The sequence below is a fragment of the Oncorhynchus nerka genome, linkage group LG20 (genome assembly GCF_034236695.1).
Source record: "Oncorhynchus nerka isolate Pitt River linkage group LG20, Oner_Uvic_2.0, whole genome shotgun sequence".
Lineage (NCBI taxonomy): Eukaryota > Metazoa > Chordata > Actinopteri > Salmoniformes > Salmonidae > Oncorhynchus > Oncorhynchus nerka.
This window is the reverse complement of record NC_088415.1, coordinates 40,318,570-40,390,658: the sequence shown is the minus strand read 5'-3', so window position 1 is coordinate 40,390,658 and position 72,089 is coordinate 40,318,570. Positions and strand designations below refer to the sequence as shown.

Here is a 72,089-nt window from a genome sequence, read left to right as displayed (position 1 = left end):
GTGCCCCTAACAAAGACAACTTCCCACAAATAATAAAGGGAAAAAGGCTGATTCCCAATCAGAGACAACGATAGACAGCTGGTTCTGATTGAGAACCATACCCGGCCAAAACATAGATCTAAAGAACATAGAATACAGAACATAGAATGCCCACCCAAATCACACATTGACCAAACCAAAAAAGAGACATAAAAAGCTCTCTAAGGTCAGGGTGTGACAGTACCCCCCCCAAAGGTGCGGCTCCGGCCGCAAAACCTGAACCTATAGGGGAGGGTCTGGGTGGGCATCTATCCGCGGTGCGGGACGTAGACCCCGCTCCACCTCTGGCTCACTCCACTTTGGTAGCACCTCTGGTGTGGGGACCCTCGTCGCTGAACCCGGACTGGGGACCCTCGTCACCGAACCCGGACTGGGCACCCTCGCTGCGGGCCCCGGACTGGGCACCCTCGCTGCGGGCCCCGGACTGGGCACCCTCGCTGCGGGCCCCGGACTGGGCACCCTCGCTGCGGGCCCCGGACTGGGCACCTCGCTGCGGGCCCCGGACTGGGCACCTCGCTGCGGGCCCCGGACTGGGCACCCTCGCTGCGGGCCCCGGACTGGGCACCCTCGTTGTGGGCCCCGGGCTAGCCCGTGGAGCAGGCACCGGACTCACCAGGCTGTGTAGACCTACTGGAGGCCTGGTCCGTGGAGGAGGCATGGGATGAACCAGGCTGGGGAGACCTACTGGAGGCCTGGTCCATGGAGAAGGCACGGGATGAACCAGGCTGGGGAGACCTACTGGAGGCCTGGTCCTTGGAGAAGGCACAGGATGGGCCAGGCTGGGGAGACCTACTGGAGGCCTGGTCCTTGGAGGAGGCACAGGATAGACCAGGCTGTGGGGGAGCACTGGAGATCTGGTGCGTAGCCTTTGCACCACTCTTCCTGGCTGAATGCCCACTCTAGCCCGGCACCTCCAGAGCGCAGGCACAGGTCGAACCAGGCTGTGGGGAGCACTGGAGTGGAGTTCTGGTGCTTAGCACTTGCACTGCTCCTCTTGGCTGCATGCCCACTTTAGCCTGCCACGTGCGGGGAGCTGGAACAGGCCGGACATGGTTTCTCCTGGCAAACTGGGGAAACCGTGCGTAGAGCCGGCGCAGGACTCACTGGGCTGTGGAGGCGCACTGGAGGTCTGGAGCGCCGAGCTGGCACAAGACGTGCAGGGCTGGGGAGGCGCACAGGAGGCATGGTGCGTGGGGCTGGCACAGTCTTCACCAGACGGCTAGCACGCACCTCAGGACGAGTATGAAGAGCTGACTCAGGTGACATCAAACTGAGGACACGCTCCGTAGGGCGAATGTCGTGCCTCATGCACCAACACAGCAGCTCTCTCATAGCTCTCACCTTCAATCTCCCCATCAACTCCGTCACTGTCTCTGCTTCGCTCCCTTTGCTCCCCTCAAAGTTCACCCCGACTGGCTCTGGTTCCATCCTCGGCTCCGCCGACCTTCCCGTGTGCCTCCTCCCATTTTTTGGGGGGGGGGGGGGGGGGGGGGCTGCCTCTCCTGGCCACGCTGCTTGGTCGTTTGGTGGTAGGTAGTTCTGTCACGGCCGTCTTCCTGGAAGGAATAAGTGGACCAAAGCGCAGCGTGGTGAGCATACATTTCTGTTTATTTAGGTAAATGTCGCCAACAAAACAAAGAAACGACCGTGAAGCTTAACAAAGGCGCGGGGACTGCCCCTAACAAAAACAACTTCCCACAAATAACAAAGGGACAAAAGCTGCCTAAGTATGATTCCCAATCAGAGACAACGATAGACAGCTGTCCCTGATTGAGAACCATACCCGGCCAAAACATAGAACTAAAGAACATAGAATACAGAACATAGAATGCCCACCCAAATCACACCCTGACCAAACCAAAATAGAGACATAAAAAGCTCTTTAAGGTCAGGGTGTGACAGAGGCCTCAATTATTTTTTAAATGAACTGGATTTTTATATATACCACTTGGGTCCTGTTTCAGTAATAATTATATCAGACCATCTTGTTGCGTGTCCGATAATCTACCATTTATATAGGAGTGGTTAAAACATGCTAATAACGGTCCTCTGAGTATATAAAAAAAGTTTGGTATACTTCCACTGGTATGCTATCCAGCCCTGGAGTATCCCAGCCTTAAAGGCTTTAATTGCATAAAGACATTCCTCTGTAATTTGGCCTTCACACAAATCTTTCTGTACAGATGTTCATTTTACATTATTATTAGGGGAAAAAATCCATACAATTAGCTTTGGTTAGAGGAGACTGAAATGAAAACATATTCTTAAAGTCTTAAACTTCCTCTTTCAAAGTATCATTCGGTGAATCATGCGTGACTCCATCATTTGTAACAAGTTTCAATACATTTTTTCTGGTAGCATTTCTATATTGAAGATTGAAAATGTATTTGGTGCAGTTTTCCCCATATTCCATCCAGTTCACTTTATTTTTTATAATATATTACACTGGATCTTTCTTGAATAAGTTCCTCTATTTCTTTTTGTTTTTCCTCTAACTTATTCTGTGCCTCGATGATACAGTTGAGAGTGTTAAATTAACACTGAAAGTGTTGCCCAGTATAGACACTGGAACAGTGTTAAATTCGAATAATTGCTTGTTTCAATATCAATGTTTTTGAATTGGCATTGGTTGATTAATTAATCTTATGCTTCTGAAATATAAATTACATACATTTTCTAAACTTATTTCACCCGTTACTGAAATGGTTGTTCCAGTTTAGATGATTTAGGTAGTCTCATATTCAGTCTTCCTAACCCTGGCAGTCATTCTGAATGCAGGCTGCGGGTGTTAAAAACATTCAGAAGGTTAGATATCCACATTCTGTCTGGATTTCAATAGGAATTACACATCATTTTACAAGTCAGAATAATGTGACAGGTTATGTGAAAAACCCCAAATGTTGGGTTACCCCATATTTTATTCACTTAAATGCTGGGTCTTTTTTATGTAATCCATAGGTTATTTTCAATAGGCATGGCTCATTAGGGGCTTGGCTTTTAAACAGTTATTTTTGGACACCCGTGAGAGTAAATGTCAATCCTGTTAACCATGTTAAGTTTGTACACGGCAATGTTACATTTTCCTTGAATATTTTTGCACAGTACATATTGTAACACAAAAATATTAATATAATTATTTACATATTGCAACAAAGTGGTTACTATCCCATTGGGGTTATCACTTTAGCATTTGCATAAGCTTTTAAGGAACTCACACATTTCTGTAAGATTAATTAAAGCTACAAAAGAGTCCGTGTTCAACTGTAACATGTGATGACAATTAGAACAGAATAGATTAACCAGAATGACATTTACTCTCACGGGTGGCCAAAAATAACATTACTGAAAGCCACAACCCTACTAAACCAAGCCTCCAGTCTTCTAATCTGACTTGCTGTGTCATATCTCAATAACCCAGCATCATCAAACCTTGCCCTAAAAATACCCCGGAAGGCCTAGATTCATTCAGATCAAGTGTTTAACCAGCAAGAGCAGACACCTGCATCGTGGAGCAGAACTGCGCTGGAGCCGTCAAATCGGTGAGCAGCTGCTCTTGTAATCATTGTCACAAAGCCACACCCGCCACACTCGAGATAGAAGTTCAGAACGAGAACGTGTAGACTATAAAGAAATAATTACGTTCAAATGGAAAAAATCATTACACTAAATAATAATTCAACTAATCAAGATGTAGATTACATCTCACATTCCAGTATTCAAACTTGTAAACAAAGCTGCATGGGATTTCTGTTTTTGCAACTCGGTACAGCCAATGGCAATGTCCACTTTAGGTACAGTATAATGCCAGGAGCCGCATGTGGATTTGATATCTCTAATGCAGTTCCACCTCTGACACCGCCAAAACATCTGATTGAATAGAGCCCTATGTGACACAGCAGTTGGGTCATCCAAACAACCCAGTATGTTTTAGTGTATGCCCTCAAAATAAGGCCTTATGAAATACATAATGTATTAAAATAATAAATAATTATGTTTTAATGATAAGATATTCACTTAGGATCTCACACGGTGAAGTCCATGGGGTTGAAAATTGATGAATGCAACAAGGATGTCACTGTCATTAACAAATTCAGTCATGGGTAGTAACCAAAGATTAGGGATATACTGACAAGGTACAGATCTCTTCGCCTTAACAATGGGAAAGAAAGAGGGAGACAGAATTTCTGCCAAGTTGAGCACCCTCTTCCTCTCTGGTGGTAATTCTAGAATTCATTTGAAAGGCAAGGCACTCTGGGAAATATGCAAAAAAGCATTACATTAATTCAACACTGTGCAGTGTCTATACAGGTCCACATTTTCAGTGTTAATTTAACACTGAGGAATTTGCTGTGTATTTTCACATTACATCTTTTATATTTTGACCGTATGTCATGGTCTAGACACTTCCAACTCAACTCTGGACCTCAAAGCCAGTTCCACTGCTTTTTTCATTGTTCCCCTCTAATCACTGACTGAATTAGACCTGAGACACCAGGTGGGTGCAATTAAGTGTCAGGTAGAACAGAAAACTTGCAGGCCTTGGACCTTCGAAGGATAAGAGTTGAATACCACTGCTCTAGCCTATTTTGGGTTATTGCGAACCTCCTTTCAAATAAAACATTTCTTCCTCTTCACCCTAGCGCGAGTGCATCTCTATCCACGTGGGTCAGGCTGGTGTCCAGATTGGCAATGCGTGCTGGGAGCTCTACTGTCTGGAGCATGGGATCCAGCCGGATGGACAGATGCCATCTGACAAAGCCATCGGAGGAGGCGACGACTCCTTCAACACCTTCTTCAGTGAGACTGGGGCTGGAAAGCATGTCCCCAGAGCTGTGTTTGTGGACCTGGAACCCACAGTCATAGGTAAGCTTTCCCTCTTAAGAAAAAAAGGTTATACTTAGAACCATAAAGGGTTCTTTGGCTTGTCTCTGTAGAACAGGGGTATTGAAATCTTATACGAGGTCCAGAGTACTGCTGGTTTTCTGTAACCTGATAATTAATTGCACCCATTTGGTGTCCCAAGTCTACATCTACGTTTTTCATAAGCTGCTGATTTTTTTCTCCTCAGATGAGGTGCGCAGTGGGACCTACCGGCAGTTATTCCATCCTGAACAGCTCATCACTGGCAAAGAGGATGCTGCCAACAACTACGCCCGTGGACACTACACTATTGGCAAAGAGATCATCGACCTGGTGCTGGACAGGGTCCGCAAACTGGTGGGTACCACAGAATTAATAAAATATTTTATCAACTATCTGATCCGAATGTGGACTCCTTTTATTGACATGTTCCTCTTTCTCCTCAGTCTGACCAGTGCACAGGCCTTCAGGGCTTCCTGGTTTTCCACAGCTTTGGAGGAGGCACCGGCTCTGGTTTCACCTCTCTGCTGATGGAGCGTCTGTCTGTTGACTACGGCAAGAAGTCCAAGCTGGAGTTCTCCATCTATCCAGCTCCCCAGGTGTCCACAGCTGTGGTGGAACCTTACAACTCCATCCTGACCACCCACACCACCCTAGAGCACTCTGACTGTGCTTTCATGGTGGATAATGAGGCTATATATGACATCTGTCGTAGGAACCTCGACATTGATCGTCCCACCTACACCAACCTCAACAGGCTCATTAGCCAGATTGTTTCCTCCATTACTGCTTCCCTTCGATTCGATGGTGCCCTCAATGTTGATCTGACAGAGTTCCAGACCAACTTGGTGCCCTATCCCCGAATTCATTTTCCTCTGGCCACCTATGCCCCAGTTATCTCGGCAGAGAAGGCTTACCATGAGCAGCTCTCTGTGGCTGAAATCACCAATGCCTGCTTTGAGCCGGCCAATCAGATGGTGAAATGTGACCCTCGCCACGGCAAGTACATGGCATGTTGTCTTCTTTACCGTGGTGATGTGGTGCCCAAAGATGTCAATGCTGCTATTGCCACCATTAAGACCAAACGTTCTATTCAGTTTGTTGACTGGTGCCCAACTGGTTTCAAGGTTGGCATCAACTATCAGCCTCCCACTGTAGTCCCTGGTGGAGACCTGGCCAAAGTCCAGAGGGCTGTGTGCATGCTGAGCAACACCACTGCTATTGCAGAGGCCTGGGCTCGTCTTGACCACAAGTTTGACCTGATGTACGCTAAACGTGCCTTTGTGCACTGGTATGTGGGTGAGGGCATGGAGGAAGGAGAGTTCTCTGAAGCCAGAGAGGACATGGCAGCCCTGGAGAAGGATTACGAAGAGGTGGGGGTTGACACCGTCGAGGGTGACGGACAGGAGGAGGGAGAGGAGTACTGAGTGTTCATGCAAGGACGCCCTTGGCTCCCGTATCTTATAGTAGCACATTTTCAAAACCAATGCATTTCTTCTTACAGTTTGATATTTTCTTGCTTCTTGTTTAGGTTTAAGCACAACTGGTTTGTTGTAGTGACAATCACAGATTTGTTTGTTTCATTAAAGATTCACCAATAAAAGTGTGTGTTTAAATTGATTCCAGTATTTTTTGTATACTTTTCATCAATTACTTATCAATGTTTTTAAAACTCCAACATATTCATCAGAAGTAGAGGAATTTGTATCTGGTAGACCTAGATTAATTATAAAATAAATACTGCAGTTACAATGTAGTGACATTTTTAGAATTTGGAAACGAACTAACTGTAATTTTAGTACTGCAGTTTTGGAAATATAACTGCAGTTATACAGTGTTACTTCAACTTCCAAAAGTAGGTTCTGAAGATGCTTACTTAAACCACACGCATATGGGAGAGATACTTTGACCTATTCTTCTCTGATAAGCAATTGGGAAAAGGCATATAAGATCTTCCAATCAGTTTCGACAAAATCTGTGTGGTGGAAATGTAATATTCATTACATACTATACTGTTTAATTAGTCCTACTATGCTGTTTTTACTTTGAGAATTTTCCATTGTTAAATGTTAGTATTTTTGCTGGTACAGGCTTGTCTTATGTGACTTAGTCATATGTCTGGGTGTACAGATAAGTGCCGTTTGCGTGCGACCGCAGTATGTGACATCCTATTTTCACAATCTACAGGGATTAGCTGTGTGGAAACATGCAGGAAGGAACAGACAATGGTGGCAGCGTCAGCAATCTTAATCTGAACAGACAAGCTAAATTAGCTTTTACACACCATGTTCCGTCCCTGTTTCCACCCATCTGCTAAACTGTCACATAGACAAAATAGGTTGTACTTTTTCTAGAAGAGGAGAGAGACAACTCTGTTCGTTGGGCTTTCCTAACGATGCCCTGATCGAGTGGTTGTTATTGATTGCTTCGTTTTTTCAAATCTTATAAAATTGTTGTCTGAAAGAATCTGCAGTCTTTCTTCCTATATAATTTCTGTGACATCTGTCCACTGTATCGTAGAAGTATAAATTGCTCCACCTTTCACATTTTCTATCAGACTTCTTACTACAGTCTCCCAAAGATAAGCATGTGAGAGTTAAACTAAAAGAAAATTGAATTTCTCCAGAACTACATCTTGAAATTTCTCAACTTAAACATGGTGAGTACACACAAATCATATTATTGTTAGTTTCAATAACTTCATATCTTTTTACAATAGTTAAATCAAAGCTGTTTCTTTTAAATTTTTTCAACACAATTTGTCAATTTGACTAAAACAAATGTTTTAGTCATAATTTTACACATATGTCGTTTTGTAACCCAAACCAAATCGCAAATCAATCTCAATCATTTTCTTAACTTCAGCCAACTACTCTAACAAAACTTGACTTTGAACTGATGTCTCTTCTTAATGACATCTCTCTCCTGCTTTGATGTCTGCATTAGAAGCGACCCAGGGATAATGACTCATTGTAGAGGAAAATGTAAACTCAGTCATTGGCACTCATAATATATTCAAATAAATTGCCTCGTTTTGAAGTGGGCTGAAAGTAATGAGTAAACTGTAAAGTTTTTACTAATTTCGAACTTAAATATTTCATGAGATATTTCAGAATGTCTGACAATAACAAAGTTCAAACTGCTTTGCTGATATGCTATTAAATGTTTAAAAAAATTGAGTGCCATATTTTCTTTTTTTTTTCTTATTTCACCTTTATTTAACCAGGTAGGCTAGTTGAGAACAAGTTCTCATTTGCAACTGCGACCTGGCCAAGATAAAGCATAGCAGTGTGAACAGACAACACAGAGTTACACTTGGAGTAAACAATTAACAAGTCAATAACACAGTAGAAAAAAAAGGGGAGTCTATATACAATGTGTGCAAAAGGCATGAGGAGGTAGGCGAATAATTAAAATTTTGCAGATTAACACTGGAGTGATAAATGATCAGATGGTCATGTACAGGTAGAGATATTGGTGTGCAAAAGAGCAGAAAAGTAAATAAATAAAAACAGTATGGGGATGAGGTAGGTGAAAATGGGTGGGCTATTTACCAATAGACTATGTACAGCTGCAGCAATCGGTTAGCTGATCAGATAGCTGATGTTTGAAGTTGGTGAGGGAGATAAAAGTCTCCAACTTCAGCGATTTTTGCAATTCGTTCCAGTCACAGGCAGCAGAGTACTGGAACGAAAGGCGGCCAAATGAGGTGTTGGCTTTAGGGATGATCAGTGAGATACACCTGCTGGAGCGCGTGCTACGGATGGGTGTTGCCATCGTGACCAGTGAACTGAGATAAGGCGGAGCTTTACCTAGCATGGACTTGTAGATGACCTGGAGCCAGTGGGTCTGGCGACGAATATGTAGCGACTAGAGCATACAAGTCGCAGTGGTGGGTGGTATAAGGTGCTTTAGTGACAAAACGGATGGCACTGTGATAAACTGCATCCAGTTTGCTGAGTAGAGTGTTGGAAGCCATTTTGTAGATGACATCGCCGAAGTCGAGGATCGGTAGGATAGTCAGTTTTACTAGGGTAAGCTTGGCGGCGTGAGTGAAGGAGGCTTTGTTGCGGAATAGAAAGCCAACTCTTGATTTGATTTTCGATTGGAGATGTTTGATATGAGTCTGGAAGGAGAGTATGCAGTCTAGCCAGACACCTAGGTACTTATAGATGTCCACATATTTAAGGTCGGAACCATCCAGGGTGGTGATGCTAGTCGGGCATGTGGGTGCAGGCAGCGATCGGTTGAAAAGCATGCATTTGGTTTTACTAGCGTTTAAGAGCAGTTGGAGGCCACGGAAGGAGTGTTGTATGGCATTGAAGCTCGTTTGGAGGTTAGATAGCACAGTGTCCAATGACGGGCCGAAAGTATATAGAATGGTGTCGTCTGCGTAGAGGTGGATCAGGGAATCGCCCGCAGCAAGAGCAACATCATTGATATATACAGAGAAAAGAGTCGGCCCGAGAATTGAACCCTGTGGCACCCCCATGGAGACTGCCAGAGGACCGGACAGCATGCCCTCCGATTTGACACACTGAACTCTGTCTGCAAAGTAATTGGTGAACCAGGCAAGGCAGTCATCCGAAAAACCGAGGCTACTGAGTCTGCCGATAAGAATATGGTGATTGACAGAGTCGAAAGCCTTGGCAAGGTCGATGAAGATGGCTGCACAGTACTGTCTTTTATCGATGGCGGTTATGATATCGTTTAGTACCTTGAGTGTGGCTGAGGTGCACCCGTGACCGGCTCGGAAACCAGATTGCACAGCGGAGAAGGTACGGTGGGATTCGAGATGGTCAGTGACCTGTTTGTTGACTTGGCTTTCGAAGACCTTAGATAGGCAGGGCAGGATGGATATAGGTCTGTAACAGTTTGGGTCCAGGGTGTCTCCCCCTTTGAAGAGGGGGATGACTGCGGCAGCTTTCCAATCCTTGGGGATCTCAGACGATATGAAAGAGAGGTTGAACAGGCTGGTAATAGGGGTTGCGACAATGGCGGCGGATAGTTTCAGAAATAGAGGGTCCAGATTGTCAAGCCCAGCTGATTTGTACGGGTCCAGGTTTTGCAGCTCTTTCAGAGCATCTGCTATCTGGATTTGGGTAAAGGAGAACCTGGAGAGGCTTGGGCGAGGAGCTGCGGGGGGGGCGGAGCTGTTGGCCGAGGTTGGAGTAGGAAGGCATGGCCAGCCGTTGAGAAATGCTTATTGAAGTTTTCGATAATCATGGATTTATCGGTGGTGACCGTGTTACCTAGCCTCAGTAAAAATACCTTGATTTAACATTTCATATCAAAATAGATGTAGTTAGCAGGTCTACTAAATTAGTTTGAAGTCAAATGCATTCATTATTTGGAATGTGTTGATCAGATTGTAGTTGATTTGTCAAATTAGTCCCCCATGGTAGGCTATGTGTGACATTTGGTTTAAAAAACATTGCCTGTTTGTCTGTTCAACAGCCGATCACTTGTTTCTTCAGTCAGGTGATGTGTCCCCATGTGTACCGGTACCCTATCTTCTACAATGAAAGCATTTTCTGTCATGCCCCAAGCACCCTCCTCTCCTCACCTACAGAGTTGCTAAGAATTAAACAAAACAAACTCTATGCCATTTCCGTTTTGAAACAAATGAAATATTGTTGTTACAATTCCAGTTTTAGATGAATGTTTTGGTCCAATAGTCTATTATGCCAAAAGATATTCTAAGAACTTGTTTCTTTCAGAAGATTGTAAAGTAGAATTTGAAGGTGATAATTTCCTCTGGATTATGATTTGTCCTATGTGTATTTACAGTTAATACTTGATCGATTTTCAAATTAAAACTATTAAATTAGCTGAGAAAGTTGTAAACAACTATCTTTCCCGAAGTCTGAGTGCATCTCCATCCACATGGGTCAGGCTGGAGTCCAGATTGGCAATGCCTGCTGGGAGCTCTACTGCCTGGAACATGGGATCCAGCCTGACGGACAGATGCCCAGTGACAAGACCATCGGAGGAGGAGACGACTCCTTCAACACCTTCTTTAGTGAGACTGGGGCTGGAAAGCATGTCCCCAGGTCTGTGTTTTCTGGACCTTGAGCCTAGTCATAGGTAAGTTTTCTGTTTACTCCATTGGTGTTGAGCTCCTCCATGAGCTACTGATTTCTCTCCTCAGATGAGGTGCGCACTGGGACTTACCGCCAGTTATCCATGCTGAACAACTCATCACTGGCAAAGAGGATGCTACCAACAACTACGCCCGTGGACACAACACTATTAGCAAAGAGATCATTGACCTGGTGCTGGACAGGATCCACAAACTGGTGGCTATCTCAGAATGAATGAATGAATAAAATATTTGATCAACTATCTGATTAGAAAGTGGTCATCTGTTATTCTCCTTTTATTGACGTGTTTCTCTTTCTCTGACCAGTGTACAGGCCTTCAGGGTTTCCTGGTTTTCCACAGCTTTGGAGGTGGCACCGGCTCTGGTTTCACCTCTCTGATGATGGAGCGCCTGTCTGTTGACTACGGCAAGAAGTCGAAGCTGGAGTTCTCCATCGATCCAGCTCCCCAGGTGTCCACAGCTGTGGTGGAACCTTACAACTCCATCCTGACCACCCACACCACCCTAGAGCACTCTGACTGTGCTTTCATGGTGGATAATGAGGCTATATATGACATCTGTCGTAGGAACCCCGACATTGATCGTCCCACCTACTTCAACCTCAACTGGCCAAAGTAAACAGATTATTTCCTCCATTACTGCTTCCCTTCGATTCGATGGTGCCCTCAATGTTGATCTGACAGAGTTCCAGACCAACTTGGTGCCCTATCCCCGAATTCATTTTCTTCTGGCTACCTATGCCCCAGTCATCTCTGCAGAGAAGGCTTACCATGAGCAGTTATCTATCTCTGAAATCACCAATGCCTGCTTTGAGCCAGCCAACCAGATGGTGAAATGAGATCCTCGCCACGGCAAGTACATTTCATGCTGCCTTCTGTACCGTGGTGATGTGATGCCCAAAGATGTCAAGACCAAACATTATATTCAGTTTGTTGACTAGTGTCCAACTGGTTTCAAGGTTGGCATCAACTATCAGCCTCCCACTGTAGTCCCTGGTGGAGACCTGGCCAAAGTCCAGAGGGCTGTGTGCATGCTGACATGGCAGCCCTGGAGAAGGATTATGAAGAGGTGGGACATGACAGAAGTGAAGTAGATGAGGACAGAGAACAGGATTAGAAATGGCTGTCTTTCTTTGTCTGTCTTTCAAATTATTTACCATAGATCCACCCCTTTCTTTTCACTCCCCCTTTCCATAGATCCACCCTTTTCTTTTCACTCCCCCTTTCCATAGATCCACCCCTTTCTTTTTACTCTCCCTTTCCATAGATCCACCCCTTTCTTTTCACTCCCCCTTTCCATAGATCCACCCTTTTCTATTCTTTTCAGCCAGTATGCCCTTTCAAAACTCCTAATCTCAAACAAAAAGCACTTTCATGTTGACAATAAATTGTATGGAAAACAAAACGTGTACTTGTCGTAATTTTCAGTTTCCCATTTAGAGGTCTTTGTACCTTTAGTTGCATAGACCTGTACATGAAGTCACACTGGTGGATTAGACAAATTCACTGGGTTCTAGGAACACTGAAGTTCCTAGAATCACACAATTTCAATGTATGTGTTATTACGCTTATTACATATTTATACTAACCTGTAAACAAATAATTACGTTTTAAAACGACTTACTTAAACTACTCGAAGTTTAAATAATTGAAATATATGAGAGCTTTTCTTTGAAAGTGCAGCTATGGTGCTCGTGTGTGTTGGTTTTCAAGACTGTAAGTAGGATGAACCTCTGCTCTGATACCTAAAAAAATGATTGTCTAGAGGGCAGTGTTGTGCAATAAATACTTGTCCTTGTCCTGCCGTGAACATGAACATGCAGAAACTACCAATAGACGCTTACTGTAGTTGGCCGGTCAGGTTCAATACTGAACACTACACTACAGCTCAAAGTTAATATTAAATCAACACACTTAGAAAAGTCCCTTCAAAAATTTATCTGAAAAAAAATCACAGCCATAAGTGCATACAGGGTAGAGCTAGACCAAATACACTTCATTTGTTCACCCTCAGAATGCAAACAAATAATACATGCTACAATACTACATTCATTGTGAATTGGAAAAGTGAAATGTACTCCAATTTACAAATGTGAAAGTCAACTAGGCCTAAGAAGAACCCAGTCCTAGTTCACAGCCCTGATCTAAAATAGGTCCTGGAATTCATATCCTGCCCAGTCAGGATAGGGGGGAGGGGGGTCTGTCAAGCTGGCAGAGAGGACAGCTGGGGTTTAAAAATACTGTCTTTGTTCCCACTGCGTTTAGACTCAAAACATGATATAGGCTCATTTACAATTATCCAGCTCATTTAAATGTATGGATTAGACATGGTTGCAATGGTATGACAAAAATATAAGCAACCATGTGCTGTATCTATGGAAAATTGATATACGAGCAAGGGGTTTGACGTTGGTATGATGCCATGAGATCAGAAAGAATGCAAAAACAACAGTATATAGAATATTATGAGTCAATGTGCATGGGTCAGGTATTTACATGTGCCCAAAAAGCCTGGTCTACTCATTTACAAGGCCTTTGTACTCCTTGCAGCCTGGTTTGCATGTGTTTATTGTGCAAGTATCTTCCCCGTGAAGAAAATGACATACACCACAACATTGGAAGATATCTTTTATTTTCATTTCACAATTTTAGAAGAGGACAAGCAATATTTATGAATACAATGGGATCCATCCAGGATTATGTCTTAAATAATCAGCTCCTGGATTAGCCCAGTCACTTCTGATTGAGGGTCTCGTGAGTGTTCTATTGCAATGAAAGTATGTTACAGAAAGTGTCGATGTTTTATGAAACAATGTCGAGAGTAAGGAGACTGTTGAAGAGTCTCATGTCGCTATGAGCATGAGGGAAACAATACAAGTGCATTGTCCATAGGGAGTAGCAAGGAAGTAGATCTGAGGCCTCTTTTACATAATGTACAAGAGTACCTTATCTTGAATATCTTTTCCCACTTACTTATCAATCGTCTTTGAGGGGAAGACAACTGTTCGGGGACATAGGGGAAATAAAGTTATAAATAAGGATTTATACAGTGCAGAATCTCATACTGTAGTGCTCTCCAGTAAAGTAAGACCTGGAGTGTTTCTTTTAAATACACCACATTGGAGATGTGTACTTCAAAAAGGTACAAAAACACACCCACAACAGTGCCCACGTGCATACAAACGTTGGGAGAAAAATCATCTTGATTGATTATGAAGCGCAAACGGTTTGTTCTGAGTGCAATGCATCTTAAATGGTGTGACCTATTCTGAAGCAGACAGACCAACTGAATTCCCAAACAACTGCTCACAATTACGTCCTAACAATGCAAGCCCATTTGTTCAAATAAATACCCTCTCGAAATCTACACTTAATGTTCCCTAATGGTTTTTGACAAAATTGACTCCCCACCGCCCACCCAAATGTATCATTATTTTCATGTCATGTTTTTAATAAAATCAAACCATTCAATAGGCTGCTTTACGTTTCTTTTGATCAGACAACCAGAAAACAACATAGATACACATTACTCCAGAAATCCAATACCACATACACTGGTTAAAGACCTAGAATTCCTCCTCGATTCTGTGTCATTTGAAAGCCTCTTACTAAATAATACAGATATTGTTTTATAAGTACCATTCCAGTGTGACTCACTCAAAATTGCCTTGGAGAAAGAATATGTTATGTGCAAAATCAACTGTCCATTACATTGCATTGCTGTGGTGGGTTGCATTGCCAAGAACATCACGGATTCTCAGGCGTTGCCGAATAAAGAACCAGCATTTCATGTCTTAGAGCCCTGTGACGTCAAAGAGACTGTAACATGTCTTTATTGATGACTACTGAAGAAAGTTGAGAATAGGGAAAAAAAAGGAAGAAGGCAGATAAACTAATAGGAGCATAATATAGATTTCTGTCAATAAATAGGAACACTGATATTAGCCCCAAACCACTAATTATAATTGGCAAAAATAGGCAGAAATGAGAGAATATTCAGTTCATTTGAGATTTTCCCATAGATTACATTCCTATAGACAAGATATCAGCTAAATAAATATCTAATTACAAAGCTAACTAATCCTTTCCTGACACTCTAACCTGTCCACACCACAACCACTCTAATCTGCCGGTGATCTGAGGAGACAGTGTTTTCCAATATGAAGGGTTTAGCCCTTTGTGAAAACATAACACACAGTGCTTTAGTTGACTCAGTTACAGTGAAATATCATTTACCAAAGACTTCACCAGTGAATAACATTCAACAACATCTCCAGGGTAGACACCGAAACTCACCGAAACTCACTCAACAACTCTTCTTTACAAACACAGTGTCCATTCAGACCCTCTTCTCTTCCAGACCCTCTTCCTGATGTCCTTCAATCCTGAGCCGTATGGATTCATATGCATTGATGTCCTTCAATCCGGATTCATATGGTGTTCTTTAATCCGGCTCCAGACGGTCCAAGCAGAGGAGGCTGGCGGGGGGAGTTATAGGAGGATAGGCTCATTGTAATGGCTTGAATCGAATAAATGGAACAGAATCAAACATGTGGTTTCCATATGGTTGATGTGTTTGACACCGTTCCATTAACTCCATTACAGACACGAATGAGCCCGTCCTCCTATAGCTCCCCCCACCAGCCTCCTCTGATTCCAAGCCTCTGGAAAGCAGATTAGCCTTAAAGAACCTCAACGCAGTCACATCAACAAGAGGCTGTGTGTGGAGGAGCTGTCATATGCTTCTTTCATATAAGGCTTGTGCTTCTTGGCAGTTTTCTTGTTCTGTATGGTCCTTGCTTAAAAATGACCTCAACACCACTGCAAGGTGGTGACCTGTGGGGAAAAAGGTCAAGCACACAAAACAAATATGAAGACAAGTTAATGTCTCATCATCATCATCATAATCGTCACCACCTGGAAGTACCTCCGAGTCAATACATGCAAACGGTAATTGTTGTTGTAATCAAGCAAAACTTAGTCACGTGACCAGATCAAACAGACATTTCCTTACAGGTTGCAAGGGTCAGAAGTTCAGTGCCATTGTGTTTTGACTGCTTGAAACAAAAGAAACAGGTACCTTTCAGTGTATATCTGTAACTGGCAGGACAGTCAGAGAGCTGTGTTAGTTACCTGGGTCGACAGTGTTTCATGACAAGATGTGTACGAAGAGAATGGCCAGGCCAATGTTGAGAAGAATCACCATGGTTATCATGATGGTGTTCGGACTCTGGAAGAGAGAGGTACAGTAGATCCATTTCATGTTTTATTGAACCTTTACACAGGTTTGTCATATTGAGATAAAAATGTCTTCCTCAAGACAGACCTGTTTAAGATCTATGAAACAACAGCAATATAAATGGGATGAATGAAAAATGAAATCGCTATTATCCTTTTTACATTTAAGTTGCATCCATTCCTGTGTAGCAATGCTGTAATGACTCTAGTAACAACACTTGTGAAATATGGTGACTGGGAGAGAAGCTGCTGCTGCATGGTAGGCGGTCTGGTAGGCGGTCTGGTAGGTTCCCATATGCTGTATGCTCCTTTCAACACAGGGGGCCTGGGCCATGGAAAAACCTCCCTAGAGTACATGCCATATAGGGCAGAGCGCCGAGGTCTCACGTCCCAGACGAACCACTAGTCTGCACGCCATCTACAGTTTCCATAATCATTCAGAACAAACAACTGTTGCCTCGATAAACACTTATGTAACAGACACCTGAAATGCAACGTTCATTTACATACTTTTATAGATCGGAATGGGTCGTCTGGATTACAAAATTGGACATGTGTAGCTAACGATGGTAGCTGTTGGTAAGCTCCCAACAAGAAATGTGAAAATTGCCTTGATTGTGGTTGTCAGAAAGGAAATGTAGTTTGAGAATCGGTACAAACATAACTAGAGGGATAATTATTATTACATCAGAGGAAAAGCGGAGGGGAGGTTAATCAGAAAGGGGGTCTGATTAGTGTGGTTTAAAGGACCAGCATCAACTGTAGATAACAGTCTCCAGAGTAACATCAGGTTACATATTTGCACTTGAGTCTGCTTTTCGAACCCAGGTCATGGGAGAGTGTACTACATAACATGTAAGGACAGTCTTCATTTGACTGAATGTGTTCTCAAAACGTTTCAATACATGAGATATTGAGTGTTTGAATTGCCTTACCTGCTCAAATTCTACTACTTCTGTAACTTCACTTGGGCTCTTCACCATGTTCTTCATCAGCTTGGCCTCTGCTTTGGGTTCAACCTTCGGGGCTGGCTTGGCAGCTTTAGGCACTGGTGTAGGTGCAGGTGTGGCAGGTTTTGAAGCTGGACTGGCCTCCTGTTTCGTCAATTGCCTGAGTGATGGCGAAGGCTTGGGTGACACTTTATTGACAGACTGGGCACTGGACTCTGGTTCGCTCTCAGATATGGTGGACACGGGTCGTTCATTGACCGACTCTGTTCTTTGTTTGGGCTCTAACGATTTAGGCTCGGGGGTGACGGCAGCTTTGGAAGACACTTTGGAGGCGGGAGGAAGGGGTGGGGCTTCTTTTTCTTCTTCTGAGTAGGCGACACTGGTACTTATCGAGGGAGCAGCTTCGGACACTTTAGCCTCAGATGCCGTCTTCTCCAGGGGTTTGATCTCCAGGTCCGAGCCCTGCTCTACCTTGTTGCTCAAGCGACTGGAGGCGCGGCTGCTAGGGATGGGGGCAGTAGCGAGGCGCTCTTCAGGGGGAGCAGCGGCGGGAGTGGTGGGCCGGCTGTTGGTTCTGCTATTGGGACGGCTGCTCCCCCGACTTCCATTGCCTTTGTCCCCGTTCCAGCCAGCGGGGCCGAGGAGATGGGGGTCCTCTTTGCTGACGTTGCCCTGCTTGGAGTGCCTGGATGCTGGAGGGGTCACAGCAGGGCTGGGGGAGGGCGTGCGGGCTGGAGAGGAGTCAGGCCTGTCGTGCAGCATTGGGCTTTCAGCGGGTGTCGGTGGCTGCCCTGCTAACAGTGGTTCATGCATTATAGGGCCTGTGTTCTCATTGCCATCTGAGATCTCCTGTAGCGCTCTCTTCTTCATGTACTCTGGGCCTGTGGAACAACATGGAGAAATATATGTTTGATGAGATTCCAATAACAACAAGATTAAGATCAGACTAATTTATTTATTGATGTTTTATAGTCACGTACACCGGTTAGGTGCAGTGAAATGTGTTGTTTTACATGGTAGCTAATAAAAAATGGTTAGTGCAGGATATTTTGGAGGTTATTAGCTAGGAAGTGCAGACAGTCGTGGATGGATTTGAGGAGTATCACCACGGTCTAGATTTGTATTTGGAGCCACTCTGCCTTCTTGTAACACAGTCCTGTGACAGTCACAATGGGGTGACTACAGTTGGCCTGAGAAAACGCAGCAACTGCGTTTCCCTTATAAGATCACATAGGGTTGATATTTCATAGGTCTAAAAACATGCTACTTTAGGCTGTAAATATCACAGAGTGGGCCTTTAAACTAACAGCTGAATTGCAATATGCCAAACCAAACAAGTTGAGTCTGTAATATAGGCCTAAAGAAATAAGAACTGCTAGCTGGTTTTTGATGTACAACCTATAAGATCATTTTGCAGGGTAGGATTTGAAATACTGTCCATGTCCGAATACCCATACTAGCGTACTAAATACTATGCAAAAAAAGTTTTAGAGTATTTGTAATTGTGAAAATAGTACTCCAAACGCTTCATCTAATGTGTGATTGCGTTGACTCCAGCCATTCGTTCGTTTTGGTACAGCGCGTCAATTTATCTGATTATCAGCTGTTGTCAAACACTTGAGTCGGAAAAAAGAGTGACTTCTACAACTAGTTTAAGCTTCGAAATGAGTATGCGGTTTAAGTATGTAGTACGCTAGTATGTTTATTCGGACATGACCACTGACTTGACTCAGAGCCTTCTATTAACAGGCTCTGACGTAACCACTTACTTATCTGACATAGAGTACAAGCAAGCACAAACAAAGACAAAAAAGACTAGTAGAGGGAGTGAGACAATCTACTATCAATCACATACTGGTGTTTAGCATTAGCCCTCAATTTTAGCCCCAATTTTTCAATCAAGAAGATCAAGGAAAATTCTTAAATGAAGAATTCGGGAAATACTATAGTCTATTAGCTGTCACGCCTGCTCCCACTTCCCCTCTCTGGCACATCATTATGCACACCTGTCACCATTGTTACGCGCATCAGTGCTTCATGGGACTGACCTGGACTACATTTACATTTACATTTAAGTCATTTAGCAGACGCTCTTATCCAGAGCGACTTACAAATTGGTGCATTCACCTTATGACATCCAGTGGAACAGTAGTGCATCTAAATCTTTTAAGGGGGGGGGGGGATTACTTTATCCTATCCTAGGTATTCCTTAAAGAGGTGGGGTTTCAGGTGTCTCCGGAAGGTGGTGATTGACTCCGCTGTCCTGGCGTCGTGAGGGAGTTTGTTCCACCATTGGGGGGCCAGAGCAGCGAACAGTTTTGACTGGGCTGAGCGGGAACTGTACTTCCTCAGTGGTAGGGAGGCGAGCAGGCCAGAGGTGGATGAACGCAGTGCCCTTGTTTGGGTGTAGGGCCTGATCAGAGCCTGGAGGTACTGAGGTGCCGTTCCCCTCACAGCTCCGTAGGCAAGCACCATGGTCTTGTAGCGGATGCGAGCTTCAACTGGAAGCCAGTGGAGAGAGCGGAGGAGCGGGGTGACGTGAGAGAACTTGGGAAGGTTGAACACCAGACGGGCAGCGGCGTTCTGGATGAGTTGTAGGGGTTTAATGGCACAGGCAGGGAGCCCAGCCAACAGCGAGTTGCAGTAATCCAGACGGGAGATGACAAGTGCCTGGATTAGGACCTGCGCCGCTTCCTGTGTGAGGCAGGGTCGTACTCTGCGGATGTTGTAGAGCATGAACCTACAGGAACGGGCCACCGCCTTGATGTTAGTTGAGAACGACAGGGTGTTGTCCAGGATCACGCCAAGGTTCTTAGCGCTCTGGGAGGAGGACACAATGGAGTTGTCAACCGTGATGGCGAGATCATGGAACGGGCAGTCCTTCCCGGGAGGAAGAGCAGCTCCGTCTTGCCGAGGTTCAGCTTGAGGTGGTGATCCGTCATCCACACTGATATGTCTGCCAGACATGCAGAGATGCGATTCGCCACCTGGTCATCAGAAGGGAGAAAGGAGAAGATTAATTGTGTGTCGTCTGCATAGCAATGATAGGAGAGACCATGTGAGGTTATGACAGAGCCAAGTGACTTGGTGTATAGCGAGAATAGGAGAGGGCCTAGAACAGAGCCCTGGGGGACACCAGTGGTGAGAGCACGTGGTGTGGAGACGGATTCTCGCCACGCCACCTGGTAGGAGCGACCTGTCAGGTAGGACGCAATCCAAGCGTGGGCCGCGCCGGAGATGCCCAACTCGGAGAGGGTGGAGAGGAGGATCTGATGGTTCACAGTATCGAAGGCAGCCGATAGGTCTAGAAGGATGAGAGCAGAGGAGAGAGAGTTAGCTTTAGCAGTGCGGAGCGCTCCGTGATACAGAGAAGAGCAGTCTCAGTTGAATGACTAGTCTTGAAACCTGACTGATATGGATCAAGAAGGTAATTCTGAGAGAGATAGCGGGAGAGCTGGCCAAGGACGGCACGTTGAAGAGTTTTGGAGAGAAAAGAAAGAAGGGATACTGGTCTGTAGTTGTTGACATCGGAGGGATCGAGTGTAGGTTTTTTCAGAAGGGGTGCAACTCTCGCTCTCTTGAAGACGGAAGGGACGTAGCCAGCGGTCAGGGATGAGTTGATGAGCGAGGTGAGGTAAGGGAGAAGGTCTCCGGAAATGGTCTGGAGAAGAGAGGAGGGATAGGGTCAAGCGGGCAGGTTGTTGGGCGGCCGGTCGTCACAAGACGCGAGATTTCATCTGAGAGAGAGGGGAGAAAGAGGTCAGAGCACAGGGTAGGGCAGTGTGAGCAGAACCAGCGGTGTCGTTTGACTTAGCAAACGAGGATCGGATGTCGTCGACCTTCTTTTCAAAATGGTTGACGAAGTCATCTGCAGAGAGGGAGGGGGAGGGGGAGGAGGATTCAGGAGGGAGGAGAAGGTGGCAAAGAGCTTCCTAGGGTTAGAGGCAGATGCTTGGAATTTAGAGTGGTAGAAAGTGGCTTTAGCAGCAGAGAGAGAAGAGGAAAATGTAGAGAGGAGGGAGTGAAAGGATGCCAGGTCCGCAGGGAGGCGAGTTTTCCTCCATTTCCGCTCGGCTGCCCGGAGCCCTGTTCTGTGAGCTCGCAATGAGTCGTCGAGCCACGGAGCGGGAGGGGAGGACCGAGCCGGCCTGGAGGATAGGGGACATAGAGAGTCAAAGGATGCAGAAAGGGAGGAGAGGAGGGTTGAGGAGGCAGAATCAGGAGATAGGTTGGAGAAGGTTTGAGCAGAGGGAAGAGATGATAGGATGGAAGAGGAGAGAGTAGCGGGGGAGAGAGAGCGAAGGTTGGGACGGCGCGATACCATCCGAGTAGGGGCAGTGTGGGAAGTGTTGGATGAGAGCGAGAGGGAAAAGGATACAAGGTAGTGGTCGGAGACTTGGAGGGGAGTTGCAATGAGGTTAGTGGAAGAACAGCATCTAGTAAAGATGAGGTCGAGCGTATTTCCTGCCTTGTGAGTAGGGGGAAGGTGAGAGGGTGAGGTCAAAAGAGGAGAGGAGTGGAAAGAAGGAGGCAGAGAGGAATGAGTCAAAGGTAGACGTGGGGAGGTTAAAGTCGCCCAGAACTGTGAGAGGTGAGCCGTCCTCAGGAAAGGAGCTTATCAAGGCATCAAGCTCATTGATGAACTCTCCGAGGGAACCTGGAGGGCGATAAATGATAAGGATGTTAAGCTTGAAAGGGCTGGTAACTGTGACAGCATGGAATTCAAAGGAGGCGATAGACAGATGGGTAAGGGGAGAAAGAGAGAATGACCACTTGGGAGAGATGAGGATCCCGGTGCCAACACCCCGCTGACCAGAAGCTCTCGGGGTGTGCGAGAACACGTGGGCAGACGAAGAGAGAGCAGTAGGAGTAGCAGTGTTGTCTGTGGTGATCCATGTTTCCGTCAGTGCCAAGAAGTCGAGGGACTGGAGGGGGGCATAGGCTGAGATGAACTCTGCCTTGTTGGCCGCAGATCGGCAGTTCCAGAGGCTACCGGAGACGCTAGCTACCGGAGACGCTGGGACCACCAGATTAGGGTGGCCGCGGCCACGCGGTGTGGAGCGTTTGTATGGTCTGTGCAGAGAGGAGAGAACAGGGATAGACAGACACATAGTTGACAGGCTACACAAGAGGCTACGCTAATGCAAAGGAGATTGGAATGACAAGTGGACTACACGTCTCGAGTGTTCAGAAAGTTAAGCTTACGTAGCAAGAATCTTATTGACTAAAATGATTAAAATGATACAGTACTGCTGAAGTAGGCTAGCTGGCAGAGGCTGCGTTGTTGACTATGTAGGCTAGCTGGCAGTGGCTGCGTTGTTGACACTACACTAATCAAGTCGTTCCGTTGAGTGTAATAGTTTCTACTGTGCTGCTATTCGGGGCTAGCTGGCTAGCTAGCAGTGTTGATTACGTTACGTTGCGTTAAAAGAACGACAATAGCTGGCTAGCTAACCTAGGAAATCGCTCTAGACTACACAATTATCTTTGATACAAAGACGGCTATGTAGCTAGCTATGTAGCTAGCTACGATCAAACAAATCAAGCCGTTGTACTGTAATGAAATGAAATGAAAAATGTGATACTACCTGTGGAGCGGCGAAATGCGACCGGATTGTTGAGTGCGGAAGTTCTGTTCGGTAGACGTTGGCTAGCTGTTGGCTAGCTAGCAGTGTCTCCTACGTTAAGGACGACAAATAGCTGGCTAGCTAACCTCGGTAAATTAAGATAATCACTCTAAAACTACACACTCTAAACTACACAATTATCTTGGATACGAAGACAGCAAAGACAACTATGTAGCTAGCTAACACTACACTAATCAAGTTGTTCAGTTGAGTGTAATAGTTGTGCTGCTAATCGGTAGACGGTGGACGTTAGCTAGCTGGCTAGCTGCAGGGCAGATAGCAGTGTAGACTGCGTTAGGACGACGAAATACGATAATTACGCAATTATCTATGATACAAAGACGGCTATGTAGCTAGCTAAGAAGAAATTGCTAAGATTAGACAAATCAAACCGTTGTACTATAATGAAATGTAATGAAATGTAATACTACCTGCGGACTGAGTGCGGATGCGACCGCACCAATGTCGGAGGAAACACCGTCCAACTGATGACCGAGGTCAGCCTGCAGGAGCCCGTCCCGCCTCAAGGATTCGCTATATTACTTTATTGCCTCCCCTGTATCTGTCACTTCCTCATTTTCTTCCCCGTGTCTGCATTAAGGTCGTTTTGTGCCCACTGTCCAAATGCTGTCTGCGTTTTGTTTCATGTCCGTTATTCATTAAATGTTCACTCCCTGTACTTGCTTCCCGTCTCCCAGCGTCTGTCTTCAGAATAGCACTGTTTCTCCCTGTCAGCTTCAGTGTGGTTGAGTGACACTGTGACCTTGCCCCATTTGTACCATTAGACACAGATATTTCATGCAGGCACTTGACAGTCAGTGGCAACTTTTTATCCGTGTCTATTTCTTATGAATTTATTTTTGGTATTTTAAGTTCTCCCCAATTTCAATCTTGTCTCATCGCTGCAACTCCCCAACGGGCTCGGGAGGCGAAGGTTGAGTTATGCGTCCTCCAAAACATGACCCGCCTAACCGCGCTTCTTAACACCCACCTGCTTAACCCGGAAGCCAGCCGCACCAATGTCGGAGGAAACACCGTCCAACTGATGACCGAGGTCAGCCTGCAGGAGCCCGTCCCGCCTCAAGGATTCGCTAGCCAAGTAAAGCCCCCCCCCGGCCAAACCCTCCCCTAACCCGGACGACGCTGGTCCAATTGGGTGCCGCCCTATGGGACTCCCGATCACGACCGGATCGAACCTGGGTCTGTAGTGACGCCTCTAGCACTGTGATGCAGTGCCTTACACCGCTGCGGGAGGTCCTATCAGTATCTATTTGGATCTGCTAAGCACTCAGTTGGTCCTGGGTGGGTAGTGAGTGACTGAAGGGAGAAAGAAATGCACACTCGACAAGGCTTTGGGGCCTGACTGTTTGGGCCCTGACAGACCTGTAAGGAAACTGATATGATTGCTCTACCCAAGTAAGATGGTCCTTTTTTTAGATAGTCAAAGGTGACTACCCTTGTGGAGTGCCTGCCCAAGCCAAGCAAAGACTAGCTGCAACAGTAGCAAGACAGATCTATCTATCATTTTAAGCAACAACATGCTAGATGCTTTGAACAGAACAGCTTTAAAATCTTGTCATTCCGTTAAATTCACTTTGTAACATTTGCTTTTCAATACTGTTCTTGAAAGTCAATTATTACTATATTTCCAAGTCTCATACAGCACTTGGAACGAATGTAAGAAAGCTTGGAAATCAAGGCTCTTGTATATGTTTTTCTCTTGTCAATATCAATCCCGCAGCTGAGAAGTCCAGTCCACATACCTGGCTGATAGAAGGAAGGGGACAGTTCCCTGGCCACCAACCTGGCGAGGCTGGACTCTTGGTTGGAAGCCTGAGAGGCCTGATCGGCAGAATCTGACTTGGCCTTAGCATGGGTCGTCCTGCAGGGAAACAAACAAAGCTTCTTTACTCAACATCAACTCACCCAACCTTACAGTTACTTACTGGATTGACTTATTTTAGTTCATAGTGGAGCAAAGGGCCTCAACTGTTCAACTTTACAAAAGCATGCTAAATCTGTAGCTACTTCTGATGTCATCGTGATCAAATATTCAAATGTACAGATCTAAGGCGAAGAGTTGAAACATCGTTAATCCGATTCTGATCTTTGATCATGACAACATTTGCCTGTGAAAATGATTGGGAAATCCTGCTGTACTTTCGCTAGGGTTTAGGGGACTGCGGTTGCCATTGCAAGCCCGATCCATTCCCTTCCTCTTTATTTTCTTTTTTTATTTATTTTGCCTGCTCGCCTCCCTACCACTGAGGAAGTACAGTTCCCGCGCAGCCCAGTCAAAACTGTTCGCTGCTCTGGCCCCCCAATGGTGGAACAAACTCCCTCACGACGCCAGGACAGCGGAGTCAATCACCACCTTCCGGAGACACCTGAAACCCCACCTCTTTCAGGAATACCTAGGATAGGATAAAGTAATCCTTCTCACCCCCCTTAAAAGATTTAGATGCACTATTGTAAAGTGGCTGTTCCACTGGATGTCTTAAGGTGAACGCACCAATTTGTAAGTCGCTCTGGATAAGAGCGTCTGCTAAATGACTTAAATGTAAAATGTAAATGTAATTTTGGAAAGATACTTTGGCACTCTGTCTGGACTATAAAAAGCAATGAGAACATCGCCAACACTTAAGATTCCCATATCACGATATATACCCAGTTAGCCCTATAGTCCAAGAGATGAATACTGGTACGAACCAAAAGCACAAACCAACTAAGGGGTTGTGCTGTAAAAACCAACGCTAACTGTACTAATCCAAAACCAGACTGAAATGGACAGAAATACTACAAAATGCTACTTGTTTACAATATTCATTCATTTAAAAAGCTATAGGGCTGATGTGTGGAGTTGAGTTGGTCATGTGGTTCACTATTATTATTAGCTGGAGAGGGTGTCCTACTCTCTCGTTGGGCTGGAACAGAAATAAATGACTCTTTAAACACCTCGACCCGGACAATGAGTTAGTGCCAGGGTGTTTGCAGGGTGTTCCCCTGTACTGTGTATGTTATATTCACAGATTCATTCAGGATTAGTCTGTGTATTTATACATACTGTAGAGAAGGCAAATGTAATACATGCAGATTTAGTATACAGTTACTTTTGATTAAAAAAATATACAAAAATTGACCTATTTACTGCGTACTACTTTAATCATCCTTGATAAAATACGTACAGAAGTTTGTGAAACTTTTAGAACATACAGTATATTGTGTCTGCACAATGTGTCTGTTTGACATTAAGGCTAAATAATATTGCATTAAATCATAAGTTGGAGTTTGACAGCACTTAAAGATGTATACTGTGCCTAAACATACTCTACAGACGCCTCCTCTTGCCCAACATTTTCTCTTCTATTTTTCTCTGATTTACCTCCCAGGGTTTATTATAAAACCAAGTACAAAGTGATGGCATTCAGGATTCAATGATACTGATATCAACCCCAGGCTCAAGCTCAGGCTGGGGCTGAGACTGACTGATTATCATTACTATGTAAATACTTGACATACTGTAATGTTACACTGCTGGGCTCAAAATAGATCCATCCACTTAAAGACTTTGAGGGGTAGGCAGCACTTCCCCAATGGAACAATTAGGCTGAGGTGGCTGGGACTCCCTGTCTTGATATAGTATATCAACACCGGTCTGCTCTTAAGTCAACAATGTTCTTATACAGTAGTCTCAGCCCAATCTCAGACAGGTTGGTTATCTTGATAAAAGAGCAGACATAGGGCTGGAGAGTCTGTGCTATGGAGGGCTGGAGAGTCTGTGCTATGGAGGGCTGGAGAGTCTGTGCTATGGAGGGCTAGAGAGTCTGTGCTATGGAGGGCTGGAGAGTCTGTGCTATGGAGGGCTGGAGAGTCTGTGCTATGGAGGGCTAGAGAGTCTGTGCTATTGAGGGCTGGAGAGTCTATGCTATGGAGGGCTGGAGAGTCTGTGCTATGGAGGGCTAGAGAGTCTGTGCTATTGAGGGCTGGAGAGTCTGTGCTATAGTCTATGCTATTAAGGGCTAGAGAGTCTGTGCTATTGAGGGCTGTAGAGTCTGTGCTATTAAGGGCTGGAGAGTCTGTGCTATTTGAGGGCTGGAGAGTCTGTTCTATGGAGGGCTGAAGAGTCTGTACTATGGAGGGCTAGAGAGTCTGTGCTATTGTCTGTGCTATAGGCTGGAGAGTGAGGGCTGGAGAGTCTGTTCTATGGATGAAGAGTCTATGCTATTAGGGCTGTAGAGGGCTGGAGAGTCTGTGCTATGGAGGGCTTGAGGGCTGGAGGGCTGAGAGTCTGTTCTATGGAGGGCTGAGGGCTGGAGAGTCTGTACTATTGAGGGCTGCTGGAGAGTCTGTGACTATTGGAGGGCTGTAGAGTCTGTGATGATTGAGTCTGGCTGTAGAGTCTGTGCTATTGAGGGCTGGAGAGTCTGTTCTATTGAGGGCTGAAGAGTCTGTACTATTGAGGGCTGTAGAGTCTGTGATATTGAGGGCTGTAGAGTCTGTGCTATTGAGGGCTGGAGAGTCTGTGCTATTGAGGGCTGGAGAGTCTGTGCTATTGAGGGCTGGAGAGTCTGTGCTATTGAGGGCTGGAGAGTCTGTGCTATTGAGGGCTGGAGAGTCTGTGCTATTGAGGGCTGTAGAGTCTGTGCTATTGAGGGCTGGAGAGGGCTGGAGAGTCTGTGCTATTGAGGGCTGGAGAGTCTATGCTATGGAGGGCTGGAGAGTCTGTGCTATTGAGGGCTGGAGAGTCTGTGCTATTGAGGGCTGGAGAGTCTGTGCTATTGAGGGCTGTAGAGTCTGTGCTATTGAATAGCTGACAAGCCCATCTGCCATTTACAAGCCTATGAACTTCTAACTTGGGTAAGAAGTTGTATAAAACGTACTTTCAAAACTGCACAATATACTACGAGACATTCTGATGAAAATGTGGTCTAGGCTGAGGCTCAAGGTTTGGTCTAGACTGACTAGAAACATCAATTTCACATTGTGCAAGTAAGTAGTGAGACAAACATACATCCTAAAATGTTAACATTTCACAGATATGACAGGCTACTTGTAACACATAACAACATGATCTTGTGTGTAGTGTTCAGAGGTTCCTAAAATGGTAGTGCCGTTCTGTTGGGTTGCCAGGCAGTGCCATTCCGTGGGAGGAGTGTTACAACAGATGGTGCTTTCTGACTACCTGCAGTACTCCTCACATTCCTCAGAGTCCTCTCAGATGGCGCGCTAAGTAAACCATTAGTGTAGACTGGTCTCAGATCTGTTTGTGCTGTATTACCAGATGGTGAAACTGATTGTTGCCTGGTCCTTGATCTGTTTGTGCTGTATTGCCAACACCTATGCCAACTCCTGTGGTCAATATTGTGCCATAGGAGTTGGCTATACAACACAAACAGATCTAGAACCAGGCAACAATCAGTTTTACCATCAGGTAATATGGCACAAACAGATCTGAGACCAGCACAAAGAGATCTATGGCCAGGCTAATATCAATGCTCAGTACTCCAGAACCAAGGCAGTTTTACTACAATTTAGTTGGTGGCCCTCTACTGATAGGTTTCAAGTTTCAAGTTTTAATGTCACATGCACATGTACAGTGAAATGCCTTTCTTGCAATGCGACGCAGTAATCAATAGCAATCACTTCAAACAGACTTGTTCAACAAACTCTGATATGAAGCTGCGGCCTAAATACCATATGTGCGTTTAGACTCCCCCAATAGACACCCCCATATTCTAAGGGCAAGAAGCCAGCGAATGCAAGACACTCAGTCAGTCGTCACAAACTTGCCTTCGACCCCAACCGACATTGAAACGTGAACATAAAGCCAGCTTGACACTCACTTGAAAAAGAATGGCTAACGTCATTTTCTGCTTTAAAAACCCCCACTTCATTAGCCTTCACTGTTGCCAGAAATTATATTGAGGTCAGTCTACTTTTCTTCGTGCTTCACACGACAGTCACAGGAGACCCGGTGTCATCGTGGCCTGTCACTGGTGCTCTGCAGATGAGTGGGGTCCTGAACTTATAGCAGGGGGAGGGTTTCATAGTACCAGCAGTATAAATGTGCTACTTGACAGAGCAGTCAGGAGATACATGATTTGCTTGTTCTTCTGGGTGATAGGACACCAACATTAAACCTCCATTTGACCTCTTCTGATTTGAAACAATGTGACAATGTCAAAATCCGTACGCGCGTAGTCAGGTACAAGTGTGTCTCACCACAGTTATCTTCGTCATATTGTCATCCTTTCGAACTACACACGGGCAATAAATAGGTCTTGCAAGAGTACATACAGTACAAAGCTAAGAATAGACGGTGTTATCCGCAACACTCATATTTACAAATCATATGATTGGCTGCATTGAAAGAAAATGTACATATCAGCACTACTGTATGTAAGTCTAGACACCCGGCTAATGCAAGGTGCGGTACATGTATACGCCAACCTCTTATCCCCACTTAGTTATGAGCTCGGTCATATTTATATCCATGAAACCATTTGACACCCCTGCTGACGCAAGGAAGGCTGACTGACTGCTGTGGTGTCAATTATGTGTTGCTTGCAGACCTAGGTTTAAACACTATTTGAAGTCGTTTTACGTTAACTGTTTGCTTTAGCCTTCCTGGAATGCAAGATAGGCAAGTTTTTTTGTCGTTTTGTGACTATTCTATTCTTTTCGTTGCGCCAGGCAAGATCAATCAAGCCCAGCTACAGTATTTGCAATTATTTCAAATACTATTTGAACCCAGGTCTGGTTCCTTGTCCGCTAGCTACCAGCGAGAAAGTGCTAAAACCCGTTTCAGAGCTTTGTCACTGCATGGGGATTAGCTAACAAACGGTTCCAACAGACACACAAAGTTGTCTTCAGGCTTAGTTGAGGACACTAACACCAGAAACATATTCCATTTTTGGATCTTAGAAAACAAGCCTGCAATCATTCAAGTAAGCAAGACTTGGTTGTTTTACTTCCATCACGCTTCATTGATTAGTTGTTTTACAGCAGTGCTACTTCCAGTGTATACTGTGATGTGATGTTACTGGTCTGCCTTCTCAGGCAGAGTGTAGACTATTTAGACTGGGCAGGAAAGTTGCTGGAAGACGGTATAGCAACAGCAATCAACTGTTGCCTGCATTCCCCTGTGATTGTGATTCAGCAACAGTGTGTGCCTGCCCTTATTTAGTCACCCAGTCAGTCTAGGCCTCCATTTCTTACTGACTACTGATACTAGGCCTCTCTCTCTCTCTCTCTCTCTCTCTCGCTCTCTCTCTGTGCACCATTTACACCCAGACAGTCCCAGACTGCCGTGGTCTCTGCTGCCTTCATATACTCTGAAGAGACTCAGCCTCACACCAGACCAAAAACACACCCACCTCAAAATACTGACTGAATGTCAGGGCAGGGAGGGAGAGGGAGCATTAACCTAAGGGCGGCTGGGTGTCTCAATGGACAGGTTGTATTTATAAACCACTGACTTAATCACAATGGCTGCTTGTTGGCCCTGGCACCATGGCTGATGGCTGGGCAGCGCGCAGAGAGTCACTGCTGCCAGGGACATGGTCCACGTCTGGCTAAGGGATACCATCCTGGCTAGATCCCCTGCCCTGTCCTTCACCCCTCCACAACAACAGAACAGAGGGCTTCAATGTGTACTCCTCTGTGTAGTATGTATGAATGATTAGTTAGTTCCCGTTCGTCTCCATTTCTTGAGTCCAAGTGACAAGCTCAGACACTTTTAAAATTTTTAATTTTACCCCCTTTTCTCCCCAATTTCATGGTATCCAATTGTTTAGTAGTTACTATATTGTCTCATCGCTACAAACTTCTGTACGGGCTCGGGAGAGAAGAAGGTCGAAAGCCATGCATCCTCTGAAACACAACTCAACCAAGCCGCACTGCTTCTTAACACAGCGCGCATCCAACCCGGAAGCCAGCCGCACCAATGTGTCGGAGAAAACACTGTGCACCTGGCGACCTGGTTAGCGTGCACAGGAGCATCGCCGCAGGAGTCGCTAGTGCGCGATGAGACAAGGATATCCCTACCGGCCAAACCCTCCCTAACCCGGATGACGCTAGGCCAATTGTGCGTCATCCCATGGATCTCCCGGTCGCGGCCGGCTGCGACAAAGCCTGGGCTTGAACCCAGAGTCTCTGGTGGCACAGCGATTCAGTGCCCTAGACCACTGCGCCACCCGGGAGACCCACTTCACTATTTTCAATGTATGAATAATAGTGAAATAGTAGGAACTAGAACAATGATTTTGTATCAGTTTTGCTTTACTGGAGGTCACCGGTTAGAGGTACGGGACAATGTGCAGAATGTATGGGGCAAATCAGGTTTGGCCTCTTTCATTGATGAAAACCTCCAGGGACCAGGCAGGTTAAGACCACCGTGGTGTCCTTCATCCACTAACCGTCTGTTTCCACAGTGAGTCCTCAAAAGGCTGCTGGCTGTTTCACATGTCTATGTATGGAGTCTTCATGGCTAGGCCTGTCTGAAGAAGAGGATCCAGCAAAACTGTAAAACAATACAACAAATGTTTGGCCCATAACTCTTGCAATGCCGCTGGTATCAGTGGTGGAATATTTCGATTTCCATCTGCCTAGGAGCCAGGACAAGATCTGTAATTCATCAGCCAGAGCCTCGGGATGCGTCCCAAATGGCACCCTATTCCCTATATTGTGCACTACCCAATGGGCCCTGCACTATAAAGGCTATAGGGTGCCATTTGGGACGCAACCTTACTGTTGTAAACACTGGGCTTATTTCAGGTGCTGTTGTGGCTTCCAGTAGACATAAACACTGCTGCCTTCTATGGTGAGGCACGGAGGAAACCTGTGTCATCTTGACCGTCAGTGACTGTTTCTCTGTGTCGGTAGCCTGAGCTTGTGAGTAAGAGTGCAAATAAGGTCTAGGCCTACAGTACACAAAGAACAAAATCTAATTCTGATATGCTCGGTCAGATATCAAAGCTGATGCCTCAGGGGTTTCCCTCGCTATCAGCAGAGTCTCAACCAACACCCTCTCTCAAAAGTGTATCAATCTAAACTGAAGTGCCCTGCAGCTAGGTTCCCTTACGGTCAAGTATGCTAGTTCCTCTCAGATGTATTAGTGGTGGCTCATAGTGGAAGGCGATAGAATTCAGCAATTAAGGCACGAGGGGGTGTGGTATATGGCCAATATACCACGTTTCAGCACTGTTCTTATGCACAACCATTAGCCCTGGTATATTGGCCATATGACACAACCCCCCCCCCCCCCCCCCCCCGAGGTGCCTTATTGGTGTTATAAACTGTTAACCAACGTAATTAAAACAGTAAAACATTTTTTGTTGTTGTTGTTGTTGTCATACCCATGGAATACAACAGTTTTCAGACAATTAGCATTCAGGACTCACACCACCCAGTTTTTAATAGAAACTAACACCCTCCTCTCTCCTTCTCTCATCCCTCTCATTAACATCCCCTCTCGCCTTCCCCTCATAACACCCTCCTCTCTCCTTCTCTCACCCCCATTAACACCCCCTCTCTCCTTCTCTCACCCCCTCATTAACACCCCCTCTCGCCTTCCCCTCATAACACCCTCTTCTCTCCTCTCACCCCCTTTCTCCTTCCCCTCATTAACACCATCCTCTCGCCTTCTCTCACCCCCTCTCTCCTTCCCCCATTAACACCCTCCTCTCTCCTTCCCCTCATTAACACCCTCCTCTCTCCTTCTCTCACCCCCTCTCTCCTTCCCCTCATTAACACCCTCCTCTCTCCTTCTCTCACCCCCTCTCTCCTTCCCCTCATTAACACCCTCCTCTCTCCTTCTCTCACCCCCTCTCTCCTTCCCCTCATTAACACCATCCTCTCTCCTTCTCTCACCCCCATTAACACCCTCCTCTCTCCTTCCCCTCATTAACACCCTCCTCTCTCCTTCTCTCACCCCCATTAACACCCTCCTCTCTCCTTCCCCTCATTAACACCATCCTCTCTCCTTCTCTCACCCCCCCCATTAACACCCTCCTCTCTCCTTCCCCTCATTAACACCATCTCTCTCCTTCTCTCACCCCCTCATTAACACCCTCCTCTTTCCTTCCCCTCATTAACACCATCCTCTCTCCTTCTCTCACCCCCTCATTAACACCCTCATCTCTCCTTCCCCTCATTAACACCCTCCTCTCTCCTTCTCTCACCCCCCTCATTAACACCTTCCTCTCTCCTTCCACCCATTAACACCCTCCTCTCTCCTCCTCTTCTCCTCCCCTCTCCTTCTCTCCTCCCCTCTCATCCTTTCCTCCTCCCCTCTCCTCCCTACTTTTACTGTCCATTTTACAACTTGAATTGAATAATTTGCTGACACAATACCCAGTCACACACATGACGCAAACAGCAAAGGTAAGAGGGTTGTCAGGGAATCCAACAGACAACCTTTTAGAGAAAGGCCCATGTCACCATTACACCAAGGGGCTGCACAGTAAACTGAAACCATGGCATTGCCTCTTCCCCTTTTGAACTTGACAGTAATTTCTGATTGACATCACTGACTTTGCTCTTCACCTGGATCCCCATACACTGCAGGAGGAGAATGGCTTTCATTTTCATTGTTTGAGGCACCATGCTGCCAACGAACAGTGGCGTCAATAAACATCCTTCTTCTACTGTACCAGGGTTGTCCTCGAAGCACATGAGAGTAGCAAGGAAAAATGGATGCAAGTACCAGTACAGTACCAGTCAAAAGTTTGGACACACCTACTTATTCAAGGGTTTTTCTTAATTTGGACTATTTTCTACATGGTAGAATAATAGTGATGACATCAAAACTATGAAATAACACATATGGAATCATCAGTAACCAAAAAAGTGTTAAACAAATCAAAATATGCTTTACACACACGCACACGCACATCTATATATATATATATATATATATATATAGAGAGAGAGAGCTGTCTGTCTCAGCTATATTTGCAGTGTCTTGGACATCTGTCTTAGTCCTCCTTAGTTTGACCAAAATCCCTATATGGATCATGTGAATTGTGCAAGGACATAAATAGATGTACTTTTTTTATGGTATACTCAAATATAAAACACATTTGCCTGTTTGTTGGCCACATACTGTATATTGGTGCTGAGAGGACAGAGGAACCAGGCTACCCTAACATAGAACCAGGGTATCCTAACATAGAATGATGTTTCTATATGTCATATTGATGCTAAATGTTGATCCTGCGTTCACTATATGTGCATTTGGGAAAATCTAAATAATGATGTCTCTATATTCAAAATGCGTAATATACACTGAGTTTGTAAAACACTAACAACTCTTTCCATGACATAGACAGACCAGGTGAATCCAGGTGAAAGCTATGATCCCTTATTGATGTCACTTGTTAAATCCACTTCAATCAGTGCAGATGAAGGGGAGGAGACAGGTTAAAGAAGAATGTGTAAGCCTTGAGACATGGATTGTGTGTGTGTGCCATTCAGAGGGTGGACGGGCAAGACAAAATATTGGAATGCCTTTTAACAGAGTACGGTGACAGGTTCACCGGTTTGTGTCAAAGAACTGCAACGCTGCTGGGTTTTTCACACGTGTATCCCATGTAGCTCAGTTGGTAGAGCATGGCGCTTGCAATGCAGGGTTGTGGGTTTGATTCCCACAGGAGACAAATATGAAAATGTTTGCAATCACTACTGTAACTTGCTCTGGATAAGATTCCCCAATGAACTGAGGCTGTTCTGAGGGCCTAAGGGGGTGCAACTCAATATTAGGAAGGTCTTCCTAATGTTTAGTACACTCAGAGTATGTTTATTGTCTATACCTGGAAGCAGCAATCTCCGCTTTCTGTTTGGCGATGGCAGAGGCACGCTGAGCTCCCTCCACACCGCGCTCCACCTTCTGCCTGATCTTGGTGCCCTTCAGTTGGATCACCCTCTTCTTCATGGCCTTCACCAGCATATTGTTCATATACTTTCCCTCCTCCTTGCCCCCTTCCGCAAAGGTAGTGCATCCATAGCCGTGTCGCTGGTTGTCCAACCACTCACCCTCATACTTCAGACCACTGGACCGTTCGCTTATTCCATAGCCCGAGCGCTTGTCATTCTTCCACTCCCCCATGTAGACCTCTGTGGTGGTGGCATCGATGTCGGCCTCCACGGGGGGGAAATCATCTGGCCCGGCCAGGCTCTCGTCTCCCAGACTGATGGTGGAGTTGGCATCGCTGGCCACATCGCTGGCAGCAGAACTTAACGCAGATTCGCTCCTCGATCCCAGGAAGCTTAACTTGCTCCTCACACTGGATAAGGACGTACGGGAGTCTGACTTCTTCAGTTTCCCCAGGAGAGACCCCCTTCGGAACAGGCCCTTCTTCTTGGGTTTAACGGCATCCGGGTCCACCTGGAGGGTCAGGGCGAAGCCGCCCCGGGAGGGCCCCAGCTTGGTGGGCGTGGTGACCCGGGTCTCCTGGCCGGCGACGTTGGTGGTGGTGATGGCGGGGACATCCTGCTGGAGCAAGGTGCCGTTGCTGTGCTCGCTGCGGAGGGAGGTGAGGGAGGTGCGGAGAGGGGAGCGGACCACCGCCGCCATGCCGTAGGGCACGCTCTGACGGACTCCGTACCCGTGTCGCATACCGCCAGTAAACTGGCCCTGAAATGTGCCTGAAAAGACACAGAGGGCATTAATAGATATGTTAACATCTACAGAAATAGACAAGATATAGACTAAACCGTCTTCACTAGCCTCACACGTCACACACAATTTCGTTGAAGATGTGTGGGTTGGCTATTTATCATTATCATCACCCTTATGCCACTGCAAGGTAAATCAACAGTGTGAGATGAATAGTTTTGTTTGGAAAGTAGAATAAATTGCATCATTGCAATGTTGAGGTAACTTAGACAATGTGGAATCAATGCAGGTCAGGAACCATAACATGATAGAGAACACTGACACATTTTTTTCTACTTTGTCCTACACTATGAAGTACATCGACACAGTAACATATGATTTGATAGGTGGGCATACAGTTTGCGTGAAAGACTACAGTACAAGTTATATATGTTACCCAAACTAATCATGGGTCTAGTCTGTCATGCAAAATCTGTGTCTGGATGCCATTGGCTGTAGCTATAGTTGGACCGTGAGGCCAAGAGGACACAGCAGCCTGCTGGACTATTATTACTTCCTGACACATGGTGTCAGAATCTCCCAATCAACCAATCAAATGGGCCCAAGTCTGATGAGTCAGCTACTGAAGGGACCAGGGGCTTTAAACAGACAGCACCGCCACCAATATTATTGGTGTGCTCTCTCAGCAGGTTCAAGTGTACAGTTACAGTATGAGAAGACATAGCCCAGTCCTAGATCTCTACTGCATGTGCTTTTGCCAACTCCTCTGCCTAAGCTACGGTTCATTCAGTCAACATTGTAGAGGAATCAGTGATGTTTCTCCTGTTAATGTTCCTCCGCTCTCTCACCAGTTCTTTAGGGCATCTCAGAGTAGGAGTGCTGATCGAGGATCCGATTTATCAAGATTATATAGACAGGGGCGACCGATCAGCACCCATGACTTCTTGTGTGTGTGACAACAATGAAACTAAAACAGCTAAGATAGTTTAGTTTAGCATGCCACATCACAGGACACACTTTGTATTGACACACACCACTAATGTGCCTCCCACTGCCACTATACTTTGGCAAGAGGTCCTTAGCAATGGGCAAGATCCCAATGGACCATCTGCAGCAACACTTGGGTTCCTCTCCTTGGTCCACTGGCGCAAGCTTTAGTCGCTCATTCTCTCATAAAACACTGAAACGGGACATTAGGATTGTGCTGGAAAGCCTACTGTACTGTAGATAATCACTCATATCCCTGATGCTACATCTTCAGCTGCACTTGAATATATCGGCACCGCAGAGAATAAATACCAATCCTGTGCAACTGCCTCTACCCGTCTTCACATGTTAAATGTCAAGTAAGATAAATGCCAAGTGAGGCAAATGGATGTGCAGCAATGGTACAATATTATTAGGGGAGGAGATACTGACAATCTATTATTGAGAAGATAATTGTATTGGATTCACTGATTTGCGTACCATGTCTCCTAGAGGTCTGAATCAAAGGTTTGATATCAGACCATTTCTTACTTGAATATGTTACTTTACTTTGATTTGTCTTGCCTTCCAGGTTACCCACTTGGTCATTTTGTAAACATATGTTATGTTCTGGAACCATGACATGCACTCATCTCATTGTTATTTCATTATTAGAGATATACAAATGTGTTTTGCACCCACCATGCGTCATGTCCGCAATGGTCATGTGAGGTGAAATGTGTATATTTTGGGGATGTGAACACTCAGTGTGTTTGACCTGACGAAGATCTGTTTTGGATGGAAGCGTTGTCAATGAAGCAGTGAATTGGGAGCTTTAACAGTGTGCGGGCCTTCTTGTTCTATTCAATATTTTTACACATTACTGTATTGCTATTACATATGATCAATTCCAGATTCCCTTACATACACTACCGGTCAAACGTTTTAGAACACCTACTCATTCAAGGGTCTTTCTCAATTTGGACTGTTTTCTACATTGTAGAATGAGAGTGAAGACATCAACACTTTGAAATAAAACATATGGAATCACATAGTAAACTATTTAAAAATAAAAATAAATGTTCTTCAAATAGCCACCCTTTGCCTTGATAACAGCCTTGGCATTCTCTCAACCAGCTTCACCTGGAATGCTTTTCCAACAGTCTAGAAGGAATTCCCACATATGCTGAACACTTCTTGGCTGCATTTCCTTCACTCTGCGGTCCGACTCATCCCAAACCATCTCAATTTGGTTGAGGTCAGTGGATTGTAGAGGCCAAGACATCTGATGCACCACTCCATCACTCTAATTATTGGTAAAATAGCCCTTACACCGCCTGGAGGCGTGTTGGGTCTTTGTCCTGTTGAAAAACAAATGATAGTCCCACTAAGCCCAAACCAGATCGGATGGCGTATCGCTGCAGAATGCTGTGGCAGCCATGCTGGTTAAGTGTGCCTGGAATTCTAAACAAATCATAGACAGTGTCACCAGCAAAGCACTCCCACACCATAACACCTCCTCCTCCATGCTTCACGATGGGAAATAAACATGCGGAGATCATCTGTTCACCCACACCGTGTCTCACAAAGACACAACGGTTGGAACTAAACAGCTCAAATTTGGACTCCAGAACAAAGGACAAATTTCCACCGGTCTAATGTCCATTGCTCGTGTTTCTTGGCCCAAGCAAGAAACATGTGGTTTCTTTGCAGCAATTTGACCATGAAGGCCTGATTCACACAGTCTCCTCGGAACAGTTGATGTTGCGATGTGTCTGTTACTTGAACTCTTTGAAGAATTGATTTTTGATGCAATTTCTAAGGCTGGTAACTATAATGAACTTATCCTCTGCAGCAGAGGTGACTCTGGATCTTCCATTCCTATGGCGGTCCTCATGAGAGCCAGTTGCATCATAGCGCTTGATGGTTTTTGCGACTGCACAGTTCTTGAAATGTTCCATATTGACTGACCTTCATGTCTTAAAGTCTCAATGGACTGTCCATTCTCCTTGTTTATTTGAGCTGTTCTTGCCATAATATGGACTTTTGCTCTTTTACCAAATAGGGCTATCTTCTGTATACTCCCCCTACCTTGTCACGACACAACTGATTGGCTCAAACACATTAAGAAGGAAAGAAATTCCACAAATTAACTTTTAAGAAGGCACACCTGTTAATTGAAATGCATTCCAGGTGACTACCTCATGAAGCTGGTTGAGAGAATACCAAGAGTGTGCAAAGCGGTCATCAAGGCAAATGGTGGCTATTTGAAGAATCTGAAATATAAAATATATTTTGATTTGTTTAACACTTTTTTTGTTACTACATGATTCCATGTGTTATTTCATAGTTTTTTTATGTATTCACTATTATTCTACAATGTAGAAAATAGTAAAAATAAAGAAAACCCTGGAATGAGTAGGTGTTCTAAAACGTTTCACCGGTAGTGTATACTTGATTTAATTAAATGCCATGATATGGCTGGTAAAGTGTCAAACCCACCTCCAAACACAAAAACAATCACATACCTCCATCAGCATATGTCTCTGTGCCATATCCATCTTGTAATCCGTTATTCCAGGTTCCTTCATATTTTGCTCCACTACCCACACTCAGACGCAAGCCATATCTCCCCTTGAAGCCATGAGTCCATTCTCCCTTGTAAACCCACTGTCCTTTAGTCTCAACTCCTAGACCGTGGCGCTTCCCTTGCGACCAGAAGCCTTCATAGGTATTTCCGCTTGGCCAGGTGTACACTCCAACTACTTCAAACCCGTAATTCCAGGAGCCGGAGAACTCGCCCTGTCCTTTAGGTCCGGTGCAGATCCCATGCCCATGGGCTTTGCCACCTTCCCAACCACCACAATAAGCTCCGCCATCATCAAATTCAAAACGACCTCCACTCATACCTCCCCTTCTGTGACTCCTATACAAAAATGTGATTCAAAGGTAAAGTCAAATCAATGACAACAAATAAATCTTGGTCAAGATAAAAATCTCTTCCTTCAGACTGCATCCACCTTCTCCTGTCATTAAAAACAATTTAGGATATCCTTGGTACTGTGCTTAGAATTGATTTGTACTTTTCGGTATTTTTCACGTAGCCTTCGCACTAGACCCTAAAAATGTTTGATTTAGGCGCGCATTTTCTTATTCCCTCATGGATGACTTCTGTTGATCCCCGGTCGATTTTTAGAGTCATGAATTTAATGCAGCCTCTGTGCTGACTGAGTAAGATTTGTTACGGTTGTTTCCCCCTGAGAGATAAAACTTATATGCCCTTATTTAGTTGAACTGTCTTTTGATGTATTATCTTGCTGGTTGAGCCAGGGATCTTGCATGGCTTTCCAAGGTGGCCATAGAAAAGCCCCTTTCCCCTATCCCTACTTCCCCTCACTCTGCCGCTGCTATCTCAAAACACTTGGTGCGGTTGTAAAATGTTTAAGCAGACCTAACAAGGCGACCAGATCCACACACACTGTTCCAAAAATACAACCCAATCCTTACCCTGCTGCAAGGAGTCATCCCAGATCACTCGCCACTTCAGAGTTGGGCATGCGTAGGGTATATCCACAGTCACACACTGAAGACAGAGCGTTTAAACAGACCTTGTCTGTTTTAATAAGGTAGCGATCAGCTATGCACCATCAACAACATGTGGTTAAAACAAACATTTCAAAGCAAAATAAAAGGACGGCTTGAAATCTTAGGCATGGAAAAATAGTACCACTGCTTGAATACTGTCAGTATTTCCTTCATGGGATCCAATAGTCTATGGATGCGAAAGTAAACTATCATATATGCCTATATAGTCTTAATTAATACACTAAATTGACTCTAAACTCGTATTGCTTCAATTCATATGATGCAACTCAAAACTTGAACTGCTGCCATTTACAGCCGCCGAATTTATCTTAGAACATTTCATATTCAGCACGACCCCTCATCCTTATTTGTGCACTTAGCTGAACGCCACCTTGAGGCTTGCTTGGGATGCCTAGATTCCTGATTGCTCAGCCCTAGCATGTAAAATTCGCACCATCTACTGGCACAGATTAATCATTGCAATATTTGTGGATAAAAAACCCACAACAAAAACACGTAAATTGCTCTATAAACTTGGAGTAATTTAGTTTTTTTATGAGTAAAATGAGAAGGGTTAATGCAATTGATTCAATGCAGCTAAATTGCACAATCATTAGTTGGATTGGGGACCCTATACTGTAACCTGTTAAGACCTAAAAAATACAATAAAATGCTTTTAATGCTTTTTAATCCAACTACCAATATTGACCACCGTCCTTTTAAAAACAAAGACCTATCAATAACGGCTATCCTACACTCCTTCCTCATAGAGAGCACTTTGACCTTCTCGTAAAATGCATGTTTGTGCGCGTGTGATGTAATAGTTTACACAATAATAGAATTGTAAACGTATTCCCATGCTCGAGTAAATGGTTAACGTTGTGTGGATTACGCTATAACATTTTCTGCCAACGCAAGCGTTAAAGAAAGATATCTAGAATTCAGTACTGGGCGCTGTCCAAAATTGATGCTGCCGCGTCGCGTCGAATCTATGATGCTCTGTTCGTGGTGCTGAAATCCTTTGCGCTCTTGTTCTCTCTCCTTTTCTCTCTGTCCCTCCCTCCTTCCATCTCTCCTCTCTCCCTCCCTTGGTCCTCTCTCACATTCACAAAACCCTCTGTCATGGCGTCTTCCAACAATGTTACCCCCACCAACTGTAGCTGGTGGCCAATCTCAGCCATGGATGAAGACGGTGAAATAACAGATATGGAGAAAAGCGAAGAGCCAGCTATAGAGTCGAAACCTAGTTTCTCTAAAGACAAGCTTGTTTTGTATCACTGGACGCAGTCTTTCACCTCTCAAAAGGTAACACACCGACAGCATGAAAATGAAATGGAGGTGTTCCCGCTCTGTCTCTTACATATCATATCTGCTTTAGCTATACATTTTTTAATTCAATATATTAGATGTTTTATATATATAATGTTGTAGGCCTACACGTTTGTGTTATTTTATTTATTTTACATTTTGGCAATATTTCTCATACGAGACGTTATGAAACCTCTGCATCATCAGGTGTGGACATTTTCCTCGACATTGAATTATACGAGATGGATGATCAATATCTGTTATATTCCAATGGATTCGGTGATTAGAAGACGGTGTCTAATTCTAACAAGGCATATGCTATGTTTGGACAATTTTCGCCTCATTCATGAGAAATCAGGCTACACCTCCTGTGGTCCAAAATATGACAATGTAAATAATTGATTGAAAGTGAGGTATCTCTGTGAAAAACAAACAAAATGGAACATTTCAACCTTCCCTGTGCCTTTCTCTCAATGTAGTGCATATGTTGTTCAAAAATCTATTCATAGACTTGGCCATTTTTATTCCAATAGTATATAGGGCCCATCGTGAGCCTTTTTGATACAGATACCTTTCTCTAATGAGTGGTATACTACAGGATCAAGAGTTAGCCAGCTAACTAGACTAAATATTCTTGATATAACTTTTTACATACACAGAGTGTACAGTAGGAACACTTCATTTATCTGGCATGGACTCTACAAGGTGTGGAAAGCGTTCCACAGGGATGCTGGCCCATGTTGACTCCAATGCTTCCCACAGTTGTGTCAAGTTAGCTGGATGTCTTTTGGGTGGTGGACCATTCTTGATACACACAGGAAACTGTTGAGCGTGAAAAACCCAGCAGCGTTGCAGTTATTGACACACTCAAACCAGTGCACCTGGCAACTACTACCATACCGCGTTCAAAGGCACTTAAATCGTTTGTCTTGCCCATTCACCCTCTGAATGGCACACACACACACAATCCATGTCTCAATTGTCTCAAGTGGATTTAACAAGTGACATCAATAAGGGATCATAGCGTTCACCTGGATTCACCTGGTCTGTCTATGTCATGGAAAGAGTCCTTAGTGTTTTACAAACTCAGTGTATATTACGCATTTTGAATATAGAGACATAATTGTTTCGTTTTTCCCCCAAATGCACATATAGTGAACACAGGATCAACATTTAGCATCAATATGACATATAGAAACATCATGCAATGAAGCCAACATGTGGGCCAGTGTTGCTAGGTACCTGGTTAGACATCCGCTCTACACATCTGTTTGTATTGTGCTCAGCTAGCTTTGCTCCACTCCAAACCATTAGGCTATTGGCTCCAAACCACTCTGGGAGCTACTGCTGATCTGGTCCTGTTGTCACTCAACAGTAACAGTAAACATCATTTAAACGTCATTGTCGAGGGTTCCACATAGAGAGGTTGCATTCCTTAACGTTTCGACAGTCCTACATCTTAATAGAGTAGCCTAAAACTGTCATTCGGCAAAGTGTACTATGTACAACTTGAGGTTGCTGTTAATGATGGTTTAGGCGGCATTGGATTTGAGATAATGAACAGGGAATGTTAGGATACCCTGGTTCCTCTGTCCTCTCAGCACCAATATACAGTATGTGGCCAACAAACAGGCAAATGTGTTTTATATTTGAGTATGCCATAAAAAGTACATCAATTTATGTCCTTGCACAATTCACATGATCCATATAGGGATTTTGGTCAAACCAAGGAGGACTAAGACAGATGTCCAAGTCACTGCAAATATAGCTGAAACAGGCCAAAAAAATTGCTCTGTCATTGCATTAACCTGTACAAACCTGTTTTTCTTGATATCTTTAGAAAATCATCAATGTATGTAAACTATATCTCAATCTCTCTTAATGTAGTTCATTTAATCATTGATCCACCTGACATACAGTAAATGATCGATTGTGCACAAGAGGAATGATATAGCATGAGTTTGATACCTTAAGGTTACGGCATCATCTGACGCAATTGAAGAGAAATACTTCACTGTCATTCTTAACTGCTGCAGAAGGTTGGAGATTTACACCTTTGTCACTACAGTATACCCCAGAGCCTGTAAGTCTCTACTGCTAGATCTTATACAGTAGTCCACACTCAGATGTCAGTGAGTCCAACTCAGGTGTCAGTGGATCCCTGGGTCAGATATAGAGATCTCTATTGCTATCTATGGTTCTGGTGTTCCAACTCAGCTGTCAGTGGTTATCAGTGACAGGGCCGATTACATAGCATATGAACACATCAGTTGAGGGCCTCTTGGAGGTCGGGGCACCGACAGATAGCATATTATGAGCACGTTGGTTGGGGACCCCCTGCATATGACGCTGCTGATTATTATCTATCCTATTGCCCTAACTACAGTGCATTTGGAAAGTATTCAGACCCCATGACTCTGCAGCACTCCACCATTCAGGCCTTTATGGTAGAGTGGCTAGACAGAAGCCACTCCTCAGTAAAAGGAACATGACAGCCTGCTTGGAGTTTTCCAAAAGGCACCCAAAAGGACTCTCAGATCACGAGAAACAAGATTCTGTAGTCTGATGAAACCAATATTGAACTCTTTGGCCTGAATGCCAAGCGTCACGTCTGGAGGAAACCTGGCACCATCCCTAAGGTGGTGGCAGGGAATGGGAGACTAGTGGGAGACTATATAGATAGAGATTAATAGTAAAGTATGATGATGAAAACCGTCTCTAGAGCGCTCAGGACCTCAGATTGAGGTGAAGGTTCACCTTCCAACAGGACAACGACCCTAAGCACACAGCCAAGACAGTGCAGAAGTGGATTCGGAACAATTCTCTGAATGTCCTTGAGCCAGAGCCCGGAATTAAACCTGATCGAACATCTCTCGAGAGACACAAGCTGAAAATAGCTGTGCAGTGACTCTCCCCATCCAACCTGACAGAGCTTAAGAGGATCTGCAGAGAAGAATGGGAGAAACTCCCCAAATACAGGTGTGCCAAGCTTGTAGCGTCATACCCAACTGACTCAAGGCTGTAATCACTGCCAAAGGTGCTTCAACAGAGTGTTTATTTAATTTAACTAGGCAAGTCAGGCAAGAACAGTTAAGAACAATTCTTATTTTCAATGACAGCCTTGTTCAGGGGCAGAACGACAGCTCGGGATTCGACAAGTCCAACGCTCTAACCACTAGGCTACCTCAGAGTACTGAGTAAAGGGTCTGAATACTTACTGTATGTAAATGTGATATTGAAGTTTTTTATTTTCAATACATTTGCAAAAATGTTTAAAAAAACTGTTTTTGCTTGGTCATGATGGGGTATTGTGTGTAGATTTTAAAAAAATCCATTTTAGAATGAGGCTGTAACGTAACCAACCAAATGTGGAAAAAGTTAAAGGGTCTGAATACTTTCCGATGCACTGTATATATACATATCTACCTCAATTACCTCACACCCCTGCACACCAACTCCGTACTGGTACCCTGTGTATATAGCCAAGTTATTGTTACTCATTGTGTATTTATTCCTTGTGTTATTATTTTTCTATGATGTCAATGTTTTCTCTCTCTGCATTGTTGGTAAGGGCCCGGACACCTGTTGCCCGGAAGTGAGCGTTTCACTGTTTGTTTACACCTGTTGATTACAAAGCATGTGACAAATAAAATGTGATTTGAACACATCAGTTGAGGGGCCCTCTGGAGGTTGGGGAATTTAGGAATTTAGCTTTAAAATTGGAGAACAAAAAATGTTCTGCCCCATGGTGAAATGTGTAGAATTGCAGGAAATCTGCTTTAAATGAGGTGGGGGAATTTAGGAATTTAGCTTTAAAATTGCAATAAAAAACTGTGCTAGTATGGCCCTGGTCAGTGAGTTTATGATGCGGAGTTAATGTTAAGGTGCAATTAATAGTCTGGTTAGTAGAGTTAGATTGGTACATTTGCTGCAACCATATGATTGAGGAATATTTGTCATCTTTGAATCGTTGTTCTGGTTGAGTATATACCCTAATAATTCTCTACAGTCCTCTACTTCAGCTACTGTTTAAGTTTCATGCTGTTACATAGGTAATCAGTGATGGGACTTGTTGCAGTAAGTTGAGCAAGCTACAAGGTCTTCCTGTTCTGTCTCACGCACCAGTCTTCCTCCCTCTGTGCACAATAGCGTGGGGACAAGGTTACCCTGTACTAGACAGGGGTTGTAATAATTCCTAGGCTTGAACTTTTTAATAATTTGATGCACTCACACTCACACTTTGCGACGTTTTGTTATAATTTGTCTGGCCATGTACAACAAACCCATGGCCCCCTCAACCTCCACAGTGTAATTCATATTCTTTCTACAATAGCCGTCTACGGAGCTTGGCATGGCTTTTAATAAGACACTGTAAATGTATACTGTCTGCCTCACAGAAGCCCTTTTAGTTCGTATTGAGCACACCAACACATCATTATTTTGCTTGGGATTATGAACACAAAAGATAAAGGGGCCTACATCTGGCAGTGATGCATGAACGGTACTTTCTCCTAAGGACTTTGAACATCCTGTTTCATGCCTGTCTGTACTTGTGTAGAGCAGGCTTCTCTGCTCTAGGGCGTGCAGTTGGTTGGAAAGAAACAGATAATTGTTTCCTTTTAAAATTGTTCTCCAACAAAACATTGTACAAGTAGCAACAATAAGCTAAATTGCGAATGCAACTTAAAATTGTATTTCTTATGTTAACCCTTGTAGACCTGAAGGGATTTCCCTCTTAGATTCACTTCACTAGCACATATTTGTAAAAAGATTGTAATAACAAGGACCATCAAGAGTACTGATTGCGCAAAGCCACAAAAAAAACTGAATTGAGCTAAGAGATGAAGGTGTAACTTGCGTCTCTGAAGATGAAATGTAGATTTCGCTATGAGACGAAGATGTAACTCGAGTGTTTCTCTGTGTTTCGTCCAGGTGCGTCTGGTGATCAATGAGAAGGGTCTGCTGTGTGAAGAGAGAGACGTAAGTCTCCCTATAGCCGAGCACAAGGAGCCCTGGTTCATGAGGCTCAACCTGGGGGAGGAGGTGGCCGTCTTCATCCACGGAGACACCATCGTCTCAGACTACAACCAGATTATAGAGTACCTAGAGGCTCATTTTGGGGGAGGTATTGCCTTTCAGAGTACTTGATCTTTTTCCTTTAAGGTTACTTTAGGGTCTCTTTTCATCCATGATGTTACAGTAGTGACTGCATAGCAAACAGTATACAACCAGGTCATAGCGATGGCCTACCTAGAGACTAACTTGGGGATGTACTGCTTTTCCGGGCTACGTCTTTATTAGTAACCATAAACAGTGTTCACCAGGTTATTGAATACTTACAGACGGAATTGTGAACAGTTGTGAACAGAGATACATCTAATTGGCCAATCTTGTGGTTCACTGCAGCTCAAGGATCAATGATCGTCCATGACATTAAGTCAGTGACTGGCTGGCGGCTGCATAGCAAAGAGTAGAGACGTTTTGAGGTTTCTATTAAGGCATTAAGGTTGCTATTTTAATGTTCGTAAACCGTGTTAAGCTATTTTTTCATCAGGGAAGTGTAATTCAACCCAGATACTAACTGTATTCTGTGCGCCATGTTTTTCTCAGTATATCACGTGTCCTATCATGGTCCTTTGGGTCATTTGCGGTGGTGGTTGTGGGTCGTTATGTAATGTCCCGAGAGAATGGCTCCAGTAAGGCCTGCAGGGATACAGTATTTACCATGGCCAATGGATGAAGGACTTCCTCTTACTTCAGATCGAGACACTTCACACTCACCCATCCATGACAGAGAGGCTTGATGCTATAGAAGGGCGACTATACTGATTTCAGATTTCAGTTGCAACAGATGTGCTCCAATGATTTCTCTCATGTCATTAATGTCCATTTGTAACTTTCAAGCTCTTATTTTATTTTAAACAGATGTAGCTATTTGTCTTTAATGACATTTTGATTATTTTCAGTTTATATTAATGTTCAATATGGCTGTTGAGTAACAGATGTGTTCAGCAGGGACCAGTGTAGCAAAACATTTAGCATAGTATATGTCAGAGTAGTTTATCTCCCTGTTTCACTTTGTTGAAAAACTTTTTAGCCCTACTGAACACGACCCAGACCTCATGCTCATTTTAAAGAGGATGTGTCATCCAGCTGCTTGATTTACAGATATTGTCTCCAATTCTGTGTACTTTCTAATGCCCCCATGCCAAAGGGGACTGGAGTTGGCCTAGGAAGTGTAGATGAAGCAGCAGAGACAATCCTGTCATAGTAAAGGACAGGAAATCTAGTGCCAAGTCAACTCAAGTTAGCCTATTGTTGAAATCCTACCTCTAGCAAGGTGAAATCCACTGTCATATCACTTACTATTTTATGGTAGCTAAGCACTAGCCTGACGCCTCACACTAAGTTCTTACGCTGTTCTGTCATTCGCTACAGACTTTAGTGTGAAACTGCCATCATTGAATGTCGTTTGAGTGACGTTGTTTATGGTGAAAACAAAGTCATCGGCAATTGGATCGCCTCTAACCAATCACAGTATTAAAGCCAATTATGTACTTCGAAAACACCGCTTCAACCACGTGTTCTGGCTCTGGCCCAACCCATTCGTTTTCTGGGACCAATCAGACGCCGTGAATGTGTTCGCATTCGGTGAAGGGTTGGGGAGAAATACCGCGTTCAAAACAACTGGGAACTCTCCAACTTCAAACTTCATTGCGTTCAAGACAACTGCTAATTCTGAAAAAAAAACTAGCTCAGACTGGGATTGTTTTTTTAAAACGGTCATGTAACACAGAATTCCAAGTCGGAAACTCTGGCATCTTTCTATAGTTCCGACTTGAAGATCACTGACGTCATGATCTGACCTCGTTTTTTTCCAGAGTTCCCAATTGTCTTGAAAGCACCATATGGTCATATCCAGACTCCTTGAGGAGGAAAAACAAGTTTGTGGGCGTGGCGTAGCATTTTAGCAGAGCAAGGAGTCTGGGTAGCCAGGCAAGCTGAACCTTAATCTCTCTTTATGCTCTCCTTATGCTTTCTCAGGGAGAATCTTGTTTTGGTATTTTGTCAGCAGTGTCCCATTTGCTTGCCATGTATCAGAGTGAGATGTGACTGGGCAGTAAAACATAGTGAGTTCAGTGGGTTCTCTCCAGTGCGACATTTTATTGTGCACCATCATCATGTTGGCACGAGGTGCAGCAGTGCTGTGGCTGTGCCCAAGCCAAGGCCATGCCCCTGTTTGTGTTCTGTTTGAGGATGGGTTCTTAGCGCTGCAGCAGAGCGCACCAGCAGCAGACCTCCAGAGCCAAGCCACGTACGGCCACAGCCATGCCCAAGTCGACCTGTTGGGCCTGGACTGATTAGTCAGCAGTCTGCCGGGTGCAGCTCCAGGCCTCCAGCTCCACCTTAAAGACACACAACCAGATTAACAGCACAGACTGGAATATCCCCGAAATATGTGTCCCCACTCCCCGTCATCAGTCACAGCTTTCTGGCCAGCCCTCAGCAGCTCATAGCCTACCTAAACTAGCTCGTATTTTAATCTAAAGTAAAAACACATAGCTATTTGTTGATCTTGCGGAATGTTTGCTTCTGGTTCTGCATATTGGCCTATGTATCCCATTGTCAGAAACAGGGTTGTAATTGAGCTTACTCCATTCACAGTAAAATCCCCTTTACACACCATTGTTAGGCTTTGTAAGTGGACTGTTGCACATAAAGTAAAGGCTGAAGTTGGTATACAGTGTTGTCTATTTATGTTACAGGCCTATATGTTAGAATACTATATGGTCCTATGTGTTACAATGCATTCGGAGAGTATTCAGACCCCTTGACTTTTCCCACATTTTGTTACGTTACAGCCATATTCTATATAGTCTCATTGGGTATGATGCTACAAGCTTGGCACACCTGTATTTGGGGAGTTTCTCCCATTCTTCTCCTCAGCTCTTCTCAAGCTCTATCAGGTTGGATGGGGAGCGTTGATGCACAGCTATTTTCAGGTCTCTCCAGAGATGATCGATATGGTTCGGGCCCTGGCTGGGCCACTCAAGGACATTCAGAGACTTGTCCCGAAAGCCACACCTGCATTGTCTTGGCTGTGAGCTTAGAGTCGTTGTCCTGTTGGAAGGTGAACCTTCACACCAGTCTGAGGTCCTGAGCGCTCTGGAGCAGGTTTTCATCAAGGATCTCTCTGTACTTTGCTCCGTTCATCTTTCCCTCGATCCTGACTAGTCTCTCGGTCCCTGCCACTGAAAAACATCCGAAACACCATAATGCTGCAACTACCATGCTTCACCGTAGGGATGGTGCCAGGTTTCCTCCATCTTGGTTTCATCAGACCAGAGAATCTTGTTTCTCATGCTTCCGTCTGGCACCTCTACCATAAAGGCCTGATTGGTGGAGTACTGCAGAGATGGTTGTCCTTCTGGAAGATTCTCCCATCTCCACAGAGGAACTCTGGAGCTCTGTCAGAGTGAGCATCGGGTTCTTGGTCACCTCTCTGACCAAGAATCTTCTCCCCTGATTGCTCAGTTTCGCCGGGTGGCCTGCTCTAAGAAGAGTCTTGGTGGTTCCAAACTTCTTAATTTATGAATGATGGAGGCCACTGTGTTCTTGGGGACCTTCAATGCTGCAGAAATGTTTTGGTACCCTTCCCCAGATCTGTGCATTGACACAATCCTGTCTCAGAGCTCTATGGACAATTTTTTTTGCTGCTCTGACATGCACTGTCAACTGTGGGACCCTATATAGACAGGTGTGTGCCTTTCCAAATCATGTCCAATCAATTGAATTTACCACAGGTGGACTCCAATCAAGTTGAAGGATGATCAATGGAAACAGGATGCACTTGAGCTCAATTTCAAGTCTCATAGCAAAGGGTCTGAATACTTGTCTAAAAAAAGTTTGCAAAAATGTCATTATGGGGTATTGTGTGTAGATTAATGAGGGGAAAATATATTTTCATCAATTTTAGAATAAGGTTGTAATGTAACAAAATGTGGAAAAAGTTAAGTGGTCTCAATACTTTCCGAATGCATTGTAAGGTTTGGCTGTAAATACCTCTGTCTGTGTGTACCTGGTTTCTTTTTAGAAACGGTGGCCCAGCTAATTCCCGATGCTGACTCTCCACTCCACGAGCGTGTGCAGCAGTACCGTGAGCTGCTGGACGGCCTGCCCATGGATGCTTACACACACGGCTGTATCCTGCACCCAGAGCTCACCACCGACTCCATGATCCCAAAGTATGCCACCGCTGAAATACGTAGTAAGTCAAGTCAAGTTCAGTGTAACCATTTACAATGAATTGTAAAATATTCACATACAGTTGAAGTGGGAAGTTTACATACACCCTAGCCAAATACATTTGAACTCTGTCTTTCCACAAATCCTGACGTTTAATCAGAGGAAAAATTCCCTGTATTAGGTCAGTTATGATCACCACTTTATTTTAAGAATGTGAAATGTCAGAATAATAATAGAGAGAATTATTTATTTGAGCTTTTATTCCTTTCGTCACATTCCCAGTGGGTCAGAAGTTTACATACACTCAATTAGTATTTGGTAGCATTGCCTTTAAATTGTTTAACTTGGGTCAAACGTTTCAGGTAGCCTTCCACAAGCTTCCAAAAATAAGTTGGGTAAATTTTGGCCCATTCCTCCTGACAGAGCTGTTGTAACTGAGTCAGTTTTGGCAAATCAATCCCAGGCCTCCTTGCTGGCACACGCTTTTTCAGTTCTTCCCACAAATGTTCTATAGGATTGAGGTCAGGGCTTTGTGATGGCCACTCCAATACCTTGACTTTGTTGTCCTTAAGCCATTTTACCACAACTTTGGAAGTATGCTTGTGGTCATTGTCCATTTGGAAGACCCATTTGCGACCAAGCTTTAACTTCCTGACTGATGTATTGAGATGTTGCTTCAATAAATCCACATAATTTTCCTCCTCATGCTGCCATCTATTTTGTGAAGTGCACCAGTCCCTCCTGCAGCAAAGCACCCCTACAACATGATGCTGTCACCCCCGTGCTTCAAGATTGGGATGGTGTTCTTCGGCTTGCAAGCCTCCCCCTTTTTCCTCCAAACATAACAATGGCCAAACAGCTCTATTTTTGTTTCATCAGACCAGAGGACATTTCTCCAAGAAGTACGAACTTTGTCCCCATGTGCAGTTGCAAACCGTAGCCTGGCTTTTTTTTATGGCGGTTTTGGAGCAGTTGCTTCTTCCTTGCTGAGCGGCTTTTAAGGTTATGTCGATATAGGACTCGTTTCACTGTGGAATTTGATACTTTTGTACGTGTTTCCTCCAGCATCTTCACAAGGTCCTTTACTGTTGTTCTGGGATTGATTTGCACTTTTCGCACCAAAGTACGTTCATCTCTAGGAGACAGAACGCGTCTCCTTCCTGAGCGGTATGATGGGTGCGTGGTCCCATGGTGTTTAGACTTGCATACTATTGTTTGTACAGATGATCTTGGTACCTTCAGGCATTTGGAAATTGCTCCCAAGGATGAACCAGACTTGTAGAGGTCTACAATTATTATTTTTTCAGAGATCCTGGCTGATTTCTTTTGATTTTACCATGATGTCAAGCAAAGGGGCACTGAGTTTGAAGGTAGGCCTTGAAATACATCCACAGGTACACCTCCAATTGACTCAAGTTATTTCAATTAGCCTATCAGAAACTTCTAAAGCCATGACATCATTTTTGGAATTTTCCAAGCTGTTTAAAGGCACAGTCATCTTCGTGTATGTAAACTTCTGACCCACTGGAATTGTGATACAGTGAATTATAAGTGAAATAATCTGTCTGTTAATTAACAATTGTTGGAAAAATTACTTGTGTCATGCACAAAGTAGATGTCCTAACCGACTTGCCAAAACTATAGTTTTTTAAAACTTCTTAGGGCTGCAATCCTGTTAACGGGATGATATGACAACAGCCAGTGAAAGTGCAGGGCGCCAAATTCAAAACAACAGAAATCTCATAATTAAAATTCCTCAAACATACATGTATCTTATACCATTTTAAAGGTAATATTGTTGTTAATCCCACCACAGTGTCTGATGTCAAATAGGCTCAGTGTCCAAGCCAAAGAAAAACTCAGCCATTTTTCCAGCCAAAGAGAGGAGTCACAAAAAGCACAGAGATAAAATGAATCACTTACCTTTGATGATCGTCATCAGATGACACTCATAGGACTTCATGTTACACAATACATGTATGTTTTGTTTGATAAAGTTCATATTTCTATAAAAAAATCGGAGTTTACATTGGCGCGTTACGTTCACTAGTTCCAAAAACACCCAGGGATTTTGCATAGCCACATCGATTCAACAGAAATACTCATCATAAAGGAATATGATAATACAAGTTATACACATGGAATTATAGATATACCTCTCCTAGATGCAACGCTGTGTCAGATTTCAAAAAAACTTTACGGAAAAAGCAAATCATGCAATAATCTGAGACGCAGCTCAGAAAATAAATAACATTTTCCGCCATGTTGGAGTCAACAGAAACCAGAAATCACATTATAAATATTACCTTTGATGATCTTCATCAGAATGCACTCCCAGGAATCCTAGTTCCACAATAAATGCTTGATTTGTTCAATAATGTCCATTATTTATGTCCAAGTAGCTACTTTTGTTAGCGCGTTAGGTACACATATCCAAACGCTCGTGCAGGTCCCGCCTAACTTCGGACAAAAACTTCAAAAAGTTATATTACATGCTGAAGAAACATTTCAAACTAAGTATAGAATCAAACTTTAGGGTGTTGTTATCATAAATCTTCAATAAAGTTCCAACCGGAGAATTCCTTTGTGTCTAGAGAAGCAATGGAACGCAGGTCGATATCATGTGGAATGCGCATGACCAGGAAATGGCTCTCTGCTAGTAACCTGACTCATTCAGCTCTTATTCAGGCCCACAACACAGTAGAAGCCTCATTCAAGTTTCTAAAGATGGTTGGAAGCCCTAGGAAGTGCAACTTCATCCATATCCCACTGTGAATTCAATAGGGCCTGGGTTGAAAATCGACCAACCTCAGATTTCTCACTTCCTGTTTGGATTTCTTCTAAGGTTTTTGCCTGCCATATGAGTTCTGTTATACTCACAGACAACATTCAAACCTTTTCAGAAACGTCAGAGTGTTTTCTAACCAATACTAATAATACTATGCATATATTAGCAACTGAGACTGAGGAGCAGGCCGTTTACTCTGGGTACCTCTGGGCACCTTTCATTCAAGCTACTCAATACTGCCCCTTCAGCCATAAGAAGTTTCACAAGAAATTCGTGGAGTGGTTGAAAGACGAGTTTTAATGACTCCAACCTAAGTGTATGTAAACTTCCGACTTCAACTGTAGTATGAACTAAATTATTTTGAGATGTTTATCAGTAGACCACAAAAATGCATACATGCTAGGCCCGTGCACATTGTAATAATATCATATTGAATATAAACAGAGTTCATGATCCGCAATATCCCAAAACAAAATGAAAACTGATATAATTATCCATTACCATTCGGCGTTCTCACAACACTTTCATGTTAACAAGTTGTCATGAACCAAATTACGCTGTCCAATTTCACCTTGTTTATCATTAAAATCCATCAAATTGAATTGAAGCAATGTCACTCATTCTCTGTATGCGATATTAGGTCATTGAGTCCGCACTCAGTACATGAATCCTTACTTCATGGACGTGTTGTGTAAATCAAGGCTAGTCCAGCCAAAAGCCTGCAGTGGAATATATTAACCAGGAAACCCCATGCCCTGTGTTGATGTCTCTTAAATAAACTTGCTTTATTTGTTGTTTGAGGCGGCACACCAATGTTTATATTTAATCCGAGTCATTCATGTGTTTTATGAACAACATGCTATCGACTTATATCTCACACTTTATAACTGAAATGGGTTGTCCTTGGGAAATGCAGATTTAATGGGATCTCTATTTGTAAATGGTGTATTTCTAATGAATTATACTCTTGTCAACTAGGCACATATACACTTGATCATTTGCTGTTATTGAACATCAACTCTCTGCCTTTGGTACTGTTTTAGACCGACAGTTGTGGTGACAGAAGGGTTTATCCGAGGTATTTACTCCAGTAGTCACTGACTATTGTCTCTTATCTCACTATTTCATCCAGGAGTCACTGATGTCTCTGTCTCTCTGTCCTCAGGACACTTGACCAACGCTGCGTCTGAGCTGATGAAGCTGGACCATGAGGAGCCCACTCTGACAGAGCCATACCTCTCCAAGCAGAAAAAACTAATGGTAAGACTGGCAGCATGGCACCACCAGACCGACCACAGGAGAAGCCTTAAAAGAGAGAAACATTACAGATGATTGTCACAATACAAACAATTGACCTTTCCATTCACTCTAAATACCATGTGTGTGTGTGTGTGTATCTGTGTTTTAAAGGCATATAACAATTTCTTTAAATGAGCATGGCCTTACAAGATTGTTAAGATGAGGTGATACTGTTCTTACTCAAATGAACTGGTCACATTGACAACTGTAAGCAATATGAGCTGTAGTGTACATTTCTATTACACAGAGCATCTCCAAAATGGTTGTTTTTGACAATGTTTCAGTGTGATGTAGGATAGATATTGCGCAATTACCCCAAGTGATTGTGTCAGGTTCTATGTTAGTTATTTGTTGACCCATAATATATCAACATGAATAGCTGCTACTGCCAGGGCCAACCTGCTGGCTAAAACAAATGGTTTCCCTTTAATGGCTTGGCTCTTCCTATCTTTAGTCAGTACTTATATAAAAATATGTTTATTTACCACTGTTGTTACCACTGTTACAAATAGGTTTATTTTCCTCTGTTATTGTATTCCAAGGGGACACAGACATGATTAGTTACTTGCTTGTGCCAGACGATGACATAGCACATGATAACTGGTAGGTCTTCTGTTGAAACCAGTGTCTCGGCAGATGTTGTCCATGTATGTTTCATGTGATCTTCCAAGAGGTATTGGCCCGTGAGAGGCTATCCATGGTGTGAGACTGAATATAGGCATAGAGATGGAGATGGGTTTCACATACACTATATATACAAAAGTATGTGGACACCCTTTCAAATGAGTGGATTTGGCTATTTCTGCCACACCCGTTGCTGACAGGTGTATAAAATTGAGCATAAACCATGTATTCTCCATAGACAGACATTGACAATAGAATGGCCTTACTGAAGAGCTCAGTGACTTTTAACGTGGCTCCGTCATAGGATGCCATCTTTCCAACAAGTCAGTTTGTCAAATTTTTGCCCTGCTCGAACTGCCCCGGTCAACGGTAAGTGCTGTTATTGTGAAGTGGAAACGTCTAGGAGCAAAGTGGTAGGCCACACAAGCTCACAGAATGGAACCGCAGAGAGCTGAAGCGCGTGTACTGTATTGTGATATAGGATTACTCTTGTGCTCACAGGCAAAAATATTGGACCATGACAATGTCAGCTACCTGAAGAAGATCCTTGGCGAGTTGGCGATGGTACTAGATCAGGTGGAGGCCGAGCTAGAAAAGAGGAAAATCGAGTACAAAGGTAAGGGGAGATTATTGTCCCCCTCGATGAAATCGGGGAGGGGACTGTGGACCTGCCTCTGTCCATATGATTGTCAGACGCAATATCTCAGACAGCGCTGGCCTGATTTTGACGAAACTTGGGTGAATGATGTGTCTTGCCATGGCGATCCGGTATTTACAGAATTACACTCATTGGCCCAAGGCGGAAGATATAGTAATTAACTGAAATTTGTTAGTTACACGGGGTGGGGCCCATTTGTGGGGGACGACATGTTTACTGTTGCCATGTTATTTATGTTTATGTCCTTCAGTTCAGACATTACCAAACATATTCTGTTTTATTTTCCTAGCCTGGTTCCAGATCTGTTCTATCTTGCCAACTACAAATACAGTGGCAAGAAAAAGTATGTGAACCCTTTGAAAATACCTGGATTTCTGCATAAATTGGGCATAAAATTTGATCTGATCTTCATCTAGGTCACAACAATAGACAAACACAGTCTGCTTAAACTAATAACACACAAACAATTATACATTTTCACGTCTTTATTGAACACACCATGTAAACATTCACAGTGCATGGTGGAAAAAGTATGTGAACCCTTGGATTTAATAACTGGTTGACCCTCCTTTGGCAGCAATAACCTCAACCAAACATTTTCTGTAGTTGCAGATCAGACCTGCACAACGGTCAGGAGGAATTTTGGACCATTCCTCTTTACAAAACTATTTCATTTCACCAATATTCTTGGAATGTCTGGTGTGAACTGCTCTCTTGAGGTCATGCCACAGCATCTTAATCAGGTTGAGGTCAGGACTCTGACTGGGCCACTCCAGAAGGTGTATTTTATTCTGTTGAAGCCAGTCTGTTGTTGGGTCATTGTCCTATTGCATCACCCAACTTCTGTTGAGCTTCAATTGGCAGACAAGATAGCCTAACATTCTCCTGCAAAATGTCTTGATAAACTTGGGAATTTATTTTTCCGTCAATGATAGCAGGCTGTCCAGGGCCTGAGGCAGCAAAGCAGACCCAAACCATGATGCTCCCTCCACCATACTTTACAGTTGGGATGAGGTTTTGATGTTGGTGTGCTATGCCTTTTTTTCTCCACACAGTGTTGTGTGTTCCTTCCAAACAACTCAACTTTAGTTTCAACTGTCCACAGAATATTTTGTCAGTAGTGCTTTGGAACATCCAGGTGGACCTTGGCAAACTTCAGACCTGAGCAATGTTTTTTTTTGGACAGCAGTGGCTTCTTCCGTGTCCTCCCATGAACACAATTCTTGTTCAGTGTTTTACGTATCGTCGTCTCGTCAACAGAGATGTTAGCATGTTCCAGAGATTTCATAGGTCTGTAGCTGACACAACCTCAAACTATGTTTGTCTATTGTTGTGGTGAAGATCGGATCAAATTTGAAGACCAATAAATGCATAAATCCAGGTAATTACAAAGGGTTCACATACTTTTCCTTGCCACTGTACTATGGTCATATAAGAGTTGACAAGACAGCACACATATCTGGGACAAGGCTACTTCATACCACTCTGCTACAGTATGATGTTTTCTTTTCCCTTTGGCAGGTCAAAAGTGTGAGTTGTGGCTATGTGGACCGGAATTTACACTAGCTGATGTCTGCCTGGGAGCCTTGTTGCACAGGCTTAAGTTCTTGGGACTCTCCAAGAAATACTGGGAGGACGGCAGCCGACCCAACCTCCAGTCCTTTTTCGAGCGGGTGCAAAAACGCTACGCTTTCCGCAAGGTTTTGGGCGACATCCACACAACCCTCCTGTCAGCAGTTCTACCTAACGCATTCCGAATGGTAAAAAAGAAGCCGCCATCTTTTTTCGGGGCCTCTTTCCTCATGGGCTCTCTGGGAGGGATGGGATACTTTGCCTATTGGTTTTTAAAAAAGAAATATGTTTAGTGAACGCCCCCACCTCCTTGTGTTAAATGTCTGTGTATTTGTGTGATGTTTCAACTTTTCTGTAATGTTTTACGACAGCAGGAAAATATGAATCTATATAGAGAACACTATTACTTACCTGGGTGAACAAAGAATATACAAACATTCCATACACAAAGGAATTCTTAACAGCAATTTTTTCTGGTATTCAATGCCTTCATCTATTTAATTTCTGGTCTATCGATCAACATGTTACTTTCTCATTAGCTCATTTTGGAGACATGCTTTAGGTTCAGTTATATTGAATTATGGTCATATTCCCAACATATGAGAGAGCCAGACATAATGTTTTGACATTGCATCACCATACCCAAAGTGGGGCTCATCCACAATCTGCATGTACTAAAGATTTATTAAAGGGATATTTCTGGATTTTGACAATGAGGTCCTTTATCTACTTCCCAAGAGTCAGATGAACTTGCGGATAACATTTTTATGTCAACGTATCCAGTATAAAGGAAGCTTGAGGTAGTTTTGCGAGCCAATGCTAACTAGCGTTAGCACAATGACTGGAAGCTAACAGACACCATTAGACTTCCAGTCATTGCGCTAACGCTAGCAAGCAATTGCACTCACGCTAGTTAGCAACTTCATTCAAACTGCACGCAGCGACATAAAAATGGTATCCACGAGTTCATCTGACTCTGGGGAAGATGATAAAGGGCCTTATTGGTAACATCCTGAAATATCCCCTTTAATACAATTTTCCATCATTGTTTTGGCGTTCACCTATTGCCCTTCACTCCTCTGTTGGCCTGGGGTTTCCGTTATTAAAACCCAGTCAATTGACATGATGAACACTGATACTGAACTTCGGATACTTCCTGTGCTGCCAAAAACTGCCAGATGAGACGTTAGGATAGCAAGACATCCAGTCAGTCCCAATTAGCTCCCTATCCCTTGGCCATAACTGTTGTTTGCAGATCTGTAAGCTCCACGACGACACTGCTTATACCTACCCAGACCCTTCAGATATGCAAACATTGGGCAAGAGGGAATGGTTCGGGAATGATTTGGGATCGGCTGAACCAACCAAATACAGACACTACCTTTAGAGCACCACGAAAACATATGCGCTCCATCCATTCATTCATTAATAAAAGGTGATTCTCATTTCTCACACCACAGCTTTAAACTGATCATAAACTGATCCTTGAAAGTCAGAGGTATGATGGAGAAATACTAAAAGGGTAAATTGAGCCCTCCGCAATATTGAGCGGGGAATCAGTCAGTGGCCTTTAACAGTGCCCCTATAGAGTGCTTATGAAATTCTACATTGTTCAGTTAAAAACTCACATGGATAGCTGACATTTGTTTGATTCCAGTTCAGCTAACTAACCTTTTTGTTTATTTTGTTATATGACTGGTATAAATAGGCATTTAACTTAAACTTCTAAAACCTAAACCTCTTATAAAACCCCCTCTGGAGTCTGACTGAACTATACAATGTTCCCCTCTATTCAGGAGTGCTAGCATGCACAAAGACGAATGTGGAACGTTAGCAGGGTTTGCATTGTATGATTACAATTTATTTATATTTAAATGAGGTCGGGGTAAAAAAGAAACACAGGACAAGATGCAACACAGGAAGCTCCAGTTCTGTTTTTCAACAGAACCAGAATCTCTTTCTCAAAAGCCTTTCCTCACGTCCTCTCTCTCCCTCCTTGTCAAAATGTCAGAGGGAATCCAGGAGAAAGGAGAGCATTAAACGAGAAGAGCTGAGGAATCTTGGATCTTCAGCTCTATTTCAATTGCTTAAACATCCGTCCACTCCTTGCCAAGGCATGGGAAACAACTGAGAAATATACTTTTTCTTTTCAAGGTGTTTTGAGGAAGAGAAAATACTTGAGATTCATTCACTTTGAGTGAACAGAGTAACTGTGCAGATGGTTGTTAACAGACTGCATGGCTGATTACTACTGAGATGGGGCCTGGAAGAGGATTCTGAACCAAAGACAATGACCAATGTTTCATTAGCAATGTGTCAGCTGTGTGGGATATCTATGTCCTAAATTGCACCCTGTTCGCTATGTAGTGCACTCATGTTGACAAGGGCCCATATGGCTCTGGTCAAAACTAGTGCACTAGGTAAGGAATAGGGTGCAATTTTTGGATTTGGCCCTACCTAATGGTTTCACTTTTTTACTTCTCCTTGTCAAGACACACTTGGGGCCGGTTTCCTCGACACAGATAAAGCCTAGTCCCGTACTAAATAGCATACTCAATGGAGAATCTTCATTGAAATAACTGTTTAGTTTAGGACAAGGTTTAGGTTTATTCTTTGTCTGGGAATCCAGACCTACAAGTTTGTCTGAAAACTGGAAGTTGAGAAGTTACAGTTCATCATCACGTTTGTGTTTGTTGGTGACAAAAAGAAATCTGTGCAGAAGAACTGTAAAAACAAAATGATTCACAATATGTTGAGCTTTGGAGATCTATATAATGGAAAGAACATGACTCCAGCAGTCACTTGTATAAGAACAATAACATAAAATGGCACAGGTCTGAATATTTTAAGTTGAAGCTGTTTTTAAAGTTGGAAGTAAGCAAGGTAACACATTTGACAGTTTGCCTAGTACTCAACTTATACATACATTGTCTTTCATTATTAGCCATACAGTAGTTTAACACAAGTGTCTACAATCCACTTCATTTTGTTTTTTCTTCTTGCACTATTGTGGCTTCTCCTGGGACTTTCACTGACACATAAACTGTAACACTGTCTGGGTGAAATGTCAGAGACCAATTGAGAAATAACTTAATATGTTTCATTAGAACAAGCACCATTGTCACCGATAATGATCTACTTCTTACAACTGAAAAATGAATCCCTGCAAATAAGGTCTGTAATTCATATGGCTCACAGAACTCTCGAGACAATGAATTCATCAAGTTGAGTACTCTTAGTCATTATTTGTGGGCATATTACACAATAGTATTTCTTATTTTTATAAACATGCATTTATTTAGAGTGCACTATGTTTGTTCATAAGCCTTAATTTCTTCAGTTGCCATCAACAAAAAAATGTATTATGAAATTGAAAAATAGAAATTGGAGAATATAAACTTATTTCAACACTTCAATTGAATGTAATGTATTTTCTCTATTATTTTATCATCTTTTTTTCTCACAAACAAAACAGACAATATCCTCATTGTTAAGAAGTGTATTTGAGTGCACAGTCATGCAATCTACTTAAAATACAATTAAATTTGCAATAAATATACTTGTACATCATACTCAATATTCCATGTCCCTAGGTAGTGCTGAGAATAAACAAATGCACCTATAGCTAGTAGTAGCATTGATATGATTAGAATCCTTTGGTTCTGGAAAGAATTGTGTGTTGTCCTTAATGATTTGTATAACAAAATGAAATAGCTAGGCTACAATTTTGGCTGACTGTATTTCGGCCTTATGAATAAAGCAATGTTGATTGAGAGCTGCTGGACATTTGAGACATCTGGAAATCTGTACAACTAGCTCCAGAACTGATCTCATTTTTATTTGGAGGGTTGTGTGTTACAATCATTTTGTAGGCAAACCAAAATACCTTACAGATCAGCCTTATAGTATCTCGTTGTAAATGTAGTGGTCACTACATTTGCCATTGATAAACAAATTAAGCTACTTTATACATTTCTCTACAATAAATATTTCCACACAAATAAAACATTTGAAGCCAAAAACGTAAAACAAAAAATTACACCTTGACCACCAGAGTGGGGTGAATTATTATTATTTTCATCAGGTTTGGGTGAATTCCTTTTTCAATTCAGGAAGTAATGGTATGGACCCCAACTCTGGAGAAGACTAGCTAGCTGATAGGCCTGGACCGAGACGTCAACACCATGCACTGCAATGATCTCAGATTACTTCAGAGTCATTTTAAGAACACCAGCTGCCTACGGCCACATAGGGAGTAGGGACTGCATGCAAACCAACCCCGGACCCCTGTCCAAAATTACCCTTCTGAAGGAAAGACAACTTTAAATAGCAACAACGGTCAACACTGACCCTCAGAAGAATGTCAATGTTTTTAAATGTAATGTTTTGAAGGTGCCAAACGTTGCAGAGCCACACAGGAGTGCGAGAGTAGGATGTTTAGCCTAGTACTAAGTAGTGCTGATTTTAAGCGAGTCAACTCTGCTTTGTGGGCTTAAGTGGAAGACCAGGCGATAAGGGCTTTGGATACCATACCCGATACGTGACAAACCATGCCAGAATTCCAAAAACAGTCCCGAGACCGTTCTGCCAGAAATTATGAAAATACACAGAGGTACACATAAACATCCATATCCAGATGAATACTATTCCATTAAGGGACACGTATAACAGATCAAGAACAATGTTCCGATTCCTCTCCATGGTAGCCATAGGTGCCATTTCTTCAGCAATGATAAGTGCAGAGTACGAGAGAATGAACGAGTGTCCTGAGATGTCATAGCCGTCCCATTGACCCCCAGCATTCCTGCATCTCCACTTTGTGGTGAATTCTTTATGAGGGACTTGATCCCTGTGGCATGTACCGGTGGCATCTTCAATGTAGAAGAAGGTCTCGGTGAAGGTGTACCAAATGGCTGTGGCCACCACCAATGAGCTCATTCGCCGGAGGGCAAAGGTCAAGCTGTCTTTGTAGTATATGAGGAAGATGAATGGGGTCAACAGCAATAAAGTCCAGCCCCAGGACACTTTGACAAAATACCTGAAAGAGATATAGGAAGTGGTCATGTAAGAAGTAGCACAGACCGTTGATAATCAGACTCCACAGGCAAACTTGCTTGCTGACAAGTGTCTAGCCGTATGTAGGGTTTTCACCCATTACATTCGCCCACATTTGGCTCCGTGTAAACTCCAATAATCATTGCTTGCTAAACCTGTGTTGATATGCCCCTTCAAATAAAAAAGCCAGTTACTGTTAATGTTAAGTTTAGGCATCGGGACTATTAACAAAATTCCCCATGTCAGTAGATACTATACTATAGCTATCGCTAAAAGTATTTAACGTTAGTGTTTATGAATGGGGTAAGAGGAATTTGGTAAGTGGTTGTAGTTAGCTAACCTCTATGTTGCTCCTCCTTGTAACATTAAATAAATACGAAAAGACAAACTGGGGATATAGTTAGCTAACCTCTATGTTGCTCCTCCTTGTATTGTAACATTAAATTACAATTTGGCCCTAGTCGTGGCTGTGCTCGCAAGCAAGGGTTTGACACTTCTCATGCTAACGTTACCTAGCTAGCGAGCTTTCTATAGTTTGCTAACCGGTAGCGTTAGCTGACTCTACTTACATATTGAGAACATTTCTGCTGTTGCTAAAATATGTCTCCGGGACGAGCTGTGTCGATTTGACAAGGGATCCCACCATGGAAAGAACCAAGAAAGTCCACGGCAATTTAAGACGGACAAACGGTATCCTCCAAAGTGCCACAAACTTGTTGACGATGATATCCACGTCTGCCATGTTGCCACTTGGAACGAGAATGGCTGAGGGGATTGGTATGGTACACCGTGACATCAGCCCTCTGTAGACAATGAACTCTATGAGCGTTGCGTTTCAGCATTTCAGACATTTCTCCAAAAGTATACATTGATTTGAATGAGTTGATCATTTGATTAATATCTTGGCAATTGCCAAGCAACGACATTAAATACGTTTAATTGTGGTACATGTGGCGTTTAATGACTAATGTAGAATGGTGGGAGGGGGAACAAGTTACTTTTTTGTAATTTTTCATACATCGCATGTTCAGAGTACGGTTTCAAAGTTACGAAGACAAGGGCAAAAGCTTCTTCTTCTGAGGTTCAACGGCAGTTGGAATCCAATTTGTTGCATTACCGCCACCTACTGCACTGCAGTACAACTCCTTTATACTTTGCTTGAAAAATAAAAATGTACTAAATAAATACCCTTCTAACACTACACTCACTAATCTCAAAATGATATAAAATACAAATAACACCACCCTCAAATCAAATTTTATTGGTTACATGCACATGGTTAGCAGATGTTCATGGAGGGTAGAAAAATGCTTGTGCTTCTAGTTCCAACAATGCAGTAATATCTAACAAGTAATGTAACAAATTCACAACATCTACCTTATACACACAAATGTAAGGGATGAATAAGAATATGTACATATAAATATATGGATGAGCGATGGCTGTGCAGCATAGGCAAGATGTTGTAGATGGTATAGCACAGTATATACAGTGGGGCAAAAAAGTATTTAGTCAGCTACCAATTGTGCAAATTCTCCCATTTAAAAAGATGAGAGAGGCCTGTAATTTTCATCATAGGTACACTTCAACTATGACAGACAAAATGAGAAAAAAAATCCAGAAAATCACATTGTAGGATTTTTAATGAATTTATTTGCAAATTATGGTGAAAAATAAGTATTTGGACACCTACAAACAAGCAAGATTTCTGGCTTTCACAGAGCTGTAACTTCTTCTTTAAGAGGTTCCTCTGTCCTCCACTTGTTACCTGTATTAATGGCACCTGTTTGAACTTGTTATCAGTATAAAAAGACACCTGTCCACAACCTCAAACAGTCACACTCCAAACTCCACTATGGCCAAGACCAAAAAGCTGTCAAAGGACACCAGAAAAAAATTGTAGACCTGCACCAGGCCAGGCTGGGAAGACTGAATCTGCAATAGGTAAGCAGCTTGGTTTGAAGAAAATCAACTGTGGGAGCAATTATTAGGAAATGGAAGACATACAAAGACCACTGATAATCTCCCTCGATCTGGGGCTCCACGCAAGATCTCACCCCGTGGGGTTAAAATGATCACAAGAACGGTGAGCAAAAATCCCAGAACCACACGGGGGGACCTAGTGAATGACCTACAGAGAGCTGGGACCAAAGTAACAAAGCCTACCATCAGCAGGGCATTGAAGATGAAACGTGGCTGGGTCTTTCAGCATGACAATGATCCCAAACACACTGCCCTGGGAAACGACGGAGTGGCTTCATAAGAAGCATTTCAAGGTCCTGGAGTGGCCTAGCCAGTCTCCAGATCTCAACCCCATAGAAAATCTTTGGAGGGAGTTGAAAGTCCGTGTTGCCCAGCAACAGCCCCAAAGCATCACTGCTCTAGAGGAGATCTGCATGGAGGAATGGGCCAAAATACCAGCAACAGTGTGTGAAAACCTTGGGAAGACTTACAGAAAACGTTTGACCTCTGTCATTGCCAACAAAGGGTATATAACAAAGTATTGAGATAAACTTCTGTTATTGACCAAATACTTATTTTCCACCATAATTTGCAAATAAATTCATTACAAATCCTACAATGTGATTTTCTGGATTTTTTTTCTCATTTTGTCTGTCATAGTTGAAGTGTACCTATGATGAAAATTACAGGCCTCTCTCATCTTTTTAAGTGGGAGAACTTGCACAATTGGTGGCTGACTAAATACTTTTTTGCCCCACTGTACATATTAGATGAGTAATGTAGGATATGTAAACATTATTAAAGTGGCGTTATTTAAAGTGACTAATGATAGGTTTAGGCAAGATGCAGTAGATGGTATAGAACAGTATATACATATGAGAAGAGTAATGTAGGATATGTAAATATTTTTAAAGTGGCGTTATTTAAGGTGACTAGTGATACCTTTATTAAGTCCATTTATTATAGTGGCAAGAGATTTGAGTCTGTATGTTGACAGCATCCTCTCTATGTTAGTGATGGCTGTTTAACAGTCTGATAGCCTTGAGATTGAAAAATAGCTTCTGTCTCTTGGTCCCAGCTTATATGCACCTGTACAGACCCCGCTTTCTGGATGATAGCGGGGTGAACAGGCAGTGGCTTGGGTGGTTGTTGTCCTTGATTATCTTTTTGGCCTTCCTGTGACATCAGGTAATGTAGGTGTCCTGGAGGGCAGGTAGCTTGCCCTCTGTGATGCGTTCTGCAGACCGCACTACCCTCTGGAGAGCCTTGCGGTTGTGGGCGGAACAGTTGCTGTACCAGGCTGTGATACAGCCTGACAGGATGCTCTCGATTGTGCATCTGTAAAAGTTTGTGAGTGTTTTCGTTGACAAGCCACATTTCTTCAGCCTCCTGAAGTGCCTCCTTCACCACGCTGTCTGTGGGGGTGGACCATTTCAGTTTGTCCGTGATGTATACGCCAAGGAACTTAAAACTTTTCACCTTCTCCACTACTGTTCCGTCGATGTGGATGGGAGGGTGCTCCCTCTGCTGTTTCCTGAAGTCCACGATCATCTCCTTTGTTTTGTTGACGTTGAGCGAGACACCACACTCCGAGGGCCATCTCGTTGTTGTTGGTAATCAAGCCTACCACTGTAGTGTCGTCTGCAAACTTGATGATTGAGTTGGAAGCGTGCATGGCCACGCAGTCATGGGTGAACAGGGAGAAGGAGAACAGGGAGCCCCAGTGTTGAGGATCAGCGAGGTGGAGATGTTTTTTCCTAACTTCACTACCTGGGGGCTGCTCATCAGAAAGTACAGGACCCAGTTGCACAGGGTGAGGTCTCGAGCTTAATGACGAGTTTGGAGGGTACTATGGTATTAAATGCAGAGCTGTAGTCAATGCACAGCATTCTTACATAGGTATTCCTCTTGTCCAGATGGGATAGGGCAGTGTGCAGGCGATTGCATCGTCAGTGGACCTATTGGGGCGCTAAGCAAATTGGAGTGGGTCTAGTGTGTCAGGTAGGGTGGAGGTGATATGCTCCTTGACTAGTCTCTCCAGGCATTCAGCACATAATCCCGTACAGGATAATTTATATATCCTAACTTCACTTTGTCAGGCAAAGACTCATCTTCAAAACTCTATAGAACAGACAATAATTATTTCCCCACTCTCGCCACCCGGTCTGCGTCGCATCGAACGACGAACATCAAATACACCTGGATCTTTCCCCTTAGCTGGTCAACTTTTAGATTTTGTTCAACTTTTATATTTACTGCTACCCCAGTTATGACTTTTTTCATTGGTGCCCTTTTCTTGGGAGCGAAACAATTCACTTTTCTTGCTCCCATTTGTTTTATTCCGAGCGCATTCTCCCTCTGACCAACAGAAACACAAACAATTATCAATTGACCACTTCTGGTTACCCTCACCAATTCCACATTACCCAACTCTTTTTTCACCCACCGTGAAACCACAAATGGATCAGCCAAAGGACAAGAGTCCACTTGTTCCATAAACTTCACTCCTACTTTCATAGACTCCGATAACTTCACCACACCTACCACCTCTGATACTTCACCCTCATTCACTTCCATTTCTCCTCCTGTCTTCAGCTCCCTCTGCTTACACTTTCTACCATTCGTCTTTAACAAACCACCTCCCTTTTCCCCACCATTTCTATCCGACTCAAACTCACCCTCTTTCTCTTAGACCTCCTCTCCCTCCATTCCTCCTGTTTTCCAAGTATACGTCTACTTATGATAATACTGCACTACTCCTGAACCTTGTTCTTGCTTTCTCTAGGGACTCCATTTCCGCCGATGCGTCCACCCTATCAAATCTATCAGGGCAAAAGCTAATCACCCCTGAGCTCATTATGGCTTCTGTGGTTTTATTGACCATCATTTACAGAGCATCCCATGGCCTCTAGGTGTCAGTCTAAGCATGAGGGATATTCCGTTTGGAACAGTTAGAAATAATATCAATGTATTTCTCTGAGTGGTCACCATTTCCAATTCATTGATATTGGTTTAACAATAGGAGCATTTCACACACCCATATGATGGAACAATCAATGCTGTACATCTTTCATTTAATGAATCTGCTGATATCAATCAAATATATTTATCAATCAATCAAATGTATTTATAAAGCCCTTGTTACATCAGTCGAAGTCACAAAGTGCTATACAGAAACCCAGCCTAAAACCCCAAACAGCAAGCAATGCTGAAGTAGAAACAGTTATGGAAGTAGCAGCAAGTTTATTAATGAATCAAAACAGTGACATGTCAAAAATATATACAGATAAAAATAGCATGCAGGTAAAAGACAATTGGATTTTATAGGCTAGAGCACAAACCTTACACTTTCATGTGTTATTTATACAAATAACACATTCAAGTGTAACAGAACAAGAGGTCTGGGAGCAAGTCAAGTAGTGCAAGGTTCAAATGATTGCAATTTCCCGATACCTTGAGGCGAGCAAATTAAACATTTTTTTTTACACCAATTTAACATTCGTCCTTGTGTATCTGTAAAATTGTCAATAACATCACGCAGATTAATTAAATGTTTTTCCCGCGCTACAGATGGCTATATCGGTCAGCTAATACCGGACTAATAAAGGCCCAGTGCACTATTTTTGTGAGATTTATTTTTCTTCAAAAATATATACAGTACCAGTCAAAAGTTTGGACACACCTACTCAGTCAAGGGTTTTTCTTAATTTTTTACTATTTTCTACATTGTAGAATAATAATGAAGACATCAAAACTATGAAATAACACATATGGAATCATGTAGTAACCAAAAGTGTTAAACAAACCAAAATATATTTTAAATGTGAGATTCTTCAAAGTAGCCACCCTTTGGCGTGAATACAGCTTTGCACACTCTTGGCATTCTCTTGGTACCCAACACATATTCTGTAAGGTCCTTCAGTAGAGCAGTGAATTTTAAACACAGATTCAACCACAAAGACGAGAGGTTTTCCAATGCATCGCAAATGGCACCTACAGTGCCTTCAGAAAGTATTCACACCTCTTTACTTTTCCCCCATTTTGTTGTTACAAAGTGGGATTAAAATGGATTTAATTGTAATTTTTATGTCAATGATCTACTCAAAATACTCTTTAATGTCAAAGTGGAAGAATATTAACATTTGTAAAAAATATATATATATATATATATATATGTATAACCCCCTGAGTCAATACAGAATCACTTTTGACAGTGATTACAGCTAGAGCTTTGCACACCTGGATTGTGAAAATATTTCAATTTCAAGTTCTTTCAAGTTGGTTGTTGATCATTGCTAAACAGCCATTTTCAAGTCTTGCCACATATTTTTAAGCCCCTTTAAATCAAAACTGTAACTAATCCACTCAGGAACATTCAATGTCACCTTGGCATGCAATTCCAGGGTATATATGGCCATGTGTTTTAGGTTATTGTCCTGCTGAAAGGTGCATTTGTCTCCCAGTGTCTGTTGGAAAGCAGACAGCCAGATTTTTCTCTAGGATTTTGTCAGTGCTTAGCTCTATTCTGTTTTATTTATCATAAAAAAACTCCCTAGTCCTTGCTGATGGCAAGCACACCTATAACATGATGCAGCTACCACCATACTAGAAAAATGTATTCAGGACATAAAGTATATTTCTTTGCCACTATTTTTGCAGTTTTATTTTAGTGCCTTATTGCAAATAGGATGCATGTTTTGGAATATTTTTATTATGTACAGGATTCCTTTTTTTCCACACATTTTGGCTTGTATTGTGGAGTAACTACAATGTTTATCCATCCTTAGTTTTCTCCTATCACAGCCATTCAACTCTAACTGTTTTAAAGTTATCATAGGTCTCAATAGTGAAATCCTTGAGCCATTTCCTTCCTCTCCGGCAACTGAGTTTGGAAGAACACCTGTATCTTAGTAGTGACTGGGTGTATTGATGCACCATCCAAAACTGTAATTAATAACTTCACCATGCTCAAAGGGATATTACATATCTGCTTTTTATTTTTACCCATCTAAATCAATTTAATCTTTAATCAATTTGAAATTCAGGCTGTAACAGCAAAATGTGGAATAAGTCGAGGTTTATGAATAGCCTACTTTCTGATGGCACAGTATATAATGAATATGGGTATTTGAACTATACAATTCGATCTGTCCAAAATTTGAGGTAAGCAACTAGAATGTTACTAGGGCATCGTTAAGACTTTCATCTTTGATGGTAGTTACTGGAAGTTTAGTGTACCACTTCTCAAAACAGTTCCTGTCAGGAATTAACGCACAGTGTGACCTCGCACATCTTGCACTTCCATGGAGTTTTGTCTGGGCAATATTTACAACTTCTGCATTCTAGACTAGCCCTCTTGCTTTTGCATACTGGCAGTTTGCAAGGCACAGGAATGTGGTCTATTTGCCTCTCAACGGGTGGACCATGCAAGTTCACCTCACAAAGTGAGGCTTGCGAGCTCTTCCATGTACCGTTGCTGGCCCATTCGCATCTCAATCTTATTTTTGCATAGATCCTTGTGTAGGATGTAGCCGTTCATAGCAGCGATGTTAAGGAAGTTGTGGAAGACAAGGCGGTACAACATGCTGCCTAATGAGTAGTGATGGAGCTGCATGTTGGACAGGTCCACACCTACGTTCTTAGTGTAGTCCACAAAGGGCTCTGGGATAGGCACAAGCACAGTGGTCCAGCTCCCGTCCTTCAACTTCTTCTTCCTCTTCAGAGTTGTGTCCTTCTCGTATGCTTTGTGTATGATGGAACAGATCGACACCATGCTTCCGTCATTCCACTTCACATACAGCAGGTTGCCCTCCTTCCTCCACCTTATGGATCCACTCGGGGATTTCATTAGAGGGGTGTTTGTCTTGACGCAAGCAATGTCTTCTCATGCAGGGTTCCACAAGCACCAATTTTCCGGGAAAATAAATCCCGGAACAGTTTCGGACGTGTGTAGAAATTGTCACAGTAGAGATGGTAACCAGTGCCCAAGTTGAATGGCTGAATGAGACGCATGACAGCATCGTAGGCATTGTCCGTTGCCTGAGGAAAAGTTGGACTTTCCAGTGTACACACTGAAGGCAATGGTGTAGCCATTGCTGGAGTCAGCCAATTGACCGGCTTAGCCTTTATGCCCTGAGGCTTTTGACATATAGCCTTAGATGCCACCATTCTCTCATCGACAGACAGATTTCTGCGAGGATGGTAAAGATGGCTCGACTTGCAATCCGCATGGCATCCATCAATGGCTTAATATGGCAACGGCTGTCGTACTCAGGCGTCCTCCTTTTTGTATCGTTGACGCAGTCTTAGGGTCACTTGTGAATGTTCACATTATTTGGAATCTATTCCTGGACATGACTGTCCCTGGAAAGGACAGGGAGAAAATGCTGTTCACTTTCCAGTAGTCTCTCATCCGTTTCACCTTGACCATGGACATGTAGAACAGAAGCCCTATGAGTTTATACATCTCTGGAAAAGTAATGTCCGTGTAACGAGAGTCGACTTCCTCTGACGGGGAGTATGAAGGATCGGACCAATATGCAGCGTAGTACGTATCCACGTTGATGTTTATTAACACTGAACACAAAAAAACTAACTAACAAGGAGAACAAACGAAAACGTTCTGTCTGGTGAAGACACAGAGACAGAAAACAATCACCCACAACTAAAATGGGGAAAAACAATCACCCACAAATAAAATGGGGAAAACAGGCTACCTAAGTATGATTCTCAATCAGAGACAACGAACAACACCTGCCTCTGATTGAGAACCATACCAGGCCAAACACATAAATACTACATAGAGAAAGAACAGACTACCCACCCCAACTCACGCCCTGACCAAACTAACACAATGACACAATAAAAAATGAAATCAAATCAAATGTATTTGTCACATACACATGGTTAGCAGATGTTAATGCGAGTGTAGCGAAATGCTTGTGCTTCTAGTTCCGACAATGCAGTAATAACCAACGAGTAATCTAACCTAACAATTCCACAACTACTACCTTATACACACAAGTGTAAAGGGATAAAGAATATGTACATAAAGATATATGAATGAGTGATGGTACAGAACGGCAGAGGCAAGATGCAGTAGATGGTATCGAGTACAGTATATACATATGAGATGAGTAATGTAGGGTATGTAAACAAGGTGGCATAGTTTAAAGTGGCTAGTGATACATGTATTACATAAAGATGCAGTAGATGATAAGAGTACAGTATATACATATACATATGAGATTAATAATGTAGGGTATGTAAACATTATATTAAGTAGCATTGTTTAAAGTGGCTAGTGATATATTTTCCATCAATTTCCATCAATTCCCATTATTAAAGTGGCTGGGTCAGTGTGTTGGCAGCAGCCACTCAATGTTAGTGGTGGCTGTTTAACAGTCTGACGGCCTTGAGATAGAAGCTGTTTTTCAGTCTCTCAGTCCCAGCTTTGTACCTGTACTGACCTCGCCTTCTGGATGATAGCGGGGTGAACAGGCAGTGGCTCGGGTGGTTGTTGTCCTTGAGGATCTTTATGGCCTTCCTGTGACATCGGGTGGTGTAGGTGTCCTGGAGGGCAGGTAGTTTGCCC

At 43.4% G+C, this 72,089-nt stretch overlaps 3 protein-coding genes and 2 pseudogenes across 3 annotated transcripts in view; 3 read left to right on the top strand and 2 right to left on the bottom strand.

Annotated features, from left to right (window-relative positions):
• Positions 1-6,519, top strand: part of LOC115102512 (tubulin alpha-1B chain-like) — a 10,868-nt gene extending 4,349 nt beyond the window's left edge. The window contains exons 2-4 of the mRNA XM_029622550.2: positions 4,680-4,902; positions 5,108-5,256; positions 5,346-6,519. Coding sequence (XP_029478410.1) covers positions 4,680-4,902; positions 5,108-5,256; positions 5,346-6,326 — 1,353 coding nt within the window. The 3' untranslated portion in view covers positions 6,327-6,519. The remainder of the gene's footprint in view (positions 1-4,679; positions 4,903-5,107; positions 5,257-5,345) is intronic.
• Positions 6,520-10,123: 3,604 nt separating this feature from the next.
• LOC115101908 (tubulin alpha chain-like) lies at positions 10,124-12,095 on the top strand (annotated as a pseudogene).
• Positions 12,096-13,616: 1,521 nt separating this feature from the next.
• On the bottom strand, positions 13,617-39,837 carry LOC115102511 (junctophilin-2-like). Its single transcript, XM_029622548.2, has 6 exons — positions 38,927-39,837; positions 34,627-35,461; positions 24,580-24,698; positions 17,175-18,070; positions 16,135-16,231; positions 13,617-15,837 (listed from the first exon to the last, which is right to left on the bottom strand). Exons 1-5 carry the CDS (start codon positions 39,303-39,305, stop codon positions 16,151-16,153), a joined length of 2,310 nt encoding a protein of 769 aa, XP_029478408.2. The 5' UTR covers positions 39,306-39,837; the 3' UTR covers positions 13,617-15,837; positions 16,135-16,150.
• Positions 39,838-40,852: 1,015 nt separating this feature from the next.
• Positions 40,853-59,469, top strand: LOC115101693 (ganglioside-induced differentiation-associated protein 1-like 1; annotated as a pseudogene).
• A 1,493-nt stretch (positions 59,470-60,962) lies between these two features.
• On the bottom strand, positions 60,963-63,501 carry LOC115102510 (acyl-coenzyme A diphosphatase FITM2-like). The gene is made up of 2 exons (XM_029622547.2): positions 63,103-63,501; positions 60,963-62,516 (listed from the first exon to the last, which is right to left on the bottom strand). Exons 1-2 carry the CDS (start codon positions 63,327-63,329, stop codon positions 61,952-61,954), a joined length of 792 nt encoding a protein of 263 aa, XP_029478407.1. The 5' UTR covers positions 63,330-63,501; the 3' UTR covers positions 60,963-61,951.
• Positions 63,502-72,089: the final 8,588 nt, after the last annotated feature.

Excerpts from the sequence above, each read along its gene's own strand:
- LOC115102511 (XM_029622548.2), bottom strand. The coding sequence starts at position 39,305 with ATGAGTGGAGGTCGTTTTGAATTTGATGATGGCGGAGCTTATTGTGGT. Across the intron at positions 35,462-38,926 it reads AGAGACATATGCTGATGGAG|GCACATTTCAGGGCCAGTTT; the intron begins GTATGTGATTGT and ends GTGTCTTTTCAG. Across the intron at positions 18,071-24,579 it reads CCCTTCCTTCTATCAGCCAG|GCCCAGAGTACATGAAGAAG; the intron begins GTATGTGGACTG and ends GTTGTTCCACAG.
- LOC115102510 (XM_029622547.2), bottom strand. The coding sequence starts at position 63,329 with ATGTCACGGTGTACCATACCAATCCCCTCAGCCATTCTCGTTCCAAGT. Across the intron at positions 62,517-63,102 it reads AGCAGAAATGTTCTCAATAT|GTATTTTGTCAAAGTGTCCT; the intron begins GTAAGTAGAGTC and ends TATCTCTTTCAG.